At 35.6% G+C, this 72,089-nt stretch overlaps 1 protein-coding gene across 1 annotated transcript; it reads left to right on the top strand.

Moving 5' to 3' along the window:
• Window positions 1–38,438: 38,438 nt before the first annotated feature.
• Window positions 38,439–68,413, top strand: LOC149791751 (uncharacterized). The gene is made up of 8 exons (XM_089969471.1): window positions 38,439–38,535; window positions 39,432–39,533; window positions 42,216–43,427; window positions 44,774–44,893; window positions 46,710–46,829; window positions 55,330–55,449; window positions 66,165–66,284; window positions 68,388–68,413. Exons 1-8 carry the CDS (start codon window positions 38,493–38,495, stop codon window positions 68,411–68,413), a joined length of 1,863 nt encoding a protein of 620 aa, XP_089825597.1. The 5' UTR covers window positions 38,439–38,492.
• The last annotated feature ends 3,676 nt before the right edge of the window (window positions 68,414–72,089 follow it).

Here is a 72,089-nt window from a genome sequence, read left to right as displayed (position 1 = left end):
TTTATCTCGCAGTGTCTCGAGCCCGAAGAATATCCCAGCTGCGGAGAATTTTCATAACGTTACAGAAACCATCAATGATGTCCTCGATGATAGTGATATAGTAAGAATAAAATTAGCTGGTCATAAACAATGTGACAAAAACAAACAAACGAGACTTTGATCTAGATGTTGAATTTGTCATAGCGCTAAAACAGCAGCAGAATAATCATTGTGCAAGGTGCAATACTTGAGTAATAATCCAAGACAATTTACCGTGGATAGAAAAGAGAGTAGTCTTGGTCATACACGAGAAAAGGTGATGCTGACCTGTCTTGAGTGTAATCAAAGTAGGGGTGCTAGTTAAGTGATCGCGGTGGTAATTATGTACCAATAGGATTTACTTTGAGTTGTTCACGTGTAAATCCACGGTGAGGAGCAGTTGAATCTAGTCAACCGGTCAAGTATCATCCAGCGTTACAACATATGTCCGAATGATTACAATTGGGCCATCTGGAAGTGGTAAAACACAACTATTTCTTAATTTGATAATGAAGTGGATGAAATTGGATAAGTTGTATTTGATAGTTCCTTCAGTTGATGATCAACGATGTTACAATGTACTTAAAGACGAATGAAAGCGCGAGGATAATAAGCGGCGAGGATGTTATTGATTTTATTACTGATATCAATGATGCACCGTCCGTGGATGACCTTGATGGGTCCATTAACAATTTAGTCGTGTACGATGATGTGGTGCTGTACAAACAATCAAATCCAGCTCGGATATTCTCGTGGGGAAGACATAAAAACACAGATGCGATTTATGTCGCTTACTGGTACACACAATACCTAAAGTGAACAGGGATAACTGTAACATTCTTGCTTTGTTTAATGGTGTTGATACACATACGTTGCGAACTATTTATCAGACTTGGTGCATCGGAGATATGGATTATAATCGTTTAATAAAATTATTTAGTAGCGCACAGACAATCACGCATGGTTTCATAACAATAAACTTGTATGTTCCACGGTCACGATATCGAATCGGTCTTGATAAAAAATTTAATTGATAGCAGCAGAGAGGGCGATGTCCCCAACTCGGCATCCAGTCACGCGATCCCTTTCTGCGATTCCTTTTTACTATTTTCAGGAAGGCGTGTTTTTGCAATTCGAGGGTGAGTCAATTAGAGTCTGTTCGCCCTCTCTGTTGTTTCGTATTTAAATTTGTTCAGCCTTTCACAGGTATGTTGTATGTCGCACTGCATTAACTCTTGTTAAAATATACTCCAAATAATATCTCCCGTACGCCTTGTAATTTATATAAGGTTGGGTCAGATAATATTACATGCTTTTGAGAATTTCTTCTGTACCATTAAGTAAGTATCCTTTTAAACTATTTCTCTAAATTCACACTATTATCCTCATTTTCCGACATCACTTTCTCAATCCATGCAATATGTTTTTCTATACTTTATTATCTATCTCATATGTCTTAATTTATGTTTAAACATTTAAAGAAAATACAAATATAGGGTAGCATGTATTTGTTTATTGTTTCATTTCAACCTATTTAACAATATAAAAATCGTGGATGCCTAAATCAATCGCTATTGTATGGATCTTGCCAAAGATTTCAACCACAACATAATAACCGATAGCCATAACGCATCACAGTGTAATTACTGTTTACTGTGCATGATATATGAACACAAAATAGTCATTACTGCACTTGAATAATCCTCAATACCTACACTTACAAGAAAACAACTATCGTCAATTATAGATTTTCTCAGAATGTCCGATTAATATCGGAAAATTGATTACAGTATTCATCCGATAATACCATTAGTAGTACCGAAAGACGCTGACAAACACACATCGACAAAATATGACAAAACATACGTGAAATTGCCTTATTTATTAATAATGTAGTCTCTGTCATGCAGAATCGATATGTTACATTCATTTGCCTAATGGCACCATTCACATCGCCGCTTATATATTTTTCTATATGTTGTCATGTTTTCGAGTTTCAATTTTATCAGACGACGTTGAGCATTACTGAAATAGCAAACGTTAGTGTAAATCAATGTGCAGTAAGATGGTTAATAATTACGAGTAGTTTTGCCATTGAAACTGCTTAGTATATTTGAAACCATGGTCCTCATGACGGTAAAACCCTGGTAGCCAAAGAATGTGGCTGATATACATTAATTCTCTTGCTTCTATCGATTTATGGTTATAGACATTGCCAAATACTTTGATAATAAAGATACATTTATCGGTTGATCTCTTGGATATCATTTTACGATTTTTAACAAAAAATTCAACTTGTTTCAAGGTCGAACATTGCTAGGTCCCGAAAGATCAAACTCTCATAAGAGTCAGCAAATTATGTTCAAATACAATAACACTTGGAAGCTCAATCTTGTTTCTGTTTTACATTTGAGAGGTTTGCCTTCTGTATTAATGAGTCAGTTTAAAAAATATAAATGCTTCTAATGTTTCAATAAATTTAAATCATCTTACAAGCACGAAAACAATTCATGAATAAAAGTATCATCAGCAATAAATAACAAGCAAACATTTGTTTTCTGCTTAAAATGGAGTCATTACAAACTCAGCATTGCAAGAGCCGAATATCGTCCCGGTGCAAGATTTTGCTTATAAACCATGGGTTATTATACTTAATATCACGAGTAGATAAATGTGCATGTAATTCAGGGATGGATATTCATATAATGTTTAGCGATGCAACTATTTTCTTTTCAGGTACAATGGCCGTGAGTGTTATGGGACTGTCCTTCTTACTGCTCAGCCTGCCTATGATCATTGTGACGCTGGTAGTGCAGGTGGACACAAATCATAATATCAGCGAAAATCATAAGGCCAAAGCTTTCAATATCGCATTCGTATTTATCCAGTTCCACTGCTCGGTGAACGCCGTGGTGTATGTATGGCGGTTCAACGAATGTCAGTTGAAGTTTATTGAAATGTTTTTGTCTTGGAACGAGTACTTCCGACGAAAAGCGGACAAAATTAGACAAGCAATGTCCTTAGATTAACAAGAAACCTCTTCAGCTTTGACAGCGTACACTACATATCAGTGACAGCATACTCTACATATCAGTGACAGCATACACTACATATCAGTGACATCATACACTACATATTAGTGACATCATATACTACATATCAGTGACAGCATACACTACATATTAGTGACAGCATACACTACATATCAGTGACAGCATACTCTACATATTAGTGACAGCATACAATACATATCAGTGACAGAACTTCATTATCTGGCTTGTGTACGTGTGATATATTATATCTACCACCAGTAGTCAAAATTCCTTCTTAACTATTTTAGGTATTCGTATGTCACATATTATTGTTGCCTGTATATATAGCTAAAGTGATCAACACTGGTCAACACTTCTCAAATGTCATTACTTCATTTTCTTGATCGTAACCATCAAAACGTATAACATATAAGAAAAGGAAATACAAATTGAGAGTTAAAAGTTCTATTCGAGAGAGAGGATGTGTATCTGTGTAAGTGTAAACTTAATTCTTTACTGACTAATATTTAAGTTTCTGTTAGCAAACGTACTTAAGACTGTTAAAAGGGTATGTTAAATACTAATTAATACTATTTTTATACAACGTCACGTCTGATTTACTAGAAATAGTCCTAAACACATCAAAATCAAGACTAAGGAACAAGCAGAAAGATCATACATATATGCATAAGCTTCCGCTGAAAGCAAAGGTTACGATTATAATGAAATTATATCACAGTTAAAAAGGCAAAATTTAAAATAAAAAAATACTTTTGTGCCGATATGTATGCTGCTGCTTGGGGAATTTGCAGGACATTTCTCAAACAAGAATATTATTATCTTATAGACTTTGAGTGACATCCCCTCAAATTATTTTAAATAATTAAAAAGTTTTAAGTCTAACTCAATCTTTTAATTGTTCTGCTTGAATATATATATATATATATATATATATATATATATATATATATATATATATATATATATATATATATAGACACAGTGCTTTCAAGTGCACTGGATCCAGCAAAAGACTCAGCTGCATCATTTCTTGCTCCTTGACTATGTTCATTTTCCATCTTTTTAATAGTTTTGAATTGTGTTTATTGGCAATATCTTGTGGTAAAAGAGAATATTCAGTAAGTTTTCTTCTTTCATTCCGAATCTGAGGGATACATCTAGCTGGTTGTTTCATAACCTAGATTCTTTATTTTTTCTGATTATTATTTTCCATAAGTACGGTTCAGATTCTTCAAACTTTAAATAAATCTAGATTAATATCATGATCCAAATCAACCGATCTCCATTCATCCTGTCCACAAGCGTTAATTCTAAACTCATTTAAAGGTTACTATATAAGGCCTTTTTCTAAATATTACATTCCATAAGTTTGATTCAACTTCTTCAAAACTAAAATTCAAATGCAGGTTAATTTCACTAGCCCAATCCACCAATCTGCAAGCCCCATCCAACACGCATCCCATCCTTTCCAGTAGCTTTAAATCTAAACTCATTTAAAGGTTATTATTTAAGGCTTTGCTCTACGTATTACTTTCCGTAAGTATGATTCAGCTTCTATAAATCTCAGATATAAATGAAGGTTAATTTCATTAGCCCAATCCACCAATCTGCATGCCCCATCCAACACGCACCCCATCCTGTCCAGTAGCTTTAAATCTAAACTCATTTAAAGGTTATTATATAAGGCTTTGCTCTACGTATTACTTTCCGTAAATATGATTCAGGTTCGTCAAAACTAAAATATAAATGAAGGTTAATTTCAGTAGCCCAATCCACCAATATGCATGCCCCATCCAACACGCACCCATCCTTTCCAGTAGCTTTAAATCTAAACTCATTTAAAGTTTATTATAAAGACGTTTTTGTAAGTATTACTTTCCATAAGCATGCTTCAGATTCTGCAGAAATATCAATAAATCCCGATTAATGTATTACCGCCCATCCGCCAATACACAATCACGCCCAACACGTGGCCCTTCCTGTCCACAAATTTTAAATTTAAAGCTGATTATTTTAGCCCTGGAACACTTAGGAGATAACTTTAGTTTAGTTTGTCTAATCAAAACATGTATGTATCTTCTCGTCGCAGACTAACCAGACGAAGCATCAAACTTTCTCTCTCATACTTTGGCATGTTGTGTCGAGCAAAGTTGTAGAATTTTTTTAGCACTATGTCTTTCAGCGAAAAGGCAGTGTGAAACTTAGTTTTACTTTATTAAACGTTGATCCCCTTGTTGATTATTTTTCTTCATATTTACAATTAATTTTATTTTGATCGATTTCGCCGCTTTTGTCTTTTTCACCACTATGGTACCCGATCATTTGATTAATTTCACAATATGTACATCTTTTGTAGTGTGTATTGGTACATTAAAAAAGCGAGGGATATAGTTCTCTTTGGTCTGCATAAATGGCAAATTATTAATATTTATATTAAGACTATTTTCATTAACAATTATTTTGAAACGAAAATTCTTTTTGAGGGCAAAAGACCTGCGTTAGTTCTTATAAAGTGAAAAACTGTTCTAACGCTAATATGAGCTATTCTAAAATGTATAGCTTTAATTCAGGACGTATATTTTTCCATGACAAAGTCTTTATGCGTGTTAAATTAAAAGCCTGATCACTGTATACATTGTTGAAGAAAAACCAAGATGTTAATGTGAATAAAAACTACAGACAATGTACAAGATGTCATTCATTTTAATCCTATATGATCCAAACTCAAGTAAGCCTTCCTGTCATTGATCCCGGAGGTTGTTTGCAGTGGTGTGGGACCAAGGCAGTAGCTCGTCCTGTAAAGTTCATAAATGTTTCGTTAAGTGACACATCTACACAAGCTCTTCCATTAGTCTCGTTACAGTCTACCTGTTTTCATTCATTTTCTTCGAAAATTGTAAAGTTCTCATTCCAAATTGCCCTTGCCATGAATCAATCTATTCAGTAATCGATGAAAAATCGATCACATAATCAATCATTCAAATAATCAATCATTCAAAGAATCAATCATTCGAATAATCAATCAATCAAAACATCAATCAACAAACGAACGAATGAATGAACAGATCAATTATTTAATCAATTAATCAATCAGTCGTCAAAGATATTTTTAAATCACGGTAAATATTTAAAAGATTAAAACCACAGTTGTCCCCAAGTAGATATATATATGTTTGTACATCAATGATGTATTACCCAAATAAACAGGTGAGGGAGGACACGGCTGTCGGATATACACCCTAATTATTAAGACATATACGTATGTACCCCACTCGAGTCAGCATAATGAAGGCAATTTTATAGAACTGTCATTATACTTACTTGTTATCTGTCCAACACTCTAGACCATGACATTCGCACTCAAGCCGCTACTTGTCATTATGAAACACACCAACCTCCCAAACAAAACAAAAATAAAAACCCCAAACATAACCAAAACAAAACAACGGGGCGATTTAGGCAAAATTGTAGAAATGTCATTATACTTTTCTAAGTTAATCGTTGTATATCTATCCAATAATCTCTATCATGACCTTTCTACCCAAGCCACTATTGGTCAATAAAATACCACTATTGGTCAGTACAAAACAACTAAAAAGGAAACAACAACTTATATTTAGAATCATTCAGTCTCTACTTGAAAAGATGTAGTAGTCTTGGTTTCCTTCTCAAACTGCATTTACTATCCTCCGTCTTTGTCTACAGTTAGTCATAATGAACTGTGGGTTTATTCCTGCGTTGACTTTTAAAGTGGGCGCTTAAGTAGGGTGTCTTTTAGAAAGTAACACATTTACCGGGTGAGGCATAAATACTTAATGTGATTTAAATTGTTAGCAAAATCCAATATCTGGTAAACGTTACAATTTCAATCTACCATAGTTCATGAAAACAGTTATAATTTCGGGAACATAAAGCTTGAATGTATACTATATATTATAAATCAATATATTAATAAGCGTTTGTTGAACTAGCAATGGTACAATTAAGATGAATCTGAAATAATTTGTATTTTGAAAAAGAAAACTGAAATTCCTGTTTTAGATGGATTCCATGCCTGCTTGTTAAATAATACATATACGAAATAGGGTCTTTTCTTTATATATGGTTCAACTGAGCATATAAAAGTGAAAAATGGGGATGACATATATTTTCAGAGCACTATTTAAAAAGTGAAAACCTGAAAAGATACATTTTGTCGAGGGAAATACTTTACGACGGCAAATGTAAAACTGTGTTTAAAAAATGAAACTTTGCTTACTTTTCAGTGTACACAGAAGTCATAAATCTTTATTAAAAACAATATCTGAAGTGGAAACGTTTACCAGATGCTTGAAGATTGGAACATGGAATTATCTCATTTAGAATGGAACCAGAAAATATGTTGACCTTTTATCATAAGTAATGTATGGATATAACAGCACGGGTCACAAATCATAGAACATTACTCCAGTTGTGTGAATAGCTATATTCACTTTTTTGATAACTGATACATTTTGAATTCTTAAATTGATAATTAGTAATTGGCTAAACAGCTTTTCAAACTATAAAACAATATGTGCAAAGGGGGTACTTTACGATGACCTTTTGGTGATCCAATACTTTACACCCATCAAGAATTAAAGGGAGAGAAAGTTAATATTAATAGTAGCTTTCACGCAGAAGAGTTATCTCCATATAACATCAAAAATAACATATACATAGTTCAAGAGATTTTGAATGTCTTATGAATGAAAGGTAAAAAGCAGGCAGCTGCGAAACGAAAATAATGTGATCAATCGGTTACTGCTCGAAACCTGAAGAATAGTTTATTCCAATAAAGATGTGTCGAAAATATACACCATTGTCTTTTCAATACAACAGTTGTTGCACACAACACCGTTTCAAAAGATAGAAACACAATATATAGATGGGTGGTTCTTGAAAATGTCGCATAGATGAATTGATAGCTCCACATCAACTTGCAATAGGCAACCAGTATCACTAGTAACAAGTAATTCGAGCAGAGATTCTTCTATTATCTAAGGTTTCCCAAAAGTTTTTTACCGGCATATATTGACTCATGGCCAATTCATATGCATTGCAAATACCAGGTACATTATGATTACTGTTAGCTTTTATTATTTTGTAATCTTAATACAATCTATCTATCTATCTATCTATCTATCTATCTATCTATCTGTCTTTCTCTCTCTCTCTCTCTCTCTCTCTCTCTCTCTCTCTCTCTATCTATATATATATAGATAATCATTCTTCTAAATAGCCAAGGTCTCAACCAGCTGTCTTTAACTTGTCACATTATGAGCTAAATCCGGGAGCCATGTGGTCTTCCGGTGGAATATAGACTTTAGCGTTTCATGCACACATTCTTCAATTCTTATAAGATATCACCCTAAAAAATTAATATTTATTTCTCCTCCCGAACATTCGTGGAATTGACCATGTTCACGTTTAAATGAACCATGACATCCTATTTGTGTTGTCATTCATCATCTGAATTGTTCGAACGACTCATAAATAAGGAGAATGATTATGTTGGTAGTATAGCTGTTCCAATCAATGAGCTCGATATACTAATATAGGTAGACATCTTTGCAAAGGAACACTACAACATGATGATACCAAAATATTTCAGTGTTTCTTACCTTTTCCAGCTGTTTCTGTAGAATCTTCATTAACTGATAGCCTTTAAGAAATCTTACTGTTTCCATCCTCTATGAAAGCCATCAGCTCTCAACTCATCCCTGAATAAAACAAATCATTGTTATTAAAAATGTATTTTACCTATTCATCAATATAGAATTCTTTTTAAAGAATGTCACATAATGTAAAGAATGACTTAACAGAGCGAAATGATTCTGGTATTCCAAATTCAAATTCCTTTTGTTATGAACAGTACTTCTGAACCTGCGGGCTACTTAATCATAGTTTCCATATTTATATTTGAATATGATTTTGCACACATTCGTGAAATATATTTGTTGAGTTAAAATGTTTTGCAACATTTGTTTGAAAACCATTGTAATTTTAGCCTTCATTAATTGTATTCTATTATCTACATCCCAAATAATATCCCAGATTCCCATGAGGGAAGGAAGCATACATAAAGACACCGTCTCTATTAAGTATAATAAAGTCGATAAAAACACGAGACAGACCTTCAAGGTTATGCACGGAAGGAATCGGAAATAGAGTCGGCACTTTCCAATTACAATGGTCGCCTCTCTTGTTTTGGTGTAAAGTTTCAGAAATCAAAGATTGATGGACGGGAAATAGTAAAATGGCAGTTTCTTATACAGACCTTCCTAAATTACAACATTAATTCATGTTAAAGATCATGACGTTCATTGAGAACCATGACATCCTGCACGGGTTTTCAGTTATCCTCGGATATGTTTGAATTACTAAAACATCAATATAATATTGTGTTGGTCTTATAGATGTTCTATTCGACGCTCTCGATATACTAGCACGTGCAGACATATTTTCACAGCAATAGCGATCTAAATGCACTTACGTTTCTAGCCTTGTTATGCGTGCTAGCCTTGTTATGCGTGCTTATGCGTGCTAGCCTTGTTATGCGTGCTATACACGACAACATCATGTCACCAAAAGATTTAAGAATTTGTTTCAAGTATTCATCACCTGAATCTTTTCACACTTTTATATTAACTGACATCTATCAATATTCATTACCATCCTTTTTACATGTATTTCTTTACCACCCTTTTTACATGTATTTCCTTACCATCCTTTTTACATGTATTTCCTTACCATCCTTTTTACATGTATTTCCTTACCATCCTTATTTCCTTACCATCCTTTTTACATATAATTCCTTACCATCCTTTTTACAAGTATTTCCTTACCATCCAATATAAACACATCACCTTTGAACCCCTTGGTGAACGAAAAATATATGACCATTTTTAAACACGAATGTTTCCTTTTAATATGCGTGTTGATGATAAAGTGTGTATCATATCCTACAAATTATGAATTAACAGTGGGGTATAATTCGGGCATCCCAAATTCAAATTGCCTTTTTATGAGCAGTGGTTCTGTGCTTTCCTGTTCCTTGATCATAGTTTCTAACTTTATATTTAGATATAATTTTGAATAAATACATGAACTGTATTTGTTAAGATGAAATGCTTTTCATCGTTCCCTGAAAAAATGTCTTATCTGTATGTATAGATTTGTTGTGTTAAGCTAACGGGTCCTCGATAAGTCGGTATTATGTTTCAGTCATTCATGTCAGCACAATACAATGCTGGGTGGATGGGTGTTTGTACATATCTCTCGAAAGCATTGTGAATATAATTAAAGGAATACCCGAATATATTATTGATATTTCTTTTATTAGGACAATGCAAATATAATCTCAGATTTACTTTTTTGAAAACATTTGTCCGTTACCATGCTAAAAATGTCAACACCCTTACTCTCTTCCATACTTATAAACCACAAAATAAACACGATATAATCGATTCAAAATATATGCTTGTTCGATGCTTTGTCCTTTTTTATTGTGCATGAATAGTAAACCTTTCTCATTAACTTTACTCTTAAGCTTACGCAGAGTGTCCTGGGACACATTATTCTTTTTAAGTTGAGGGTGCCAGTTACACCATTCTCCTATTATGACAAACTTTTCTTGTATGAAGTAAGAATCTAGTATGAAGTAAGAATCCAGTATGAATTACTCCTTGGTTTCAAGAACTGAAACATCAGATATCCGTATATGAAATCACAAATCTAATAACAGAGGACGCAAATTCACACTGGCATAATAGTTGAATCAAACTAACTGCATGTCCCTGTATTATTGCTAGGATATATATGTTCCAATTTGAAGAGATATGTTGAATCCAGATAGGGTTGTATATGTTAATGTATATCTAGCACCTATGTTAATGTATATCTAGCACCTAATTCATTACGATACATAAGCTTTTGACCCCTGGGGTAGCTGGATATGAATCAATTGATCTAATTGTCCTTAATTAAGTACCTGCTTATTGAAGTCAATATACTATATATGTTCGCTCATATTATAGCTTCTTCATTGTTTGCACCTTAAGTGTAAAAATGTATGGTGATTAAAGTAACATATAATGAAAATGTCGATGTCCCATCAAAATCCACCCCCCAACTCTTTCTAAAAGTATTATGTTCTGGTTCAAAAACCACTACGAAATTTTGGCCTTTATGGGAAATGTATGTTTTTATCTTAACCTTATATAGATTGTTATTTCAAAATAAGACATATGCTTGCTTTGTGTTATTGTTTTCTTTTTCGTTTTGTTAAAGATGTATGGACGTTTCTTTTGACATGATAGCTTGGTACATATGATAACCTAACCATGGTAGCTTTGTACGTATGATAACTTTACCATGTTAGCTTTGTACGTATGATGACTTTAGCATGGTAGCTTTGTACGTATGAGGACTTTAGCATGGTAGCTTTGTACATATGATAACTTTAACATGGTAGCTTTCTACGTATGATAACTTTAACATGGTATCTTTCTACTTATAATAACTTTACCATGTTAGCTTTGTACGTATGATAACTTTACCATGTTAGCTTTGTACGGACGATAACTTTAACATGGTAGCTTTCTACGTATAATGATTTTGACATGGTAGCTTTCTACGTATGATGATTTTAACATGGTAGCTTTCTACGTATGATGCTTTTAACATGGTAGCTTTCTACGTATAATAACTTACCATGGTAGCTTTGTACGTATGATAGTTTTACCATGTTAGCTTTGTACGTATGATGACTTTAGCATGGTAGCTTTGTACGTATGATAGCTTTAACATGGTAGCTTTTTACGTATAATAACTTTACCATGGTAGCTTTGTACCTATGATAGCTTTACCATGTTAGCTTTGTACGTATTATGACTTAGCATGGTAGCTTTGTACATATGATAACTTTAACATGATAGCTTGGTACATATGATAACCTAAACATGTTAGCTTTCTACGTATAATAACTTTACCTTGGTAGCTTTCTACGTATAATAACTTTACCATGTTAGATTTGTATGTATAATAACTTTACCATGGTAGCTTTGTACGTATGATGACTTTTAACTTGCTAGCTTTGTACGTATGATAACCTTAAGAATGAGGTCCACATTGCCGCAGTAAGGTTTAGGTCTTTCCTCCAAGTGAATATACACATCTACAAACTCAAGCACAAATTATATAAACAAACTTCATTGAGGCGGTTTAAGTGATGTGGATGCGAAATATGTACTTAACACAATAAACTTGAAAAAACAACTGTTGATCTCAGTATTGCCATGACCATAAAGGAGGCACAAATAATTGAAAGTATATTAAAGTATATTAAAAATATTTTATCTGAATATACTTTCGTTAAATGATGAAATACTATAATTTACAACAACCATTTCCTAAGAATAATTGTATAAAAATCTATACTGGAAATATATTCAGGTAACACATGTATTCATGTATTGCAATACTGGATTGTTTCTCAAAACAAAATGCATGCTTCAAACAATATGTGATAGGAAAACACAACCAGGGCAGCTACGCCTGCAACCTCGATGATTCGATTATGTCCTGCAAAATTATAAATTATTGGCTGTGGTGTTTGTTTTACCTCATGCACTATTACATCACCATCGATCTTTATGAAGATATCTATAAAAAAAAAAAAAAATTATTTCTTACTACTGCAAACTTGATAGTTCTTAATTTGTTTTAGCTAAGGCAATATTAAATAAACGGACACAGTTGTGTCAGTGCAGCTTAATCTTACATTATATGATAGACATAAGGATAATTTGTAAATTAAATGGTCAATTCTTTATTTTCTTTATATTAATTGTATTTTAATAATTAATACATTGCAAATGAATGAAATCCATATTGCATCGCTTTTACTTATTGGTCTGATTTATTTGCCATTTGATATATTTATATTGTCTTTAGAAAGGCTAGAAGATGCTGTTATGGATGTATGTATGTATGAATGAATATATTTATGTCTGTCTGTCTGTTTGTCTGTCTGTCTGTATGTATGTATGTATGTTTTATCCATCACACCGCTATCCATGTAGGCAGGTGAAATGAATGTTATAGAGACAAAGGGAGTTTTATGGTGAAAAACAAAGACCACACACACACACACACACACACACAAGCACACACAGGCACACACACACACACACACAGACAGAGACACACACACTATTTTTTATTCCTAAATTTGCAAGGTACTCCAAATCTATTTTTTCAATGATCTATTACGCCATTATTCCTGTTCGCACACTTTAACATAAATTATAATTCGTGCAAAACAGATATAAAACACAATATGCCCTAAATATTGTTTGAAGAAGCTACATTAAGCGACAAGTCCAAAGTGTATGTATGTATGTATGTATGTATGTATGTATGTGTGTATATATGTATGTATGTATGTATGTATGTATGTATGTATGTATGTATGCATCAATGTATGTATGAATGTAAGTAGACCTAGGGATAGAAAGGGAGAGTGATGTTTAGTCGCCTCTATGTATACATTACAGTTGGGTAGTGAAATAGAAATGTAACTTGTTTTAGATTTAGGTTTGAAAAATCTATCTTTCTGAAATATGTATCTTAATTTCTATTAAACGTTGAAGAACATTAAATGAGGATATATTTTCTTTTACATATATCACTATTATTTGCAATTATCTACCTTGTACCTTATCTAAAAACCAAACCATCTCCCCATTCCATCATCACATACTGACTCTCCAAAAAAGAAACTGATATGGTCATCCATATTTCTCACTGACTATATTCATGTCAGTGTTTTCTTTTTAGTATGCTATCAGTTAAGTTCCTTGATGACATGTACATTTATTTATATATGTCATTTTCCTTTTCAGCATACACATACTTGTACATATTCTTATTTATTTTAAGTACTTGCTCGAAGAAGGTTTAAGTTTTGGGGTTGAGTGCTTTGTGAAATAGATTGTATTACAGCTAATAAGATGCACACTACACGGCACAACATATTTACTGAAAGCCATTGTATTTTAAAAGAACTGAAATTGTTCAGGAAATCGCAAAACATATATAGTGTTGATTATTAACAGTAAATTGTATTGTTCACAGAAGCCACTTATATGATAATCAAATGGAGAAAGAAGAAAACAACAGCGCTAAAATAATGTAATTAAACTGGTATAAAGCATAAAGATTATGAGAGTCACATGATTATACTCTCCCCTAACTGACCATATAATAGTTGAAGACAGGTAGAAATGAACTTATCAAGTTTTACATTGAATCTTTTTAGTTAGCATGTTTTAAATTCTGGTAAACCAGGAAACATTACATGGACGCTTTGTTGTCGGTTAATAATCTAGTATTATTCCAGGAGTCTGACATTGTATCAATAAACAAGGATTACAATTTGTGACAGCACCAACAATAATTACCTATACTAAAAGTTGTGACAACACGTATTAACCTTATCCATACTATTTGCATAGGACATGTAAAGTTATTTCCAGCTCTTTCAAATCTTAGCCTTGTTTTATTGTTAAAACGTCACTCTTTTTGGTATAAACTTTCAAAACGTTTCAAGTAGCTATTTATTACCTTTCTACTTATCATATATCTGTATGCATCGCTGTGACAAATTAGCATTTTTGAAATGCGGTGAAAAATGTAAAATCTGCATTGTTTAGTAAAAACGTGAGCCAGGTAGGTTTTTGCATTAAAGTTACGATATTATTTACGCATATCTTTTATTATTAAACTTTATATACTCGCAACTGCGCAAGGGCGATCTCACTCACCGGAATCGCAGTTGGAAAATTAATACCAAATTCAGGTTTAGTTGAGTTTATTGTTATCGCTGTGGTCTTTTTCGGGGTTGTATTTGTGGCTATTTGCTGAATTAGTTCGGTCATTATTTTCATTTTCTTTCAAATGGTGAGTTTCTACGTCGATTACTTCGTTGTATATCTTAACCATGTTGGTAAATTCTAAATCTGATATTGTTGTGTCGTCGAGGCTGGATGATATCAGCGACGATAATTTAGAATATGCTGCTGTTACCGTATGTAACCGCGTAGAATAATCGTGCAATTTTGTATTCGTTTACGTGGATATCTTTTTCGGGATAATATTATAAACACCTGCAATTGCTGCTGCTGATGAAACACATATTGTTGTTGTAGTTATAACTTCCGCTGCTGTTATCGGAGTCAACGCTCATAGCACTATACCAGTGGACGAAACTAACGTGGACACTGAATAAACTACAATATCAATGGCAACTGAACGCCGCTTGTATTTTTTTATACTTTCACGGTATATTTGTCAATGATGGTTTTTAACGTTGATTACCATTCACACACCTGATCATATCTATATTTTTGGACTCTTGATTCTGTCCCTAACTCTGTGTTTGACTTCGTCAGCGCCATTATTATTTTACGCAGTAACCAATTGAGGAGTATCAGCAACAAATTCCAGACACCACCAGTAAGATGTTGCGGTTAATTTCTTATCAGCTGCTTCCAGTATAAATGTCTCTTCGGTTCTGCTATTTAACACAACAGACACAACCCCAGAAAACTTATCGGTTGAATGCCGCCAGGGATATGTAGTGTATATACTAAATATTTCAGCACTGAACACGGACAGTCTATACACACCAGTAACTGTTGCAGTGTGTTTGATATTATTATTTTTGCTGTGACCATGTTGCGAACCCGGATGACACTGTGTATATTGCGTTGGTAATTTGCCCGGGAGTTACTCCCGGAGTAATTTTAATCTGACTAATTTTTTTAACGATATCAGGAATTCCACTTACGATGTCTTCGAGTGTTTTCTTAATTGTCTCAATGTTCGTTTTGATACCAGAGAGTTTCATGTCAGCGGTCAACAGAGTGCCAAAGAAATCATCTGCGATTTCATTAAGTTTTCTAAAGTTTCTGCGGAAATTTTTAAACCCACTTACGTGAACGTCATACTCGGGGCCTAACGTGGATAATTTATTATCTACGGTGCTGTAGCTGACATCTACATATTTTTTTTGCCGCGTCTTCGTCGGATGATGGGTCTCCGAGCACTACTATTTTATTTCCGCTCATGCTGAGTTCACCTGTCATTGCGTCACTAGTATTCTTTAAACGATTAGCAGTCCTTCTTGCAATTTCATCTCTCATCATTTGATGTTGCTAGTTTTTATAACACCGTATCTGTCCTGAAAAACAAAAGCCTCATCTCGGTCAACTCTAGTTAGGTTCATGAAATCATTAAGATCATCTTTTGTCACGTATTTTAATAAGCCTATGCGAGATTTTGTTTAATCACAGTAATACCACCGCTGGATCTTCCGTACATATATACCATTATTCATTTCTTTTTTTTTCAAATCGTAAATTTCCAACGCTGACTTGTATAATCGTGCATAGCTTTGTGAGGTTGTAATGATGATTTTGACATAGCATCAAGTACAGCAATTGCTTCACGACCGCATATTGGCGGATCTGTTAATTTTTGTGTTGGTAGTGTTGAGTACCAAACGTTTGTGTGAACGGGCGTGACATATTTGATAAATTCCTGCGTTGCAGCTAACCCGTACGAGTCAAAATAAACCGTTCCACGAGGGTCAGTCGCGTATGCTACCCAATGAGTACCAGGTTGAGTGCTGTTATCGAGATCAATAATACCGGTTTTAGCGTACTTAGGTTGTTGTGTTAATTGATCTCGCATAAAAAAACACCTCTGAATTTTTTTATTTTTAGTAGTTTAGCAGCATCAAGTAAATCAAAATTTGACATCGGTGTTATTAAACTATCCCTGAAAGTCTTATGCGCCCTTACATGAAACTACTCCCTGGTAATCTTAGGCCTCTCCCGTATGTGAAACGACTCCCTGGTAATCTTAGGCCATGTCCCGTTGCTTTTTTTAGTGCCATTGCAGCAGCAGTTCCAACAGCACCTAACGCAGCACCTTTTGCAACACCTGGGTCTGCAGCGGCTATCAACGCTGATATTGCTGCAAGAAGTGGGAATATTCCTCCCGTTTTAAAAATGTTGTTGATAGCACTAGCAGAAAGTTTAAATCGTATTCCAGTCTTGGATTGTTTAGCGTCATTGAGATGTTTAAGTTGACGCGCCGTTTATTTTCACCGCCTGTGATTTGATCGTGCTTAAGCGTTATTATGGTCCCACATTTTTTTGCTGATGCGGATTGTAATTTCTTGATCTGACCAGGAGTCAGACTGACACTAGCATGATGATATGACATTTTTTTAAATAAAATACGCGTGTTTTTAAATAACGTGGATTAAAGATTTTCCACTAGCGCATCAACGACTCTCATTCGTCCACTGTCACCTTCAAGTAACATTGCTTTGTCACTAAGTATGACCGCGATTGCTCCATAGTGAGCACCAGCACCTGGCGGGTCATTAATTCGAGCTCTGAAGTGTATGTCAGCGACATAATGTTTTGATAAATCAAGATGCTCCAGCGAAAAGTAATATATTGGATATAATCTTGTAAAATCTAATTGTGATGTTTGTAAACCAGTATCTATATTTTGATCACGTCCCATAAATGGCATCAAACGGTCATGTGCGCGTGCAACAAGATTGTGTGTGTAATTTAGTAATATATCTTCTGAGTAGCATCTTTGGCTACTGTTAACCATGAGAGCGATGATTTACCGCCTTGATCCATAAATGACAATAATTCCTGTTCTTTTGCGATTGATGGAACCATTACAGCCATCCACAATGAGAGTTTTGTTATGTTTACTTTACCATCAGCAGCACCAGCACCTCGCCAGATTGCATCATTATCATCACCTTTTCTTACAAGAACTGTCTGTTTAGCTCCAAAGATGACCTTCCTAACATCTCTGCAAAATCCAAAAATGTGAGACGGTGGAATTCCACATGCAAAATTTATCTCCTGACAAAGTTGCTACACGTGTTGCAAATCCTAAGTTGTAATTTGCATTAACACTTTTTATAACATCAAAAGCAGCAGCTGGTCTAAGTACATATTCAGGACAATATGGTTGTGGATCAGATGCAGTATTTTGTGGGGACTGTATTTGATATATTGAATATGATCAGCGTGGTCAGTTTTTGGTAGTATCTTTAGGAAACATCATTGATGGACTAGCTGATCTTGTGTAATCATCATAATATCTCGCTAGACCAATTATTGTTGCAGCTACATCGACATCATTCTGAATTGATTCAATATTTCTTCCATCAGTCATGTATGTATGGTGAGTGGATCTGAGTATAGTATAAGTTTGGTTACCATCTACATAGTAAACGGGTTAACAATTGTATACTTCGTATTTGTTTTGAATCGTTATGCTTCAGGGTGGATCATGTAGGTCTTTAACACCATCATTAGTACCCTAATGGGACTTTAGGACAATCACTAATTCTTTAATGGGTCTTTAGAACCATCCTTAGTGCCCTAATCGGTCTTCAGCAAGATCCCTTACGTCCTAATTGGTTTTCAGCACCATCCCTAACGTCCTTATGCCGATGGCGCCCATGGCTGTGTCCCCTCCCCACTTTAATTTCATGTAGATCATGTATGTGAACTTGATATTGTGCATCAGCGTATAATGCATTTACTCAGGCTATACAATAACCACATGTCCAAAATTATAATGAGCAAAGTAACGATGTCAACATATGGTAACAAGATGATTTAGTTACCAATGTAAACACATTACCTTAATTTAAATATATAAAATAAATTCTGATATCATCAAAAGTTTGTTTCCTTTGCGTTTTCAAAATATCCAGTGTTAGACTTCGCTTCCTTCGGAATCAAGTGATTCCATTTTAAAAAGTTTTGAAAATTAGAGAATGTGGATATTTTTTAAAACAAAACAAACGATACTAACTTTAAATTTGTTCATAGTTATCTTTAATACTTTTCACGTCTTTATCGTGTTAATAAGGTAATTTGTTTTCATTGGTAAACTAGATCCTTTGTCAACATATATAACATCATTACTTGGGATGTTGTATCAAAGTTTTAGTGCTCCACATACACGTTTCGGAACTCCTCTTAAAGGCTTCAACATTTGCCAAAATCATGTTGGACAAACCGAAGCCTTCCATAATAACAAGTAAAGGATGTACAGTTAATGAGCGATGTATGGTATCCACATTGAAAGTGCCTTTTATCTGAAAAATTGTCAGATGTCAATAGAACTTGCAAAATGAATGGCAAGATTGATGTTTAGTCTGGATTATTGTATAAAGTGTAAGCGTTTAAACATTTTGACACACCACATATTATGTCATTGAAAGCACAATTGATAATGTAACGGGAGAAGCTGTATGGACATGAGCATAGCATTGTATTTTAGGCTCGACAGTAACCAAATCAAAATATTGCAGTAGCAGTCAAAATTTTAACGTTGTTTCTTAAGAATCAAAGGTTCTAGAAGCCAATTTGTAAATAATATAGGTTGGGGCAACTTTTTCAGCATTATGAGCAAAAACAACCTGATTTGTAAATATGTAACATATGTTGTACATTTAATTTTCATCAAATGTGGCCTTTTTCCTATCGATGCCGTACGTGATTTGAACATATTTTATATTTTAAGAAAGGAAGTAACATAAAAATCCCACTGACAGGGATATGGGGCATTATTTAATTTAATGTGTACGTGTACTTCCTGTATTATGACAGTTATGATCATGTTCATTTACAAGGTTATCGACCTAGTAAAGGTTTACATGCACATATATTCTTCGAGACTGCACACAGCATTAGTGTTTACTTCCTGACTTAGTGGTCGTGCATGTCACCTTGCAAGTCAATTTTGAAATGTGATTGGCCTGTGTACATATCGATACTATAAAGTTCCATAAATCTATCAACCATGGAACATTTACTTAAGGAAATGTATTTTTGATCGTTCAAAGGTATTCTGTTTAGTTGATCATTTGGATTCACAATTCTGTTGAGGTACATGTTGAGTGTCATAACCTTTCAAATTCTGAATGAGTATTGGGTTTTATGAAACTTAAAATGCAATATCTAGTCACATGACCTGTGTACATTTCATGTTAAGAGATCATCTTACATCGTACTCTTTCTTACACGACGATATATCGCTTTTTACTATCCATCCAAGTAGTTATAAGGTCAGTACCTATATATATATATATATATATATATATATATATATATATATATATATATATATATATACTAATTGGCCTATAACATTTGTATATTGAACTGATGTACATACTAATCCATGATAGGGTGTGCTTAGTTGTTTCAAACGTCCAGCTTGCTGGGTTAAGCAGCTGGTACACGACTGTGTCTATGAGACGATGATATCTTGATTTCACATCATCATCGTCCGTTTCATTATTGAACCACGGCTCCTATGGGATAAGCATAGTAAACAGCGTAAAAATACTATTTTCCGTAACAATTTATGCTATGTAAATAGGAAAGCTCTCCAACGAACGTTGTGAGCTTACAAATTAATTAAGTTTTGATCTCTTCGTTAGCTGACTTCAGTTTGTTTTTCCCCACATTTCGTCCAAAGTTTCAGGAATGGTAAGTTAAGGTCCAAATATTCTAAACTTTAACATTCATTGCAGATGATATGCACATTTAATTTGCATTGTGTGTTTGACCTTTGATAGACACTGAGTGTATTAGTTTGGTCTCCCTGATTTATGTCATTTATATTGATATTTACTTGAATTTGAGGCCCTGACTCTGACTTTAGAAGGTTCTAGAAGCGAACTCGTTTATATTGTCGTGTGATTCCAGAACAATATTAACGAATATTGTTTTCTTCAGAATACAAATCATGTGCGAATTAACTTATTACTGTTGTAAACAATATCATTCACTCCTATTTTAATATCAAGCTAGAATCATTTTATTTTGTGTTCAGTCATCATATGAGAATAATCATTTATTAAAATAATTCTTTGGAGATACAGAATGGTTGCTGACAGTTAGGAATGAAACAATGCTCTGGAATTCTAGTGAATTCATTTAAAGGCATTATGGATTATAACATCGGGAAACAAGACCACTTGTAGAAAAGCAACACATTCAATACGAAAAATGCATTTGGAATATTCTATACTTATGCATACGAGTAGAACATTTTAGATAAGTTGGGATTTAATTAACAATATCCTTAAAGTTTCACTTTGTAACATGGAGAATTTAATTATATTTGCTGATTTTACTATTTCCTTACTAAATGATTTGAAAATTGCTACTTCATTTTCTTAGTTTCAGGGTATAGTGTCATGAAAGAGATAAGACAACCAGTATTGTTCTTTTTGAGAAAATTTCAAGATAGATGTATTTAGGACGTAGTCTTCCACGATATTTTAATTTTCCGTTTATGTTCTACTTCTTATATTTCTTCAATAACAACCAGTTTTTTTAGCTTATATATGTCGTCTGTATGCATTAAAATGTCAATGGTAAAACTATTTCAAACCACGTTCATATCGTCTTAAGATATTTCTGTTACAACAACACTTTCAGAAATAAATTATCCTTTATTGTCATGAACTGATAATTATCTCGCACTTTGTTCAGCAAAACTAATACTATGTTTTGAATGCAATAAATCGGAACCTTAAAGACGGTGCAAAGTCTTCACTTATGAAAATGTTGTGCAAACAAAAACCGCCCCGTGCATCAGATGACCCAAGACGACGTCATGGTTTGCTTAGCAAAACAACTGTGTTTGTCCAACTACATAACGATGACACTTCAATCTCAGCAGACGTGTTCAACATAACAGCATATATTACCACAGCAAATCTGGAGTTTGAATTGAAACTTTTTCTCTCTGATTATTTTTGAACCAATACAATTTCAGTAGGAATTAAGTTGTTTCCTTTGTCGCAAGTAGCACAAGCATTATTAAATTCATGGTCACATGACCTGAAATAAGTTTGAAACCCATGTCCCACTAAACACTGTACACAGTCAACTGCATTGCCGTTGGTCGTTCTTTATACGTAGTATGTTTTGACGCCGCATGGCATATACAATTTTATTATATTAAACTTAAGTTTACGCACACAAAAATCACGAAACGTGTTGTCAGCAGAACTACACATTAAATTTGACAACGCTGAGTCTCGGAACAAACTGAGAGTACAGTGTAACGTTATATTTTTCGAAAATATATTGAGCTTGGTAGCGTCTTAGTCCAAAAAGTGATCTGAAATATAAAAGTACGTGACAGTTATTTAATCCGATTATATATCTATTATTTATTTTCAGATGCTGAATTTTGTTGAGATAATTTTAAACACATTTTCGGACTGTTAAACGATACAATCAAATTAAAATCACAACTTAATTCGATTACGAGCACTTTTGAAATTCAGAATAGATACATTAGGGCCAAACAATTACCAACCCAGCACAACCCATTCTTGAATACTAATGGGATTGAAGAATATAAAATGTTTATAAATGTTTTATATCCCATTTCAACTACAAATTTTAATACACCAAGGTTTGGACTTAAAAAAACCATTATTGTGATAATACCTCAATAAAATATAACATCATCAAACTTAAAATTAAATTATGATCTTGGTGGCCAAGACGTGTTTGTCTTGCCGAATAACATTGTTAGGAAGACTGGCAATATCGTTTGATACAACATCAATTTACAGCCATGCAGGGACATGTTTCAAGTTAGGTTAAATCCTTAAAGCTGAATTCCAAAGAAAGTGAAACGTATATGTGACGGTATTAAAGATAATTGTTCAACTTAGAAAAACAAGAAGAGAAAAGTGAGCAAATATTACGAAGAGAAGAAATATGTTAACGATGTTTGTCTAACAATTGTGATTGGGATTCTGTCTAAAGCATGTTGTCTAGAACGATGCGATACTTATATATTTAGATGACATATTGTAATTATCACTACAACAACACAAAATACCGTGTGTTTGTTTTATGTGTGTACGCATGATTTTCCAAAATTGTGTACAAATAATATATCCTCTTTGATGTCATATCTACAGATTTAATTAAAAAATTAATTATCAGCAAATTCTTCGCTAACAACATGAATTCTGTTATTCTTGACAAAATTATTGTTTATATTAATAGTCCTAAAAATTTACATTGCAGTCCCCTAACGTGTTTCAAATATTTCGATATTGCCACGATTAGTCTTGATTTTGTGATATTCAGATGTTTTTAATCACATTTTACTATATTTTGGGTGTTACAAAATTTCAGTCTCAGTAGTGTGCTTGTTGTAATATCATTGCAAGCATAAGGTTGAGCTGCTGGTGTCTTCTTTTCCCATCTATATTAACAGCCTTTGCATAGCCGCTTTTAGCAAATAAAGATGTACTTTCTGCATTTGTTTATGAAGAATTTAGATTTCGACATTCAGGAAATAAGACTGTTATCATCTATATACTGTTTGGTTACTTTCACCAACAGTCTGTCCTAATGCTTACAATTGTATTATTGTTTATTTGTATCATTTCCGATTATCCGTATTGCAGCCCCCGGTGAGCATTTGCATCCTGCTTCTGTAAACTTTATAATTTCATTTTGTTCTATATTTAGAAGCATTCAACGCTTCACCATCTGTTGGCTAACTTGAAATTGTGCAATTAATTACATTATAATTATAAAATATATATGGACAAATGATTACACAAAATAAAAATCAACAAAAATATACATTATTGATGTCATCAAGAAGTTGAATAATGATCCAGCTAAAGATCAAATTATAAAACAAAATCAGATAATAGATGGCAATGATAATATTTTTCTCCCCATACAAATTTCGGCAGCATTCATCGCCCTCTGTAGCCTTGATAACAAAAAGGAATGAATCTAAATGCCAATGTGTTGTGCTAACCTACAAAAGAAAACTATTATATAAATTTTGAAAATATTCAAGCAAAACGAACGTACAATTTCTCAGGTATTTAAGGGTGCTAATTCAGAGCAAGTAAACAAACAACATCAATTATGAAACATATATATTGTACTGTGTTACGGCCAGATAATCACGAATAGATTATTGTACCGCTGAATAATGTGACCTGGACGATGAAATGGAAGGGTTTCAAACATCGTTGTAAATAAACGTTAATGAAAATGATGAAAGCATGTTTGAAAATGCAAATGTATGTCACATCAGAAGCAAATAACTAAATGGTGATGAGGTATGGGACGCCAGTTGGGTACAGGATCGCTGTCATTTCTTCTACAAAAAACGTCCGTTTAGGATAACAAAATACCAGTGTATTTTCACAATCTAAGGGGATACTAGAGATATCTCATATGGTATGTTGCTTCAGTAATACTAATATCAGTTGCATGCCAAACAACAGCAAACATCGAACAATTCACAGTGTTCGGCGTATGCTAGCTGAAGGTTACAAATCCCCTTCAAGTCCTATTAATCAGCTTGGAAAAGATAGCTAGAAATGTGCACAAAACTTGATGTGATTTGAAGAAAAACAAATGTTTACTTAACCAAACAGGCTTAATCCATTAAATAAAAAGGGGTGAACCCAGAATAAGATATTATTACCTTTTAATATTTTGACGTGAAGAGTATTAAAGCAAATTATGTATAACTTAAAATGACTGTGCGGATGTACAAAAGGTTTGGAACTCATACAAAATACTGACGTCGAATAATACCTACTAAAGTATATGAATACATCCTTACTGATCGAGGGAGGAATACAATAGAGAAACACTATGGTAACAAAATGACGTAGTAAAGTTATGATGCAACCATTTACAATATTTGGTTGAAATGTATTGATCAGATTTAAATATTGGATAATGCTGACGATGCTTCGGAGATATTTTTTTCTAAATCGAATTCGAGCATCGCAGTGCATTATCTGGCTGCCACATTAATTGTGGGCCCCAAGAAGCAATAGATCGAGAACAAAATGGCTGAGATAATAATAGCTGACATGAATTACTAAATCTGAGAGTAAGGCAAGATACATTATTTTGAGATCTCATTATTGGTTCTTATCATCAAGTTATATTGCGTCATCTCCGAATAAGGGTTTTATTAAGAATGACTCTCAAGGTAGATGGTATAAGTATTATCTGCCCTGGCATGAATGGCGAATAAAGATTTCAGCAAAAACAACGAATGAATTAACGTAGAGATTGCAATGTAGATAAATTGTTAAAGGTTATTGAATGAATTTTCTTTCGAGGTTTACCGCCGTTTTATGCCATTGATAAGCTCTGGATGGCGGACATAATATTTGGTACAAGAACAACCTGTGGAGCTCATGGGAAGAACCCTCGAAACATGGAAGCTACGACAGATTCTCGCACATGCCCACGCTGGTCGTATTGAAATTGCTATTTATGTTCTTCTTATAATCAACCAGAATTTGAGAAATAGCACACTATTAAATATTAACAATATTCTTACTCATGTATGAAAAATACAAGTCGTCAATAATTGGCCAGGCATATGACTTAAAATGTATTTAAAAGCTTAAAACAGTAAAATACTAAAAAGTTAGAATTTGCATTTAATATCATGTTATGAGACAACAAAGTCAGACGAAGGAGCCTCTGCTATAACACGCCTTCGAATAGAAGTTTGTGATTCCAGTAACGATATATATATATATATATATATATATATATATATATATATATATATATATATATATATATATATATATATATATATATATATATATATATATATATATATATCTTGACCATGCGCTGGTCAGGTGCCCCTACAAATTCTGCAACAGAAGGGGGGAGGAGGTAAAGATCTATAATACCTAGTACAGATCTCAAACGCGACTATATTGCAAGTATACTTGGGGCGTACGATAGGAACGTTAATTCCATCACGTATTTAAAATTTTTTGGTAAACACAGTCTCTGACAGAAATTCAAACATCATGTGGACGTTTCATATCATACACCGATGCATATAAATATCTCACTGCACGACTGCTGTCCTTCATCACTTCACCTGTGCACGTTGTGAACTGCTTACTTTCGTACATATATATATATATATATATATATATATATATATATATATATATATATATATATATATATATATATATATATATATAGATTGATTGATTGATTTTATTTTTAACTTCTCATCAGCACTGTAAGGCTATTTAGCGCCAAAACAAAATGTTATATGTATAATCTTTTAAAAATTATGATAAGTCTCATATCGACCAGCGATATTAAAACACAAATAGTTGAAATTAAAACGGTAAGATTGTAACGGTGAAAAATAAAACTTCCAGATCAACGGGGGATGTACATGTTGTATGTTAATGACAAATGATGAAAAGGTATTAAAAAGGGACGGTATATATATTGCATAGAACTGCACAAGGTGATAGCATAAAAGTCAGAGTCTAGAGTAAATATTTACGGCTTTCAGGAACTCTATAATACGAGTGATGTTTATAGTATCAAAAAGTTCTTTCATGTCATGCACAATGTAATAACGATCGCGCGTAGGTTGCAGGTCAAAGCACTCTATCATAAAGTGCTTGACAGTGAATGGTTCGTTACAAGAAACGCACTCTGGTGGGTCTTCACCTTTTAGTATGTGGGAGTGGGTGATATAAGTATGACCAATTCGGATTCTTGCAATGACTATCTCCTCCCTACGAATGGTTCTGTAGGAAGGAGTCCATTATCCTAGAGTTGGCTTGATTGCATGAAGTTTGCTATTTACAGCCTGCCACTTCTGACGTAATAACTTTCTGATACAAGGTTTAAAATCAGTATACGGTATTTTAAAATCAGGTGGTTCTAATGTAAAGGCCATTTTAGCAGCGCGATCAGCTTTTTCGTTACCTTTAATACCAATATGGCTAGATAACCAGCAATATATTATCTCGTGGGAGACACTCATCTCGGTATTTTTGTCGAGTATGTTTTTCAATAATGGATTTTCCAGTTTTCTATTGTGTAATGATTGAAGTACTGATAGTTAGTCAGAGAAGATAATACTTTTTAAAATACGTTTGCTTGTTATATGGTGCAGAGCAAGGTCTATTGCTCTGATTTCGGCTGAAAAAAATTGATGTTCCATTTGGTAAGCGAACTTGCGTTGTGTGATTTCCACAAACGAAGGCTGCAGCAGCCTTTTCCTCATCCTTTGATCCGTTGGTATAAATTCTTGTTTTGTTTTAAAATTCGGTGAGGAGTTCTTGATAACAATTGTGGAAGACGGAAGGGTTTGTCTCAGATTTGTTTCCATCGTGTAGCTTTAAACGTACTTTTGGTTGTTTAATTAGGCAGGGTGGTGTTTCGGAGGTGTACGTTTTCTGAACTTTAGAAAGATCTATATTTGTAGTGTCAAGGCTGGATGATATTCTAATGCCAAAGGAACGTATGGCGTTTGGTTTATTTTTGTATAAAGTTTTGTATTTGGGTTGAAAAACAGCCGAAAAAGCAGGATTCTGAGGGTTTGATTTTAACTTGACAGCATACTGTGCGGAAAGCATTTCTCTACGATACGATAACAGTGGTTCATTCGCTTCAGCTAGAAGGCTTTCACACGGTGATGTTTTAAATGCTCCCGGAGCCAGTCTTATTCCCTGATGATGAATTGGATCAAGCATTTTAAGATATGACTTTCGGGCTGAGCCATACACAACGCAACCATGGTCTCGTTCTGTATAAATTCAGGAAGACTTCTCTATGAGCACCCCAGTAAGTGTGCGCTACTACTTTAAGTAGGTCAAGTGCTTTTAAGGATTTGGCTTTCAAGTTTTTTAGGTATGGAATAAAAGTCAGTTTTCTGTCAAAGATAATATCCAAAAATTTTGTTTCCTCAACAACTGGAATAGGTGTTCCGTCCAGCGTGAGTTTAGGTTCTTCGTGGTGTCGTCGTAATTGACAGAAATGCATGCATACCGTTTTTGATTTCGAGAACTTGAAGCCGTTCGTACTAGCCCAAATTTGAATCTTGTTGGTATTTTGCTGTAGTTGTCTTTCAATTGTATTCATGTGCTTTGACCGATAACATATTAGAAAATCATCAACATATAGTGACCAATCCACACCAGGAGTCAAACACTTGGTGATGTTATTAATTTTGATATTGAAAAGTTTCACAGATAAAATACTGCCCTGGGGCACACCCATCTCTTGCTCGTGCAGATCTGAGAGGGTAGAGCCCACTCGTACCTTGAATTCTCTGTCGGAGAGGAAGTTGGATATGAAAGAGGGCAGACGGCCTTTTAGACCTCGATCGTGCAGGTCTTTTAGTATCCCGTACTTCCATGTTGTGTCATAGGCCTTTTCTAAATCAAAGAAAACCGCTACTAAATGTTCTTTCTTGATAAATGCATCGCGAATGAATGTTTCTAGACTAACCAGATGATCGTTGGTGCTCCGTCTATAAACGAAAGCCACTTTGTAAAGGAGATATTAAATTGTTGGTTTCCAGGTACCATACAAGCCGAGAATTGATCATTCGTTCCATTGTTTTGCACACACAGCTTGTGAGTGCAATTGGTCGATAGCTGTTGGGGTCTTCGCTATCTTTACCGGGTTTGGGGACTGGAATTACTGTTGCTTCTTTCCATATTTTTGGTACATTACCAGTAATCCATAAATCATTGAAGAGTTTCAAAAGAGATGTTAAAGATGATTCTGGAAGGTGTTTTAAAAACTGGTAATGTATTTCGTCAGGCCCAGCGGATGTATCATGGGCCTTATCTAAAGTCTCCCTAAGCTCAGATAGTGAGAACAATTGATTATAACTTTCCGCGTTGTTGGATGTGAATTTTAAACGTGACTTTTCTTTTTGAGTTTTAAGTTTTCGGAAGCCTTCTGAATAATTATATGATGAGGAATTTTTTGAGAAACTGTCAGCAAGAATATTTGCAATGTCACGTTTTGAACTAAAGTTGTTATTGTTCAGTGTCAGATGTCGGAGAGGGTTTTGTTTTCTCTTTCCGTTTATTTTGCGTATAGTGTCCCAAACTTTCTTAACAGAGGAACGAGAGTTTAAAGAAGAAACATATTTCATCCATGATGCTCGTTTACTCTCTTTGACTGTGCGGCGAGCTTTGGCCCGGAGGATACGATATTTACTTAAATTCTCTGGCGTTGGATGATTGTTAAATGTTTTCAAGGCTTCTCGACGTTGCCGTATGACTTCCTTACATTCCTTAGTGAGCCAAGGTTTTAGGGTTCTTTTACAGTTTGTTGAGGACTTGGGGATAGATTCTTCTGCAATGTCTGTTAAAATAGATGTAAAACGCTGAATGGGATCGTTAACATTTAAAACTGTATCCTCATTCAGCCCAGTTTCACAGAGTGTTTCGAACTTGGCCCAGTCGGCCTTCTTTAAATTCCATTGTGGAATTACTTCATCAATTGTAGAGTTATGATTTACAAGGGAGATTGGGAAGTGATCGCTGCTCTGAAGGTCATCAGCGACCTTCCATTCATAGTCCAAAAGCAGCGAAGGAGAACAAATTGTCAAATCGATGCTTGTGTATGTACCCGTACCTGGGTGTAAATATGTAGGTGTTTTGGTATTATATAGACACAGATCGTGTCTAGAAATAAGGTCTTCAACTTTGTGACCTCTGTCACTTATATGATTCGATCCCCATAAAATGCTATGGGCATTAAAATCCCCGAGTAAAACAAATGGCGGGGGAAGCTGTTGAACAAGGTCGTCTAATTCGTTTGGTACTAGGTTAGTGTTTGGTGGTAAGTAAATAGAGCAAAATGTAATCACTTAATGTAGAGTGACGCTTACAGCAATGGCTTGTAAATCTGTGTTTAAAGGTATGATGCTATGAGGGGCTCTGTTGTTTACAATAACAGAGACTCCTCCTGAGGCCCTGTCAACATTTTGAGAGTAGTTGTTAAACAGGGAGTAGTTTTTAAGTGTGATCTTATCCGTAATTTTCAAAAATGTTTCCTGAAGACATAGTACAGCAGGATCATGTTTGTTTAAAAGCAGAAGAATATCATGGTAGTTGGCTTTAAGTCCTCTACAGTTCCATTGTAAGATGGTGTTCTTCATTAAAACTTTATATTAAAGATTCTAGAGCTAGGTTAGACCTTTCGCGGAGGCAATCTGTTTGGTTATTTATCTGGAGGAAGTACGGGGGTGTATTTTTGTTGTTAGGTCTGGAGCCACCTTGAGGACATGGAGCAGATTCTTCTGCATCCATGTCCTCCAAGTCTCCAAACCTATTGTGCAGCTTTATGGGGTCATCAGACCCCTTTTGCTGCCTATTTGTTTGCAACTTTATCTTCCTGTTTGGTGATCTTGGTGGTGCAGTATTGTTGAATGTTGTTTGTGTCGATGTTGAGTTTTTCTGGGGTTTGTAGTGCGGGATGTTCGAGTCAGAATGGGATTCAGGTGGGTTTGTTTGAGTTTGTGCGTCTTTCGTTGCTTTTTGGCTGCTCTTCACTACAGTTGAGAAGGATGGCCCGGGGAGTGATCTAGCTTGAACAAGCTTCCTGGCCTCTGGATAAGGAATGTTGGATGTGCATTTAATCCTTTGGATTTCCTTCTCCTGTTTCCATGTACCGCAATCTTTTGAATTAGCATGGTGTTTCTTTCAGCAGTTTACGCAATGTGGACTGGCTTTACACTCGGATTCCCGGTGAGAGGGGTCTCCACATCGGCCACATATTTGGCTTCTGGAACATCGGTCTTCATGATGACCGTATTTTTCACATTTGTAGCATCGGAGGGGATTGGGTATGTATAACTCAACCTTAACTTGTAGGAAGCCAACTTTGACCACTTTAGGTACTGTTGGCTTATTGAAGGTGAGTATAATAGTGTTGGTGTCCTGCAGATTGTTGTTTCGTTTGATACGAATTCTGCGGACTGCAGTGACACCTTCATTTTTTATGCCCTCGACGATTTCTTTGTCGCTGACACCAGCTAGGTCACGGCAACGAATGACGCCTTTTGATGTATTAAGTGTAGAGTGGGCGAAACAGGTTACTGGAATATCGTGAAAGGTTTTAATTTTTAAGATATTTTCAGTATGTGCTTTTCGCTCACACTCTACAAGTAGGCCGCCTGATTTTAGTTTTTTTTACACTTTTCGGCTTGCCGACTAATCCAAGTATAGTGTTTTCGACTATAAATGGCGATAGTGCAGCAAGTTGTTTAGCCTCGTCTTTCGATTGGATGACCATGAAGCGAGGAAAGGATTCCACACTACATGGCTCATCATCCGACTCTGATCCAGTTTTGGTACGTTTATGGTTTTTTTTTAATTATCCATGATGGCTTGAATAAAAATTCAGCACCCGTGCTCCCCACCCACCAAGGAGCCCAACAAAGGGACACTTTTCAAGTGCCAGGGATACACAGATGCCATACTCAGTTGATAAAATTACCATTGATTGACCCTGAAGTCGCCAATTTCTAAGGTCGGTAAAATTACCCCCCCCCCCCCGATTGACCCGTTAAGCCACCGCCTTCTAGGAAGTCTTCTAAGACTTGGAAAAGGGAAAGATAAAGGAATAGAATACAGGGGCAACGGTGGTATCAATAGAGATATAAGGAGACAGATAAAGAAGGTGAAAGAGTAAATAAAGACTTCCTAGGGCTCGGCGTGACCAGCCGATTTGTCGGAACCGGGCCCATCCCGACCACCCGTCTAAGAGGAGTAGAGTCCAAAGTAGTGTATTGCATGGAAAGCCTCTGCTCAACTAACAGGATCATTTCCTCCTCCGACACGGGACACAACCCACGGCAAACAGGTTGCCTCTACTTAGTCGCCTTTTACGACACGTAGCGAGGCACGTCGGGCCAATTCTACAACCCCAGACCCGTAGGGGGCAACCCGATTTCAACTTTTTAACACTTTTAGGTGTGCCAATTGATCCTGTGATAGTCTTTTCGATGACAAATGGAGATAGTGCGGCAAGCGGTTTTGTGGCATCTTTGGACTGTATGACCATGAAACGTGGAAATCACTCCACACTGCATGGTTCGTCGTCAGACTCTGATAAGGGTTTCGATCTCTTATTTTGATTTTTTTTGGAGTTTTCCATTTTGGCTTAATTAAAATTCAGCACCCGTGCTCCCCACCCACCAAGGAGCTCAACAAGGGGACACTTTTCAAGTGCCAGGGATACACAGATGCCATACTCAGTTGATAAAATTACCTTTGATTGACCCTGAAGTCGCCAATTTCTAAGGTCGGTAAAATTACCCCCCGATTGACCCGTTAAGCCACCGCCTTCTAGGAAGTCTTCTAAGACTTGGAAAAGGGAAATATAAAGGAATAGAATATAGGGGCAACGGTGGTATCAAGATAGATACAAGGAGACAGACAAAAAGAAGGTGAGAGAGTAAATAAAGACTTCCTAGGGCTCGGCGTGACCAGCCGATTGGTCGGAACCGGGTCCATCCCGACCACCCGTCTAAGAGAAGTAGAGGCCAAAGTAGTGTATTGCATGGAAAGCCTCTGCTCAACTACCATGATCCTTTCCAACCCCGACACGGGACGCAACCCACGGCAAACAGGTTGCCTCTACTTAGTCGCCTTTTACGACACGTAGCGAGGCACGTCGGGCCAATTCTACAAGCCCGGACCCGCAGGGGGAGTTTGCGTCGATGTTGAGTTTTTCTGCGGTTTGTAGTGCGGGATGTTCGAGTCGAAATGGGATTCAGGTGGGTTTATTTGAGTTTGTGCGTCTTTCGTTGCTTTTTGCCTGCTCTTCACTACACTTGATAAGGATGGGCCGGGGAGTGGTCTAGCTTCAACAAGCTTCCTGGCCTCTGGATAGGGGATGTTGGATGTGTATTTAACCCTCTGGATTTCCTTCTCCTGTTTCCATGTGTCGCATTCCTTTGAACTAGCATGGTGTTCCTTGCCGCAGTTGACTCAATGCGGAGCGGCTTTGCACTCTTATTCCCGATGGGAGGGGTCGCCGCATCGGCCGCATATTTGACTTCTAGAGCATCTGTCTTCATGATGACCGTATTTTTGACATTTGTAACATCGGAGGGGATTTGGTATGTATACCTCAAGCTTAACTTGTAGGAATCCAACCTTGACCACTTTAGGTACTGTTGGCTTATTAAAGATGAGTATAATAGTGTTGGTGTCCTGCAGATTGTTATTTCGTTTGATACGAATTCTGCGGACTGCAGTGACACCTTCATTTTTCATGCCCTCGACGATTTCTTTGTTATTGACTCCAGCTAGGTCACGGCAACGAATGACGCCTTTTGATGTATTAAGTGTAGAGTGGGTGAAACAGGTTACTGAAATATCGTGAAAGGTCTTAATTTTTAGGATATTTTCAGTATGTGCTTTTCGCTCACACTCTACAAGTAGGTCTCCTGATTTTAGTTTTTTTTACACTTTTCGGCTTGCCGACTAATCCAAGTATAGTGTTTTCGACTATAAATGGCGATAGTACAGCAAGTGGTTTAGACTCGTCTTTCGATTGGATGACCATAAAGCGAGGAAAGGATTCCACACTACATGGCTCATCATCCGACTCTGATCCAGTTTTGGTACGTTTATGGTTTTTCTTGGAAATATCCATGATGGCTTGAATAAAAATTCAGCACCCGTGCTCCCCACCCACCAAGGAGCCCAACCAGGGGACACTTTTCAAGTGCCAGGGATACACAGATGCCATACTCAGTTGATAAAATTACCTTTGATTGACCCTGAAGTCGCCAATTTCTAAGGTCGGTAAAATTACCCCCCGATTGACCCGTTAAGCCACCGCCTTCTAGGAAGTATATATATATATATATATATATATATATATATATATATATATATATATATATATATATATATATATATATATATATATATCAGTGTATAAATGGTTTGATTTAAGATTAGTCAGTGGATAAATAGGCTGATTTAAGCTCGAATATCTATCTACTTATTACAAACCTTTTACCTTTTATCTGATAACACATTATCTTTGAAATTGTCAGTATGTAACGATATAAGCTATACCAGTTTAGTGGAGGTGCACATATAAACCCGAAAAATCAACTCTTTGTCAGCTTAGCGCATATTGCAAGGAAGAGACATTTATCAGGTTTACAACCACCGATAAAAGAGAGTTATTGTGGTTTATCGCAGTATTTTGTTTGTCAGATGCAAGGCTTTTTGTTGTGTAGCGCATGCGTAATAACGACAATAACGTATTATCGTCATTATTAAAGCGGTTATTGCCCTGTTACTAGACATAAAGTTTCCTTAACTGAAAGAAATCCATTAAAGTTTAAGTGTAAGAAATGTAATGAAAAGGGATTTATGTATCACAATAGCAACATATAAGTGGAAACCATTTATAAAGTTAAATAACCTTTGCATAAAAACAACTTTCACGTTTAATAAACATTGTCAGTTATTTACATTAAATAATCTATATAAGTTATTATTGTACATTGGTAGCCGTTTGACTTATAAGTGATACGTGAGTTATTAGTGGCAAGGACAAGTGAATATGATTTAAAAAATTACAAGGGTGGCATTTCGACTAATATATATTTTCTATCAATTCTTTATTAAGTATACATCAACGATATGGTACAAATAAGACATACGACAATAACGTTATTTAGTAGGAAAAGTGATTATTTTAAGAAAATACTACTAATGTTACTTCTACTCTAATATTCTACTACTAGAATATGCATACAGACAAAACTATTTATTGAAAACGGAATACATAAAAATAACATGCAAATGCGGTTTCATAAGCTAAAATATTATAATTGTATGCTCAATGCAATCATATAAAATTAAACAAAAACAAAAAAACATACAAATAAAACAAACAACAAACAAACCCAGCCATTATATATATACTGACCTTAAACATGTACCCTCCTTCCCCGAAACGCAACAAGTACGAGATAACGACTCATGTTCCAGATTGTTATTCACTTAAGATAACATGGAGAGGGATTTACATCCCCTATACACGTTTTGGAGTATGAATCGAAAGACGTTAAGAGTCACCTTTCAATATACGTGTCCAGTATTCCGGCTACGACTTGAACTTGAAAATTTGTGTACGATTATGATTCTTACATTTCCTCACTTTCAGAACAAGTTGAATAGAAATCGGAGTATTATTTCTAGTTGGTGAAAAGGAAACAAATAATTGACATTTATGAGTGCCTGGTTAGGAATCATCCGTACTGTATGTAGTCAAGCAGGTACCTGGCACGAGCCGGTGTGGTAAATCACAAACGTGATTTCATGCATACGTGAAACGCTAATTTTATTAATCTATATATATACCACAGTTTTACACGTAGAATATTATAATACTGTCCAGGATAGACAATAATGCAGACTTAAAGAAGTTAAATCAGATAAGAAACTAATAACACACAGAAATGTGCTTTGCAACTAAATTAATTACAACACGCCTATGGATGTGTTTTGCTTATCTAACCTAACATTTAAGCTACAATTGAAAATGAACATAGTATTTATTGTCACAAGATGAAGCCGGGTTGGGACTGGATTGGTGAAGACACCGAAAGCAACTGCGTTAATAAGATGTTTATGTATAAACGCAAACTAAATATGAACAAAAATCTGACACCATTATAAACAAAAAGATAAGGAAAATTATAAAGTTCCTAACATGGAACTATCAACAAGTAACTCAAGAAGAAAACTCAAAGACGAATTTAGCGATTGGAATTTTGAACAAACATGAATAACGTCCTATCACCAATCAACAAATAAAATTATATGATCAACACCTCAATATAAACAAGGTCTTATTAAACACCAAGGGATATAGGGATACGTACGAGTTTATTAAACATCACGGGTGACCAAAGCACATGATTTATGCACTTATCAATATAATACTCATGTATTCATCAATCTATCAACTCATCAATTTATCTGTTCATCAAGCGATATTGGAATATATATGAATTTATGAATCTGTCGTTCATATAACTATACTGAAATGAGAATGCATGAAATTATGAATATATCGTTCGTATAACTGTATTGAAATGTGAATGCATGTAATTTTGCTCCGGTAGCAATAGTGAAAATAACAACGACATGGAACACGTTATATCCATATATGAACTATGGTGGTGCTCATTTGACGTCCAAGATGTATCTCCGGTTCCACCCGCTTTAGTCAATGGTCAAATAGTCTACACGCATGGTCCACCCCTCCCTGTATGTTGAAGGATCCCTCGAGAGCCCTCACATTCAACATAGACCCGATGGTCGCGAAGCCTTGTTCCCTCGCATTTAGAACACCAGTACACTCTTCCCAACCAACGTCACCAGACACAGCGTACACGTCACAAGAAACCACACAGAGTTATGTGACTTCACATCACCAATCCATATATACAGCTGAAGATTTGCTCCTGTAAAGAGGTAAACCTTCTGACGAGACTCGTCGTAGTGTAATTTGTTTATAGAGAATTTGCTATTTATTTATACTAGCTGTGACAGATATGCGCAGCTTGGTACTTAGGTTTTCACAGCAGGCAATTAGCACTTGCAGCATGAGTTGAATTGCGCTCAGTATTTTGAAATAACTAGAGCCGAAGAAAAAAAAAACACCCTCGGGTGACGCTGTACGCGGTAACGAAACCCGAGTACATTTTTGATCACATGTACATTTTGATAAAAATCATACCCAATTTCGTGACATTTATCATGGCTAGATACTATTGCTTTTCGAGTGATGAATAACGAATTCGCATTGAGTGTTGCTTATTTTGGAATCTATTTTGGTCATAGTGATAGTCAAGTGTCTTCACTACATTGTCACCAAATCTGCCTAGGTTCATTCTGTTCATATTCAGCTGTCAGTACACGTGTTTTATTCAGAACATTTTTTCCACTTAAATCACTTGGCTTATCATAAATGAGCGAATCATTACAAGATTCATTTAATTTAGAATATTGGCTGTCTTAGGCAAGGAAGTCGTTCCAAATAATTTCTGAGCCAACATATTTATTTAGGTGTTGTCGAAGGTACGTCACAAGGCATGTGACATTCTTTATTATTTATACAATATAAATATTTGATTCGATCATCATTTGTCTTTATAAATACGTATGCATTCCAGCTTTTATCTCTCTATCATATCGTTATTTTTAGTTGTTACATTGTACAAATAACACAACCTTTTAACTGAATTAATTTATGAATAATGGGAATACATCCTATATTTCCGCAAATGTTTCTTATATTCCAATTTGGTCGACACAACTTAAGAGATATCAAGACAAAACACTCAGCTTTTGGTGCAACAGTGGCAGCTGAGGCGTGATTACTGTTTTCAATTTCTGTTATATTTGAAACATAGTCATAGATATGCATTCTTGTCTTTCTACTTTCATATATCTATCTATATATCGTTATATCTCTCTATCTATCTATCTAGCTATCTTTCTATTTATCTATCTATCTACCTACCTACCTACCTATCTATCTAACTACCTACCTATCTGTATGTATGTTTGTATCTCTCTCTCTCTCTCTCTCTCTCTCTCTCTCTCTCTCTCTCTATATATATATATATATATATATATATATATATATATATATATATATATATATATATATATCGTTCTATCTATTTACCCACCTACCTATCTGTCTGTCTGTCTGTATGGATGGATGGATGGATGCATGCATGAATGCATGCATATATGTATGTATGGATGTATGTATGTATGTATGTATGTAGATATTTATAAAAGCTGATATGACATGTAAAGTTTAATATAATCGTCAACATGTATTTCGCACTATCAAAATCAATTGATATCAATGTGTTTACAAATAAATGCTATAATAGCGTTTTAAAAGAAACAAATACTGATTCAGAAAGATGATAGCTTCAGATAGTCCATTGAATATCCCTAGTATCAAGAATCCTTTCTGAAAATTGCATGTATGCAAAACTGAAAACATTTCACCTAATTTCTAACTCAAATCGAGAGAAAAAATGTTGTTATTTGTATTTTTAAACATATTATATTTAAGATTCATTAATTGTGTGCATAAGCACAACACGATTTCCTCTTTTTTGTAAAGATAATTAGCCGTAATCTAATTGTTTTGTCTGTTTGAAACTCCATGAAAAATGTATTTGTGTTATTAATGCCATTCATGTCCTATATTACATATCGTCTACAATGACATACAATACATTACAATATCAAATGGTATGCAAGATATACAATGTACAACTTCCTCGATGGATTATCTCAGTTTTCAAACAGGTCAAGGTCTAAGGCGATATCATTTAGGACGGGATCTAACGAAAGGCTTTGTTATATTGAGAGCACACGAATGGAAAATGTTTGCATTTGGTGTTTTTGTCACCATCATTGGATGTATATGTAAGTATTCAGTTCATCTGTGGTTTGTTTTCATTATGCTAATGTCCAACCATCTGATTTATGATGTTGTTATTAGAGAATTATTTGCACTCTTCTTTCACAAGTTATGAAGATTAGCCTTTAATATGCACTAGGGAGAATCCGCGTAGGTTTATGATAGGTACTGATTTGACAAAATATTTAAATATTTATGACGCTTTTGTTGGGATGGTTTTAATTTGGTTCTGTGAGGTTTATTGCCATTTGTCAGCACATGACAGGCTCAAAATGACAGCCAGTGTATTTGGTGGAAGAGAAACCCGGAAGATACCCCGAGAAGAACCACTGATTTACCTAAAACTATTGGCAAGCTATCTCCCATACCCAGACTAGTCAGGCCGAGACAGAAACTGACGTCGACAGATTTGAGCTATGTGAGTGGCCAAGCTGGTCTGCCCACCCCCCCCGGTTTGGTGGGAAGGTTTGTTGTAGAGTGTTGCGGTTTCTACGTCCAGTGGGTGTGCGTTTTTATTTCGAGTAGACGAGCGATAAAAAGAGTATGGAATGATGATATGACACGTTAAATAGCATGATATTTCGACAAAAACAAAACAGAGTTCAGAAATTAAGTTCATACCAAAACTAGAAAAACCCTAATTCTAACATTAGTGAAGTGATTCATGATTAAAGGTCTAATAAGAATCAGAACACAATTATTAATTATCTGCAGAAATATTCAAAATCTACAGATGCTACAACAATTTTGAATTTATGTTTTAAGGTGTGCCTTTGAAATATTTGTAATTAAAATATACTTTTTGGTGTAACTCATAAAGATAAATGACTTAAAAATTTGAAATATTTGTTTGTTTTAAATGTCAGGACAATATTATCACATGCTTTATCTGTTATGTCAGATTCTACAGATCGATCCCATGTGGTGTCTACTTACTCAGTCCCCGACAATGTTGATAGAGGACCTTTGGTTTTAGAAGATGCTGCAATTCCTGCTAGATGTGGTATTTGATATTTGTAGCCATACTTTTTGTTTTATTTTAATTGATCAAAGGCAGATTCACGATTCATGAATAATTATAATGTTAACCATCAAGCTAAGCAAAAGAGAACGTACCAGTAAGTATTAAGGTAGGCAAACAAGATTACGCATTGAGGACTAAAGGTAATATTTATATGGAAAACAGGAACCAGTCCAGGCTTTTGAAAGAATTAATCAGCATTTGACGATCATAATTCAGTCATATTTTGTTAATGCAGGAAACTATTGGAATGAAAGCGCTCATTTGCTGTTGTTTGCTGTTAGAAATCAGATCAGGGATCATTCTTGTTTAGTCCTTTTGAACTAGTTTTGGAAATACTGTCCATGTACGATTTAAATTATTAATAGAGAAACTGCTTTCAACCGAAGATTGCAAAACTGATCTTCTTGACTATCTCAGATTTCAAACATAAGTTGTCAAAGGGTTATGAATTGTAATAGGCTCTTGGAGGTATATATGAAAAAAAGAATTGAATAATTATTATTAGTCATATTTCCTATTATTGGTTTGTTTAATATCAGTCTGCAGATGTATTTAATGTTGTGTTTAGATTCAATTTGAAAAATCATTTGTTTGGAATTACAAGGTTCTATTGATTTTGGGATAAACTATTATTTTCGGATTACTGCTTTTGGTACTTTAGCACAATTAAGGATATTTTTACATCCATGCATTCGGGACCTGGAATTTAATCCTTTTTACTTGCAATAGAACTTTGAGGGTTATCTTGGATTTCTTTCACAATAAAGTAAGTTCCTTTTAAATTTTCATTTTCTATCCCACATAATTACATTGTGTAAGTTTTAAAAACAAATATTAGTTTTGCTTCTTTCTGTTAATTTTGTTTAAGACCAAATAAGCCGTCACACATATCATCCTGTTGTGGCCAACACATTGTATTCAGTAGATGATTTGGAGATTCAGATTTTACATTTGCATTGGTATTAAATAAAATGTCTTTTGGAGGAATTGTAAGTAATTTAAGAAATTTTAATCTCCTGCTTTTACATAATGCATAAACAAATACATTTCCACGTTGGCCATTGACTCATTTAATGCAGAACGTTACATATAGGCAATATAGCAGTTATTTAGACATATTTATTTTCATATTTTTCTTATTTTCCAAAATCAAGGTCAGGTGTGTGAATGTTGCTTATTTTGTACAAATAGATTTCAAATAATGTTAATAATATTCAAAAGTATACTACTTGACTAGCAGAACTATTCGAACTGCTAACGTATGCAATTTAAAAAGATACTAAAGATTTGCCAAAACTCATTGGTATGTATAGGATTAATTATATGGAATAATGAGCATTATAATATATAAATCAAATAATCAGACTATATGCGAAAACAGTGAGCTCATTTTGATTCATAATGAAGAGCAAATACGGACAACAAATATCTTCTCAAACTTAATCCTATTTGTAGCTGACTAAATTGCGACGATATTCCAGTCATGTCATTTAAGTACTTAAACAAACTTGATGTAGGAAACCCAATGGTGAAATGAACACGTGATTAGCTATGATGAGATTGTGGTTTTGAATTTTTAAAGTAATTATGTTTCCATAGGCATATTGTGCGAAGGTGAGCTAACAGCTTGTGTCATGGAACCCCATCAATAGTAGTTTTATTTCTGGCTGCTCAGACTTAACCCGCTTTTATGATGCGCCTTTTCTTTCATGCTCCCTAAAAGAATGGACGTTTAAGATTGTAACTTTTTGTTGTAGAGAACTGCTCTAAGTATTGGGATGCATGGCTTTATTATTTTTCAAACACCATTGACGCTTACGAATAAATATGGCTAAACTCGTATTATACTTTCTGGGTATGGAGTTAATTTAACTCCTATTAAAGTCTAGCTAATAACGTCAACTATATAATTCATTCTTCAGTTTTACGTTAAGAACCTAGCGACGAACTTTATTTTCATATTTCCTTTCCAATCGTATATTTTAATAGACACTCACATTACGGAAACATCCGAGTATAAAAAACACAAAAATTAACATATTTTTCAGAAAGATGTTCATAATATAGTGTTATACATTTGAATTAAATATGACATGATATAAAATGATGCAATATTTCGGAGAAATGTGTTTTCATTTAAATGCACTAAAACATGGGTTCCGTCGCAGTCAAAAATATGAGCTTGGGCAAGATTGCACTCCTGTATGAAATCTTACGACTTTTCGTACTACAATGTGCGGATTGTAATGTGTTTTAATTGTGAGATGTTGTAACGAAAACAATAGTAAAACATACACTTTCTTTGGTAATCCTTACCAGAGGTACTTGCAGGTCTTGTAAATATCCATACGTCTCATCCAATACGTACCTAACACCAGATCTAGCAATGAATCGCTAAATGGTAACGCGAAAGAATGGTCAGCTATATTTATCACAATATAAACAAGAAGATATACATAAACGTTGCATGTTTTGGGGACTTGTGTAATTAGCATAAACTATAGGTGATGACAATCTATTCTTAATACGTTTCGTAAGATGGGTTCTTGCAAAATAGAGACACTAATTTACCGGTGATCTATTTAAGTGTGATACATAAATGAAGAGAATAATGGCAAAAAAGGGAATGTTTCATCAATATAACAAAGACTCATTTTTCAGAACATGCAAGTTGGGGGAAAGAATTCGTTCTTGCAGTTACGGAGCAGACAGTGGCATCGACGGTTATATATGTCTCTTGTGATACCGAAACCACTATCAACATATTCGCACCGTTCGTGAGTATGAACAAGACACTTCAGATAAGGTCCGGAACAGAGCTGATACGTCTCGACAACAGACTCATGAACTCGCGCAATGAACTGCTGAATAAAGGTGTTTATGTAACTGCAAATAAACCTGTTTCTATTTACGTTATCGAAAATTTGAATCCTAGATTGGATGCTACTGAAGGGTACCTGGCTTTGCCCATATCTTCTTTATCAACCGAATATGTAGTTGTTACAGATAATAGTGCAAACAGAACCATGAGTCAATTTGTAATTGCTGCAATAGAAAACAACACGACAGTCAATGTAACATTTAAAACATCTGATAAGATAAATATATATGGTATAAGATATCCAACAGGAAGCGTATTTTCCCTGGAAATGTCAACTTTGGAAACTTTCCAGGTACAGCACGGACAAGATCTCACAGGAACATTCATTCAGAGCAGCAAACCAATTGCGGTCTTTTCTGGGTGTAAGTGTGGATTTGGTAGACCAATAGGAGGATCATGTCAACATGAAGTAGAACAAATCGTTCCGATTTGTGCATTAGATCAGGAATATATCACAGTTCCGTTGTTGCCTGGTTACAGGTATAGGGTAATATCCACGTTTAGCAATACTGTCGTGTCAATTCAGGGACAAAACTATACTATTGAAAGGGGAAATTTTTTAGAAAGATGGGAAACTACGCCAGTTTATATACATTCTTCTAAACCAGTATTTGTCATGGAATATGGCCAAAGCAATTATACCAACGGAAGTGACCCGTCTATGATTAGTCTTCGACCGATTTCAACGTTTTCCAATAATGTTACTTTTGGACTGCCGGAAAATTTAACTGGTGGAGATATTCGCGACTATCTATTTGTCGTTGTTGAAACCAATAAGGCTGACGAGTTGATGCTTGATCAACAAAGGCTAAATCTAGAAGGAATGTATACAGTGTCGACACACAGGAAAACAAATTATACTATTCTGACTATAAATATCACAACTGGCAATCACACGCTATATCACCCCAATACATCTGTCCAATATGGAACCGTATTATATGGAACAGGTCCATGGACAAGCATTGGTTTTCCTTTAGGATACCATAAAGGTCAGTATTTTTGTAATAGACGATGAAACATGCAATGACATTTAAACACGAACTCGAAACTGGTATATAATGTTACCTTTAGGATGATGGCTCGTTTTCACTTTATTTTGATTGTCACGAATGGAAACTTATTAAAAGCTGGCATTTATGACATTAATTTCTTTAGTACTAATTTCTTTCATGAATTCTGGATTTTTAATGAAAGTTTAATCACTTTATTAGTAACACAATATTCAGAGATGAATGGGACAGGGTGGAGTTAAACTACTTTTCCCAAGAACAGACCAAGACATTACCCAGATCTGAGTTGTTCACATATTATATTTTAACCAAATTAACTATTATGTAGTAAGAACATTGTTATGTCGTATGCGGCACCCTCGCATGTGGCCAGAACATCACGTGGCATGCATTTACTTGAAAAGGCAAACAAAGCTAAATTCATTCGAACCTGATAGTAGAAACCAATTTCATTTGAAAACATTACCAAACATGAGGTGGGACTAACGCATATTAGTGGTCGAATCTGGCAGTGAATACTTGAATTAACACTCTATGCACGAGCCGTAGACGATACAAGTATTTTATTAAATGAATGTTTAGATAAAACCGCATTTATGAAACTCAAAGAATATGTCAATAAGTAAACTTTGACACGAGTAAAACTTAAAAAAAGAAAAGATGTATAAATTTCAAAGGTTTGTGTCCTTAATAATACAAGTAAGTATAATCAAAAGTTAAATGACCGGAAGTTTCGTCTGGCGGTGTCAGCAGCTGATTTTACTGAAGAGGCTACTGTGTGCTGTGATAAGCATTCCTCAATGACACGTGCGTTGAAATCGTCGAAGATTTGTTGCTTTTATGTAGATACCACTGGTCATATTAGCATGTGTGGGATTTAGTATTAATGCAATATATGTTAATCAAAATTATACTTATATTTATTACAATTATTATTATTATTATTATTATTATTATTATTATTATTATTATTATTATTATGTTAAGATTTTGACAGGCAACAAAGTGCTATACATAATATTAAAGAAACTTTTTAAACAGGCATTCAATTGCTACTATAGTTGCCAATTATGTAGATTGTGTACATATCTCATTCATGCGCGTGCGTATCGAGCAATTTATAAACAAGTGTAGCTCAGCAGTTTCCCTCAGGCTGCAGTTCTACGCAAATGAGATAATCACGTTCTTGAGGCAGCTAATGAATGAATGTGCAGTGCTAATAAAATGATTAACAAAGTTAGATTCCCGATTATACTATATTGCATTTAGGTCTACAAATATGGTATGATGATCACATAGTTTGTTTAATGAATCGCTTTCTACAGAGATTGAAGAATGCAACAACACAAATAGATGTCACAGCAATGCTGAGTGTCAGAGCAATGCAGGCGGCTATAAGTGCACCTGTAAAAATGGATTTACTGGAGATGGAACTACCTGTACAGGTGATTATTTTTGTGAAGAACTTTCAATGATATTGTTGAGCAATAATTAACAAGAGGATAATATAGTGAATGATAGCATGGTGCAGTGTCTCTGCAATGAACACGTAAAAACATTGCCATCGACCGAACACCTAAATGAAATGGCAGCATATTAAATACAGTTCAGGTACGAATTGTATTTGCTTAGTTTTCACCTAATGTCACATTCATTTTCCGACGAACATCTCTTCGTAATTGTGAGTTTCAATATTTTTGCTGGCGTTGGTGAGCTGGGAATGTGGGAATCTACAAAATACTATAATGCAAATATTATTCTTAGTCATTTCCGAAATTGTGAACATACTATTGTGGCTTCAATATGTGACCCATATTCAATATGTTCACTTGACTTGAGCACTAATATAGATGATCGTACCCATTACCATTAGTCGTACAGGCTTTCGTAAGTGTAGAGAAGATTTAGTGCAGTTTATATATTAAATGATATGCATTGGCAGTGAACTAGTCATATTTATTAGTAGTTTTTTGCACCTTAAAACATTGGAATGCACCGATTGTTTTAACTTACCGTCCAAATTTGATAGATTATACTTTTCCTCCATGAAATGAATATTTACATTAGGCCGTTCTATTTATCAGGATATTAATAATTTATATCTTGCCTCAGATAAAAGTATATCCAACAATTCTTCATATTTACATGTCGCATATATCTGTCAAAACCTCTTTTTTGGCCATAACTACACTCAGAGACCGTCTGAAGTTCTTGCACTCATCCTTATGTTCAATAATGTTTTGCATCTGAATTCTCTCAAACCTATATGGCATCTTCACTAATAACAATCTTCATTAAAATACACAAATTAATAACATTTCTTTTACAGATTAAACGGGCTGTATTCTTTCAAATGATGCACGTAAAAGTGTTCTGAAACTGTACTGAATAACTATATACAAGAATGACCCAAAACATCATAGAAACATTTCTACCCACTATTTTAATCTCTCAATAAATAGAATTATAATATTGTTATTGATTTACATCAATCGGCATTCAGGCGAACTCAATTCCCGTCAAACTGCCTTGACTAAACTAATATTCAAATGGCAATCTACTATCACCGCAGACGAAATCATTGGGTTGTTATTTTATAAATTTTAGAAAGAACTTTTATATGTTTTGGACCACAAAATGTTTCTGAATAAAGTCTATTAATTTTAAACACTTTCTGTAAGTTTAATCTACAACAAAACAGTGAAAGTATTAGTAATGGAAACTATGATCAGCATTAAACCCGGAAAATTATTGCATTCGCTCGAGGCTAAATTATTCATATCTTCTCTTATTTTATTATTATACGTCCCCCTTTGATCTACATGCCATTTTCCCAGTAGTTTAACTAGGATTACTATTTTTTACCGACGTATATGCATATGTTGCTTGTATTACAATTTATGAAGACCATACGTGAAATTAGCGTTGCTGCTCAACACAATTAAATTAAAAGCTATTATTGAAGCTAATGTTATTATTATCGTTATTATTATTATTATTATTATTATTATTATTATTATTATTATTTTTATTAATGCGAACACAAACAGCAGCGAAACGTTTTAAGATTATGAACCGTTCTTAACGGAAAGGTATGCATAGTTTTAATACTGTTCCAAGAAAGTAAGTTTCATTGGTCACATCGTTGACTATTATGAATAGTGTGCACAGTTCATCATTGATGTCTCTATCATACGTATGCCCAAATGAGGCTGTATGGTTTGATGATCACATACTGATTTATTGTCTGGTTTTCTTTAGACATCAACGAATGCGTTTACCCAGATAGATGTCAAGAGAGTGCCGAGTGTCATAACACAGCAGGCAGCTACAATTGCAGCTGTAAGAATGGATTTTCTGATAATGGAACTGCCTGTGAAGGTAAATATTTGGGTGAGAACTTGAACTGCCGTTTTCAGGAGATATTTAACCGGAACTTAATTTAGTGAATGATCGTATGGTGCAAAGCTTCTGCCTTGAACATGCAAAAATTGCTATCGGCTGAACACAAACCTAGCGTAATAAACTGACAAGTTTGAATAAAATATTAATTAAATGGCAGCATATTAAATTAATTAAGCTGAGATTTATATTTTACTTAGTTTTCACCTTGTGTCGTATGCATTTTCCGACGAACATCCCAATGTAATTGTTTGGTATGAATCAATGTTTCGTTGCGGCGGAAGGGGGTTTGGGGTGACGACGAGAGGGGGAATTCAAACAGTCGTTTTATGCAAATATTACTTTTAGTCACTGTACAAATTTAGATGGAATATATTATATGGAGCATACTAAAACAGCTCTTTCAAGATGTATGACTCAAGATCGGGAAATGCTCACTTGAACACTAAACTAGATAACCGTAACACAGATGTGAGTGTTAGACAATTAGATGGCGTGTAAATCAGACATAACTCAAATTATACATTTAATGATAGTCATGTAATATTCATTGACAGATAGTACCTTAAAATATGTGTTCCCGCATTGCACCCTATTCCAATGTGCCTACTTTATTACCTCCCCGTCAAATCTCAATAAATGATATTCATCATCTGTACAAAGTTCTCTAAATCTTCCTTTCCAATTCACCACTCCGGTGGTCTAGTGGTTAGAGCATCCGCCTCGGAAGCGGGAGATCGTGGGTTCGATCACCGGCCGAGTCATATCAAAGACATACACAACTGGAACTAACAGCTGCCTCGCTAGGCGCTCAGCATTAAGAGTTTAGTGTTAGGAGTGGTCGGCCTGGTGTCAGGATAATGTGACTGGGTGGAATATCATGCTACATGTCTGCGGCACGATGCCTCAGTGCTAGACATCACTATAAAACTGCCACACTGCAGACATCGTAGCGATATGACTGATTGATTGATTGTTTATTTTTTAACGGCGCATCAGCACTTTTAGGCTATTTAGCGCCAAACAAAGTGTTATTTGTATAATCTTTTAAAACTTATAAAAGGTCCTATATCGACCAGCGATATAAAAGAACAAATGGTTGAAATTAAAAACGGTAAGATGGTAACGGTGCAAAATAAAGAATCCCGATCAACGGGAGATGTAAAAAAGATGAATAGGTATTAAAATGGGACGGTATATATATTGCATAAAACTGCACAAGGTGATAGCATAAAAGTCAGAGTTTAGAGTAAATATTTACGGCTTTCAAGAGCTCGATAATACGAGTGATGTTTATATTATCAAAAAGTTCTTTCATGTCATGCACAACGTAATAACGATCGCGCGTAGGTTGTAGGTCAAAGCACTCTATCATAAAGTGCTTGACAGTGAATGGTTCATTGCAAGAAACGCACTCTGGTGGGTCTTCACCTTTTAGTATGTGGGTGTGGGTGATGTAAGTATGACCAATTCGGATTCTTGCAATGACTACCTCCTCCCTACGAATGGTTCTGTAGGAAGGAGTCCATTCTCCTAGAGTTGGCTTGATTGCATGAAGTTTGTTATTTACAGCATCATTCCATGATGCCTGCCACTTCTGACGTAAGAACTTTCTGATACAAGGTTTAAAATCAGTATATGGTATTTTAAAATCAGATGGTTCTTGAGAAAGGGCCATTTTAGCAGCGCGATCTGCTTTTTCGTTGCCTTTAATACCAGTGTGCCTAGGTAACCAACAGTATATTATATTGTGGGAGACACTCAGCTCGGTATTTTTTACGAGTATGTTTTTCAATAATGGGATCTCCAGTTTTCTATTGTGTAGCGACTGGAGTACTGATAGCGAGTCGGAGAAGATGATACTGTTTAAAATACGGTTCTTTTCTATATGTTGCAGAGCAAGGTCTATTGCTCTGATTTCGGATGTAAAAATCGATGCTCCATTTGGTAAGCGAACTTGCGTTGTGTGATTTCCACAAACAAAGGCTGCAGCAGCCTTTTCCTCATCCTTTGATCCATCAGTGTAAATTCTGGTGTAGTTTTTAAATTCGGTGAGGAGTTCATGGTAAGAGTTGTGGAAGATAGAAGGTTTTGTTTCGGATTTTTTTCCATCGTGTAGCGTAAAACGTACTTTTGGTTGTTTAATTAGCCAGGGTGGTGTTTCGGAGATGGATGTTTTCTGAATTTTAGAAAGATCTATATTTGTAATGTCAAGGCTGGATGATATTCTAATGCCAAAGGCAAGTATTGCGTTTGGTTTATTTTCGTATAAAGTTTTGTATTTGGGTTGAAAAACAGCCGAAAAAGCAGGATTCAGAGGGTTTGATTTTAATTTGAGAGCATACTGTGCGGAAAGCATTTCTCTACAATGCGATAACGGTGGTTCATTCGCCTCAGCTAGAAGGCATTCACACGGGGATGTTTTAAATGCTCCCAGAGCCAGTATTATTCCCTGATGATGAATTGGATCAAGCATTTTAAGATACGATATTCTGGCAGAACCATACACAACGCAACCATAGTCTAGTTTGGAGCGAATAAACGTTCTGTATAAATTTAGGATGACTTTTCTATCAGCACCCCAGTCAGTGTGCGCTACTACTTTAAGTAGGTTAAGTGCTTTTAAGCATTTAGCTTTTAAGTTCTTTAGGTGTGGAATAAAGGTCAGTTTTCTGTCAAAGATTATACCTAAAAATTTGGTTTCCTCAACAACTGGAATAGGTGTTCCATCCAGTGTGAGGTTCGGTTCATCGTGATGTTTTCGTAACTGACAGAAATGCATGCATACCGTTTTTGATTTCGAGAATTTGAAACCGTTTGCATTGGCCCAATTTTGAATTTTGTTTATATTTTGCTGCAGTTGTCTTTCAATTGTATGCATGTGCTTTGACCGATAACATATTAGAAAATCATCAACGTATAACGAGCAATCCACACCAGGAGTCAAACACTTGGTGATGTTATTAATTTTGATATTGAGAAGTGTCACAGATAAAATACTGCCCTGGGGAACACCCATCTCTTGTTCGTGCAGATCTGAGAGGGTAGAACCCACTCGTACTTTGAATTCTCTGTCGGAGGGAAAGCTGGATATGAAAGAGGGCAGACGGCCTTTTAGACCTAGATCGTTCAGGTCATTTAGTATCCCGTACTTCCATGTCGTGTCATAGACCTTTTCTAAATCAAAGAAAACCGCTACTAAATGTTCTTTCTTAATAAATGCATCGCGAATGAATGTTTCTAGTCTAACCAGATGATCATTGGTGCTCCGGCCATATCGAAAGCCACTTTGGAAAGGAGATATTAAATTGTTAGTTTCCAAATACCAGACAAGCCGAGAATTGATCATTCGTTCCATTGTTTTGCACACACAGCTTGTGAGTGCAATTGGTCGATAGCTGTTGGGGTCTTCGCTATCTTTACCGGGTTTGGGGACTGGTATTACAGTTGCTTCTTTCCAGATTTTTGGTACATTACCAGTAATCCATAAATCATTGAAGAGTTTCAAAAGAGATGTTAATGATGATTCTGGAAGGTGTTTCAGAAACTGGTAATGTATCTCGTCAGGCCCAGCGGATGTATCATGGGCCTTATCTAAAGCCTCCCTAGTGAGAACAATTGATTATAACTTTCCGAGTTGTTGGATGTGAATTTTAAACATGACTTTTCTTTTTGAGTTTTAAGTTTTCGGAAGGCTTCTGAATAATTAGATGATGAGGAATTTTTCGAGAAACTGTCAGCAAGAATATTTGCAATGTCACGTTTTGAACTAAAGTTGTTATTGTTCAGTGTCAGATGTCGGAGAGGGTTTTGCTTTCTCTTTCCGTTTATTTTGCGTATAGTGTCCCAAACTTTCTTAACAGAGGAACGAGAGTTTAAAGAAGAAACATACTTCTTCCATGATGCTCTTTTACTTTCTTTGATGATGCGACGAGCTTTGGCCCGGGCAATGCGATATATATTTAAGTTTTCGGGCGTCGGTTGATTATTAAATTTCCTTAATGCTTCTCGGCGTAGTTTAATGGCTTCCTTACATTCCTTAGTGACCCAAGGTTTTTGGGTTCTTTTACAATATGGCGAGGACTTGGGAACGGATTCTTCTGCAATCTCTATTAAAATAGATGTAAAATGCTGAATGGTGTCGTCAACATTGAAAACTGTATCCTCATTCAGCCTAGTTTTACACAGTGTTTCAAACTTGGCCCAGTCGGCCTTCTTTAAATTCCATTGTGGAATTACTTCATCGACTGTAGAGTTAAGATTTACAAGAAAGATTGGGAAGTGATCGCTGCTGTGAAGGTCATCAGCGACCTTCCATTCAAAGTCCAAAAGCAGAGAAGGAGAACAAATTGTCAAATCGATGCTTGTGTATGTACCCGTGCCTGGGTGTAAATATGTAGGTGTTTTGGTATTATATAGACACAGATCGTGTCTAGAAATAAAGTCTTCAACTTTGTGACCTCTGTCACTTATATGATTTGATCCCCATAAAATGTTATGGGCATTAAAATCCCCGAGTAAAACAAAGGGTGCGGGAAGCTGTTGAACAAGATTGTCGAGTTCGTTTGGTACTAGGTTAGTGTTTGGTGGTAAATAAATAGAGCAAAATGTAATCACTCGATGTAGAGTGACGCTTACAGCAATGGCTTGTAAATTGGTGTTTAAATGAATGAAGCTATGAGGAGCTCTGTTGTTTACAATAACAGAAACTCCTCCTGATGCCCTATCAACATTTGGAGAGCAGGTGTTAAACAGGGAGTAGTTTTTAAATGTGATATTGTCCGTATCTTTCAAGAATGTTTCTTGAAGGCATAGTACCGCAGGATCATGTTCGTTTAAAAGCAGGAGAATATCATTGTAATTTGCTTTAAGTCCTCGACAATTCCATTGTATGATAGTGTTTTTCATTATAAATTGAAATTAAAGATTGTGGAGCTAGGTTAGACCTTTCGCAGAGGGAATTTGTTTTGTTATTTCTCTGGAGGAAGTACGGGGGTGAATTTTTTGTTTGTAGGTCTGGAGTTCCCTTGGGCGCATGGAGCAGATTCTTCTGCATCCATGCTCTCGATGTCTCCAAACCTGTTATAAAGTTTGATGGGGTCATCTGACCCCTTTTGTTGCCTGTTTCCGTGAGATTTTTTACTCTTTGGTGATTTAGGTTGTTGGGTATTATTAAATGTAGTCTGAGTAGATGCCGTGTTTTTCTGTGCTTGGTAATGGGGAGTGTTTGAATTTGGTGTTGAATCGGGTGCTTCTGTTTGTGTTTGAGCGTCCTTCGTTGTTTTAGGATTGCTCTTCACTACAGTGGAGAAGGATGGGCCAGGATGGGCTGTTTTTGCCTGTACAATTTTCTGGCTTCTGGATAGGGAATATTATTTGTGTATTTTACCCTCTGAATTTCCTTCTCCTGTTTCCAGGTATCGCAATCCTTGGAATTTGCGTGGTGCTCTTTTCCGCACTTGACACAATGCGGAGTTGCTCTACAATCAGATTCCTGATGAGCATTGTCTCCGCATCGGCCACATATTTGGCTCTTGGAGCAGCGGTCTTCGTGATGGCCGTATTTTTGACACTTATAACATCGAAGGGGGTTGGGAATGTAAATCTCTACCTTTACATGCAAAAAGCCAACTTTTACCACTTTGGGTACAGTTGGCCTGTTGAAGGTGAGTACAATGGTGTTGGTGTCCTGCAGATTGTTATTACGTTTAATACGTATTCGTCGGACTGCAGTGACACCTTCACCTTTCATTCCTTCGATGATGTCAGCATCGGTGACTCCAGCCAAGTCACGGCAGCGAATCACGCCTTTGGACGTATTCAGTGTGGTGTGAGCGAATGAGGTTACTGGGATATCAAAGAACGTTTTCATTTTCCTGATATTGTCTGATTGACCTCGTCGCTCACACTCAATAAGAAGACAACCCGATTTCAACTTTTTAACACTTTTGGGTGTGCCAATCGATCCTGTGATAGTCTTTTCGATGACAAATGGAGATAGTGCGGCAAGCGGTTTCGTGGCATCTTTTGACTGTATGACCATGAAGCGTGGAAATGACTCCACACTACATGGTTCATCGTCAGACTCTGATAAGGGTTTCGATCTTTTATTTTGATTTTTTTTGGAATTATCCATGATGGCTAGATTAAAAATTCAGCACCCGTGCTCCCCACCCACCAAGGGGACACTTTTCAAGTGCCAGGGATACACAAATGCCATACTCAGTTGATAAAATTACCTTTGATTGACCTTGAAGTCGCCAGTTTCTAAGGTCGGTAAAATTACCCCCCGATTGACCCGTTAAGCCACCGCCTTCTAGGAAGCCTTCTAAGACTTGGAAAAGGGAAATATAAAGGAATAGAATATAGGGGCAACGATGGTATCAAGAGAGATACAAGGAGAAAGAGAAAGAAGGTGAGAAAGTTAATAAAGACCTCCTAGGGCTCGGCGTGACCAGCCGATTTGTCGGAACCGGGCCCATCCCGACCACCCGTCTAAGAGAAGTAGAGGCCAAAGTAGAGTATTGCAGGGAAAGCCTCTGCTCAACTACCAGGATCCTTTCCTCCCCTTACACGGGACGCAACCCACGGCAAACAGGTTGCCTCTACTTAGTCGCCTTTTACGACACGTAGCGAGGCACGTCGGGCCAATTCTACAACGCAGGACCCGCAGGGGGAAGCGATATGACTGAAAAATTGTTAAAGCTACGTTAAAAATCCTAATCACACACACACACACACACACACACACACACACACACACACACACACATTCCTTTCCAATTATTCGCGTGTACTGAATTCAACTTTTGCCTCAGATAAAAGTAGAATCTATGAAGCTTGCTTTCAATAATTAAAGTTCAAGTTAGTGTTATCCATATTGTAAATCTAACTTTGAAATTGTAATGTAACATTGTTTGCTGGACTTGACCTTGTCCAAAATTGAGTTCATTTCTCCTTGACCTGATTGACTTGTTTCATTTTGTGTTTCATTTATGTAAACAACTAATAATAACCTCATTATTCTCTATGTGTATGAGCTTATTAACCGAATTATTATTTAGGTAAACATGTTAATATGGGTCAGGGTTTTGGAGATTCCAAATTGAATTTTATAGGCTATTGTGTTTTAAGTAAACAAGGTTCATTAGACCATTCTAGCTGATCATTTTCCATTTGGTAATGGTTGTGTTTAGAAAATGCTAATTTGTGACCTGAGGTCGAGCAGAGAACTATATTATCTTGTTAATGTGAGGACTGTATCATTCTCAAAAGATATGGTCTTTGAGAAACATATTTTTACAAAGATATATTGAGGATTCTTTAATTGCTTTTGAAGAATACAATAAGACGCAGAACATCAGTTTGGTGATGGAATTGCTTTTTTATATTTCAACCGAGTTAAGAAGTAACGTCTATGACATATAAAAAAGGTGGTACACATATTTATATCTATAATGACTTCCCTCACTAAATAAATACACACTTGTATTGTCAGTTAACCTTACACCTACCTCGCCTTCTACTTGGATGTACATTTTCGACACTGAAAATGAGCGTACCATTGCATGCGTAATTTGGAATGCATCATATTTATCCGCTTTAAGATGTTTGGAATAAAATATTATTTAATTGGAACGACTTGGTTATCTCCCATTGCATACCCCAACTTGTGATGAACCAACAATGGGAAATGAGGCGACATCTACTTTAACTGATCGCATTTGCAAAACACACCCGTAGTCCATACCCGAAACCGTTATACCCGAGAACGTTCTATGAGGACACTATCCTGTCTGCGTTTCGCGGAAATAAAATTGTCAGACCACGCTGAAATATTCATACAAATTGTATTCACAGATCATTCAATTAATTTGATAATAATGTGTTTCTTTATTAAATATACTCAGCATTCAAGATTCCATCATTCATATCACTCGATCGGGACCATGCGATTAATGCTTGGTCTGAGATGTCTTTTATCCTCACGTAATAAACATGCTCCACTTAAATCCAATCGGGTTTAGCTACACTAGGCCGAAATAGTCCACTTTCGATATAATAATAGCTATTAAATGGTCTGCCTTCTTTCATTAAATCAAGGATTAGCAGTATTAAACAACTTGGCACAAAAGTATGATCTTTTTCATCAAGCAATGAAACAAACGTTTAAATGGAATCATTTTAAAGACATTAGGATTTTGAATACTGTTGCAAGAAAGTACATTTTATTGGTTCTATCGTTAATTAATATGTATATTGTGCACAGTTCCCTCAGTGAAGCCTTAATCAAGCCTGTGCGTATTGGGCTCACTGAAAAGTTTGCAATTTGATGGAAACTGAATAACCACATCTTCTGATCCAACGAATGAATGTGCGCATGTTTAATATACATAGATTTATCGATTTCAGTATATTGCATTCGGTCTAACGGCAAGGTTTGTAAACATAAACTTACTTAATGACTCATTTTCTTTAGACATCGATGAATGCAATGTCCCAGATATTTGCCACGTCGATGCCGAGTGTCGTAACACAGCTGGCAGCTATAACTGTACCTGTAAAAATGGACTTGTTGGAAATGGAACTACCTGTACAGGTAAATATTTGGACCAGTATTTTAACTGCCACAGTTGAGTGATATTTGCCCAGACTATAATTGACTGAATGTTCTTAAATTGCTGTAGTTTTGTGTCGAACATGTTAAACACTGCTATCGCCAAATACACTGAGTAATGTAATCAGTAAGCAGATGTGAATTAAATGGCAGCATACTAAAATTAGTAAAGCTGAGAATTACATTGGAATTAGTTTACACCTCCGGTCAAGTTCATTTTCTGACGATCGTAATTATATAGTTTAAATTAATGTTTCCTTGGTGAGTGGGTGTGAGTGTACAAGGGGAACTCCACAAATACTGTTATACAATTATTTGAGTCATTCCAAACTTGTAGAAGACGTATAATGGATGGAACATACATACAACATCACCTTCAAGATTTGTTTTATCTAGCTCGGAAATGTTGATCTGAATAGAGAAATACTACAAGTTTTTGTAACAGAGATGTTAGTAACAGACATTCAAATAAAGTACAACTCATACAGAGTTCAAATTATACAATTAATGATAGCAATGATATATTGACTGACAGGTGGTACGCCTGAGTTAATCAAGCTAAATCACATATCATGAACGGAAACGAGTCATAAAGCTTTCATTCTGAGTTTATATATGGTTGCCATGGTCTTGACTCACTCATGCACATTAATGCAGGTTAACAATGTATGTGCATGCATTGTATCCTATTCGAATGCACCGACTGTTTTACATCCACACGAAATCTAAAAAAATGATATTCTCCCTCTGTAAAACCATTCTTTACATTCTGCCTTTCAACTTCTGCCCCTGTAAGAAATATATTAAAAGGTTGCCGCGGATACATGTACACTCTATTAATCTCTCTCTTGATAGCTAAAGATCAAGATAATGTTTTCCATATGACAAGTCTAAATAGTATGGTAGTCATCTTTGTCTTAAATACTGTAATTCCGATATATTAGTTGGTGATACAGGTAGCTCTACATCGGATATGAAGTATCATCTTAAGCTCGATAATAAATCATTTCAGGGGCGGTGCACGCAAAATATGATGCAAATATATCTATCAAAAACTTGTCTGAAGTCGGAAGTTCCCGCTTTCATACTTATACTTAATGACTTTGAACTTACCTCTGAATTCTTGCCAAAATATTATATATCTTCATTGATAACACTTCATTGGGAAACAAAAGTTAATCAACTCATTTTTTTTAATGAGTAAACAGACTATATTTATGCAAATTATATAAAATTATACACATGCAAATATTCTTAACCTATATTATAATAACTATATTTACCAAATCTGAGATTATGATAGCAACAGTATAGTACCGGTTAACTGAACATATTACTAAATTTCAAATACAAGATGCTCGAATAATGAGTAAAACTGACATTTGCACACAATCGTCTGAAGTTTTTTTTATGTTAAATTGGTTGTGATTTTTGTGAATGTGCTAAGTTGTACAAAGGCTGCGTGAAGTATAAAACAATCAATGGCCTTGGTTCTGATTATTTAAAAGTATCCTACCATATCTCTCTATCGGTAATGCTAAACATGATTAAATAATCCTTATTATTGTTATTATGATTATTATTATTGAAACTTTTGACACGCAACTATGCCATTGATGGGCAATGTTTAATGATCATGTTGTATAGTGTATTATGTTTGTAACACGTAATTATTCCATACTAGTTTGACATTCTGCTTTTCAGAGGGATAGTATCCGTTTGATCGTTGAAACAAATTACTCTTTACAATATTTTATTGTTGATAATGATAGTACGTTTGCGTTTGTTTCTAATGTAACTGTTGTAAAGTTGTGTTTATTCGTGTTGTCTTTGTCTACAGTGGTAACTTCATTCATTGATATATTATATCACCCATTCATTCATTTAATCATCCAGTACGCGTACTATAAACATTTTTATATAGTTCATGCAATCCAAAAACCTGCCAAACAGGCATTATTCGCTCCCAAATAGCACGTGCAAACTTTACCTGCATCACAATTTGTCGTTTCCTGTCAAGAAGAAAAGACTGTTCGTTAGTTCCCGCTCATTAGTTATGAATATGATATATTTTTGTATTCTTACAGGTGTTAATCGTGTTACCATTAATTAATTAAACGACGATAACATATTCCGGATACGTATATGCGTGTATTCTCGTATTTTATTAAGCTTTGTAACTCGGACAATATGAATATGGATAATTAAAGCAGAACCTTTATGTTACATAAGCCGAATAACATGTACATTTACTTCAGTTATTTTTACACTTAATATTTCATTGACCGTTCATATATGCCTTAAATTGTATTAAAACATAGTCTTGTAAGGCGGTTGGCCTTTATCTGTCAAGAAAAAAGTTTGTTCATCTTTATCTTCTCAATGTGCTATTAAAATGACAAAGTTTTATATTTCTAGATTATGGTCAGATAAAGGTGTGACTTGATTTCCATCTCCTTTGAACCTTTTGTACACATTGAGGATTTAAAAACACTGCCATATATTTAAAACCTTGTAAGATAATGTACAGTTAGGCTTAAGCGAAATCTAAATTGCATGGCGGCATGTTGAAATTATTTAAAGTAAGAATCAGATGCTATATTAATCTTCCTTCTGTCTCCAACATGCAACTGTGTGGTATATTGTAGGGAGATGGGGGTGAAGCGGAACCCACAGAGGATTGTTTTAAAATTATTATTCTTAGTCAAAGCCAAGCTGTAGAACTGATTGATTGATTGATTGATTGATTTTATTTTTAACGGCGCATCAGCACTGTAAGGCTATTTAGCGCCAAACAAAATGTTATATGTATAATCTTTTAAAAATTTTGATAAGTCTCATATCGACCAGCGATATTAAAACACAAATAGTTGAAATTAAAACGGTAAGATGGTAACGGTGAAAAATAAAGCTTCCCGATCAACGGGGGATGTAAATGCTGTATGTTAATGAAAAATGATGAAACGGTATTAAAAAGGGACGGTATATATATTGCATAAAACTGCACAAGGTGACATCATAAAAGTTAAAGTTTAGAGTAAATATTTACTACTTTCAGGAACTCTATAATACGAGTGATATTTATAGTATCAAAAAGTTCTTTCATGTCATGCACTATGTAATAACGATCGCGCGTAGGTTGCAGATCAAAACACTCTATCATAAAGTGCTTGACTGATTGATTGATTGATTGTTTTTTAACGGCGCATCAGCACTTTTAGGCTATTTAGCGCCAAACAAAGTGTTATTTGTATAATCTTTTAAAACTTATAAAAGGTCCTATATCGACCAGCGATATAAAAGAACAAATGGTTGAAATTAAAAACGGTAAGATGATAACGGTGCAAAATAAAGAATCCCGATCAACGGGAGATGTAAAAAAGATGAATAGGTATTAAAATGGGACGGTATATATATTGCATAAAACTGCACAAGGTGATAGCATAAAAGTCAGAGTTTAGAGTAAATATTTACGGCTTTCAAGAACTCTATAATACGAGTGATGTTTATATTATCAAAAAGTTCTTTCATGTCATGCACAATGTAATAACGATCGCGCGTAGGTTGTAGGTCAAAGCACTCTATCATAAAGTGCTTGACAGTGAATGGTTCATTGCAAGAAACGCACTCTGGTGGGTCTTCACCTTTTAGTATGTGGGTGTGGGTGATATAAGTATGACCAATTCGGATTCTTGCAATGACTACCTCCTCCCTACGAATGCTTCTGTAGGAAGGAGTCCATTCTCCTAGAGTTGGCTTGATTGCATGAAGTTTGTTATTTACAGCATCATTCCATGATGCCTGCCACTTCTGACGTAAGAACTTTCTGATACAAGGTTTAAAATCAGTATATGGTATTTTAAAATCAGATGGTTCTTGAGAAAGGGCCATTTTAGCAGCGCGATCTGCTTTTTCGTTACCTTTAATACCAATGTGGCTAGGTAACCAACAGTATATTATATTGTGGGAGACACTCAGCTCGGTATATTTGACGAGTATGTTTTTCAATAATGGGTTCTCCAGTTTTCGATTGTGTAGTGACTGGAGTACTGATAGCGAGTCGGAGAAGATGATACAGTTTAAAATACAGTTCTTTTCTATATGTTGCAGAACAAGGTTTATTGCTCTGATTTCGGCTGTAAAAATTGATGCTCCATTTGGTAAGCGAACTTGCGTTGTGTGATTTCCACAAACAAAGGCTGCAGCAGCCTTTTCCTCATCCTTTGATCCATCAGTGTAAATTCTGGTGTAGTTTTTAAATTCGGTGAGGAGTTCATGGTAAGAGTTGTGGAAGATAGAAGGGTTTGTTTCGGATTTTTTTCCATCGTGTAGCGTAAAACGTACTTTTGGTTGTTTAATTAGCCAGGGTGGTGTTTCGGAGATGGATGTTTTCTGAATTTTAGAAAGATCTATATTTGTATTGTGAAGGCTGGATGATATTCTAATGCCAAAGGAAAGTATGACGTTTGGTTTATTTTCGTATAATGTTTTGTATTTGGGTTGAAAAACAGCCGAAAAAGCAGGATTCAGAGGGTTTGATTTTAATTTCAGAGCATACTGTGCGGAAAGCATTTCTCTACGATGCGATAACGGTGGTTCATTCGCCTCAGCTAGAATGCTTTCACACGGGGATGTTTTAAATGCTCCCAGAGCCAGTCTCATTCCCTGATGATGAATTGGATCAAGCATTTTAAGATACGATTTTCTGGCAGAACCATACACAACGCAACCATAGTCTAGTTTGGAGCGAATAAACGTTCTGTATAAATTTAGGATGACTTTTCTATCAGCACCCCAGTCAGTGTGCGCTACTACTTTAAGTAGGTTAAGTGCTTTTAAGCATTTAGCTTTTAAGTTCTTTAGGTGTGGAATAAAGGTCAGTTTTCTGTCAAAGATTATACCTAAAAATTTGGTTTCCTCAACAACTGGAATAAGTGTTCCATCCAGTGTGAGGTTCGGTTCATCGTGATGTTTTCGTAACTGACAGAAATGCATGCATACCGTTTTTGATTTCGAGAATTTGAAACCGTTTGCATTGGCCCAATTTTGAATTTTGTTTATATTTTGCTGCAGTTGTCTTTCAATTGTATGCATGTGCTTTGACCGATAACATATTAGAAAATCATCAACGTATAACGAGCAATCCACACCAGGAGTCAAACACTTGGTGATGCTATTAATTTTAATGTTAAAGAGCGTCACAGATAAAATACTGCCATGGGGCACACCCATCTCTTGCTCGTGCAGATCTGAGAGGGTAGAGCCGACTCTTACTTTGAATTCTCTGTCGGAGAGAAAGTTGGATATGAAAGAGGGCAGACGGCCTTTTAGACCTAGATCGTTCAGGTCATTTAGTATCCCGTACTTCCATGTCGTGTCATAGGCCTTTTCTAAATCAAAGAAAACCGCTACTAAATGTTCTTTCTTAATAAATGCATCGCGAATAAATGTTTCCAGTCTAACCAGATGATCACTGGTGCTCCGGCCATATCGAAAGCCACTTTGGGAAGGAGATATTAAATTGTTAGTTTCCAAATACCAGACAAGCCGAGAATTGATCATTCGTTCCATTGTTTTGCACACACAGCTTGTGAGTGCAATTGGTCGATAGCTGTTGGGGTCTTCGCTATCTTTACCGGGTTTGGGGACTGGTATTACAGTTGCTTCTTTCCAGATTTTTGGTACATTACCAGTAATCCATAAATCATTGAAGAGTTTCAAAAGAGATGTTAATGATGATTCTGGAAGGTGTTTCAGAAACTGGTAATGTCTCTCGTCAGGCCCAGCGGATGTATCATGGGCCTTATCTAAAGCCTCCCTAAGCTCCGATAGTGAGAACAATTGATTATAACTTTCCGAGTTGTTGGATGTGAATTTTAAACATGACTTTTCTTTTTGAGTTTTAAGTTTTCGGAAGGCTTCTGAATAATTAGATGATGAGGAATTTTTCGAGAAACTGTCAGCAAGAATATTTGCAATGTCACGTTTTGAACTAAAGTTGTTATTGTTCAGTGTCAGATGTCGGAGAGGGTTTTGCTTTCTCTTTCCGTTTATTTTGCGTATAGTGTCCCAAACTTTCTTAACAGAGGAACGAGAGTTTAAAGAAGAAACATACTTCTTCCATGATGCTCTTTTACTTTCTTTGATTATGCGGCGAGCTTTGGCCCGGGCAATGCGATATATATTTAAGTTTTCGGGCGTCGGTTGATTATTAAATTTCCTTAATGCTTCTCGGCGTAGTTTAATGGCTTCCTTACATTCCTTAGTGACCCAAGGTTTTTGGGTTCTTTTACAATATGGCGAGGACTTGGGAACGGATTCTTCTGCAATCTCTATTAAAATAGATGTAAAATGCTGAATGGTGTCGTCAACATTGAAAACTGTATCCTCATTCAGCCTAGTTTTACACAGTGTTTCAAACTTGGCCCAGTCGGCCTTCTTTAAATTCCATTGTGGAATTACTTCATCGACTGTAGAGTTAAGATTTACAAGAAAGATTGGGAAGTGATCGCTGCTGTGAAGGTCATCAGCGACCTTCCATTCATAGTCCAAAAGCAGAGAAGGAGAACAAATTGTCAAATCGATGCTTGTGTATGTACCCGTGCCTGGGTGTAAATATGTAGGGGTTTTGGTATTATATAGACACAGATCGTGTCTAGAAATAAAGTCTTCAACTTTGTGACCTCTGTCACTTATATGATTTGATCCCCATAAAATGTTATGGGCATTAAAATCCCCGAGTAAAACAAAGGGTGCGGGAAGCTGTTGAACAAGATTGTCGAGTTCGTTTGGTACTAGGTTAGTGTTTGGTGGTAAATAAATAGAGCAAAATGTAATCACTCGATGTAGAGTGACGCTTACAGCAATGGCTTGTAAATTGGTGTTTAAATGAATGAAGCTATGAGGAGCTCTGTTGTTTACAATAACAGAAACTCCTCCTGATGCCCTATCAACATTTGGAGAGCAGGTGTTAAACAGGGAGTAGTTTTTAAATGTGATATTGTCCGTATCTTTCAAGAATGTTTCTTGAAGGCATAGTACCGCAGGATCATGTTCGTTTAAAAGCAGGAGAATATCATTGTAATTTGCTTTAAGTCCTCGACAATTCCATTGTATGATAGTGTTTTTCATTATAAATTGAAATTAAAGATTGTGGAGCTAGGTTAGACCTTTCGCAGAGGGAATTTGTTTTGTTATTTCTCTGGAGGAAGTACGGGGGTGAATTTTTTGTTTGTAGGTCTGGAGTTCCCTTGGGCGCATGGAGCAGATTCTTCTGCATCCATGCTCTCGATGTCTCCAAACCTGTTATAAAGTTTGATGGGGTCATCTGACCCCTTTTGTTGCCTGTTTCCGTGAGATTTTTTACTCTTTGGTGATTTAGGTTGTTGGGTATTATTAAATGTAGTCTGAGTAGATGCCGTGTTTTTCTGTGCTTGGTAATGGGGGGTGTTTGAATTTGGTGTTGAATCGGGTGCTTCTGTTTGTGTTTGAGCGTCCTTCGTTGTTTTAGGATTGCTCTTCACTACAGTGGAGAAGGATGGGCCAGGATGGGCTGTTTTTGCCTGTACAATTTTTCTGGCTTCTGGATAGGGAATATTATTTGTGTATTTTACCCTCTGAATTTCCTTCTCCTGTTTCCAGGTATCGCAATCCTTGGAATTTGCGTGGTGCTCTTTTCCGCACTTGACACAATGCGGAGTTGCTCTACAATCAGATTCCTGATGAGCATTGTCTCCGCATCGGCCACATATTTGGCTCTTGGAGCAGCGGTCTTCGTGATGGCCGTATTTTTGACACTTATAACATCGAAGGGGGTTGGGAATGTAAATCTCTACCTTTACATGCAAAAAGCCAACTTTTACCACTTTGGGTACAGTTGGCCTGTTGAAGGTGAGTACAATGGTGTTGGTGTCCTGCAGATTGTTATTACGTTTAATACGTATTCGTCGGACTGCAGTGACACCTTCACCTTTCATTCCTTCGATGATGTCAGCATCGGTGACTCCAGCCAAGTCACGGCAGCGAATCACGCCTTTGGACGTATTCAGTGTGGTGTGAGCGAATGAGGTTACTGGGATATCAAAGAACGTTTTCATTTTCCTGATATTGTCTGATTGACCTCGTCGCTCACACTCAATAAGAAGACAACCCGATTTCAACTTTTTAACACTTTTGGGTGTGCCAATCGATCCTGTGATAGTCTTTTCGATGACAAATGGAGATAGTGCGGCAAGCGGTTTCGTGGCATCTTTTGACTGTATTACCATGAAGCGTGGAAATGACTCCACACTACATGGTTCATCGTCAGACTCTGATAAGGGTTTCGATCTTTTATTTTGAATTTTTTTTGGAATTATCCATGATGGCTAGATTAAAAATTCAGCACCCGTGCTCCCCACCCACCAAGGAGCCCAACAAGGGGACACTTTTCAAGTGCCAGGGATACACAAATGCCATGCTCAGTTGATAAAATTACCTTTGATTGATCAGTGAAGTCGCCAGTTTCTAAGGTCGGTAAAATTACCCCCCGATTGACCCGTTAAGCCACCGCCTTCTAGGAAGCCTTCTAAGACTTGGAAAAGGGAAATATAAAGGAATAGAATATAGGGGCAACGGTGGTATCAAGAGAGATACAAGGAGAAAGAGAAAGAAGGTGAGAAAGTTAATAAAGACCTCCTAGGGCTCGGCGTGACCAGCCGATTTGTCGGAACCGGGCCCATCCCGACCACCCGTCTAAGAGAAGTAGAGGCCAAAGTAGTGTATTGCAGGGAAAGCCTCTGCTCAACTACCAGGATCCTTTCCTCCCCCGACACGGGACGCAACCCACGGCAAACAGGTTGCCTCTACTTAGTCGCCTTTTACGACACGTAGCGAGGCACGTCGGGCCAATTCTACAACCCCGGACCCGCAGGGGGAAGCGATATGACTGAAAAATTGTTAAAGCTACGTTAAAAATCCTAATCACACACACACACACACACACACACACATTCCTTTCCAATTATTCGCGTGTACTGAATTCAACTTTTGCCTCAGATAAAGGTAGACTCTATGAAGCTTGCTTTCAATAATTAAAGTTCAAGACAGTGTTATCCATATTGTAAATCTAACTTTGAAATTGTAATGTAACATTGTTTGCTGGACTTGACCTTGTCCAAAATTGAGTTCATTTCTCCTTGACCTGATTGACTTGTTTCATTTTGTGTTTCATTTATGTAAACAACTAATAATAACCTCATTATTCTCTATGTGTATGAGCTTATTAACCGAATTATTATTTAGGTAAACATGTTAATATGAGTCAGCGTTTTGGTGATTCCAAATTGAATTTTATAGGCTATTGTGTTTTAAGTAAACAAGGTTCATTAGACCATTCTAGCTGATCATTTTCCATCAGGTAATGGTTGTGTTTAGAAAATGCTAATTTGTGACCTGAGGTCGAGCAGAGAACTATATTATCTTGTTAATGTGAGGACTGTATCATTCTCAAAAGATATGGTCTTTGAGAAACATATTTTTACAAAGATATATTGAGGATTCTTTAATTGCTTTTGAAGGATACAATAAGACGCAGAACATCAGTTTGGTGATGGAATTGCTTTTTTATATTTCAACCGAGTTAAGAAGTAACGTCTATGACATATAAAAAAGGTGGTACACATATTTATATCTATAATGACTTCCCTCACTAAATAAATACACACTTGTATTGTCAGTTAACCTTACACCTACCTCGCCTTCTACTTGGATGTACATTTTCGACACTGAAAATGAGCGTACCATTGCATGCGTAATTTGGAATGCATCATATTCATCCGCTTTAAGATGTTTGGAATAAAATATTATTTAATTGGAACGACTTGGTTATCTCCCATTGCATACCCCAACTTGTGATGAACCAACAATGGGAAATGAGGCGACATCTACTTTAACTGATCGCATTTGCAAAACACACCCGTAGTCCATACCCGAAACCGTTATACCCGAGAACGTTCTATGAGGACACTATCCTGTCTGCGTTTCGCGGAAATAAAATTGTCAGACCACGCTGAAATATTCATACAAATTGTATTCACAGATCATTCAATTAATTTGATAATAATGTGTTTCTTTATTAAATATACTCAGCATTCAAGATTCCATCATTCATATCACTCGATCGGGACCATGCGATTAATGCTTGGTCTGAGATGTCTTTTATCCTCACGTAATAAACATGCTCCACTTAAATCCAAACGGGTTTAGCTACACTAGGCCGAAATAGTCCACTTTCGATATAATAATAGCTATTAAATGGTCTGCCTTCTTTCATTAAATCAAGGATTAGTAGTATTAAACAACTTGGCGCAAAAGTATGATCTTTTTCATCAAGCAATGAAACAAACGTTTAAATGGAATCATTTTAAAGGCATTAGGATTTTGAATACTGTTGCAAGAAAGTACATTTTATTGGTTCTATCGTTAATTAATATGTATATTGTGCACAGTTCCCTCAATGAAGTCTTAATCAAGCCTGTGCGTATTGGGCTCACTGAAAAGTTTGCAATTTGATGGAAACTGAATAACCACATCTTCTGATCCAACGAATGAATGTGCGCATGTTTAATATACATAGATTTATCGATTTCAGTATATTGCATTCGGTCTAACGGCAAGGTTTGTAAACATAAACTTACTTAATGACTCATTTTCTTTAGACATCGATGAATGCAGTGTCCCAGATATTTGCCACGTCAATGCCGAGTGTCGTAACACAGCTGGCAGCTATAACTGTACCTGTAAAAATGGACTTGTTGGAAATGGAACTACCTGTACAGGTAAATATTTGGACCAGTATTTTAACTGCCACAGTTGAGTGATATTTGCCCAGACTATAATTGACTGAATGTTCTTAAATTGCTGTAGTTTTGTGTCGAACATGTTAAACACTGCTATCGCCAAATACACTGAGTAATGTAATCAGTAAGCAGATGTGAATTAAATGGCAGCATACTAAAATTAGTAAAGCTGAGAATTACATTGGAATTAGTTTACACCTCCGGTCAAGTTCATTTTCTGACGATCGTAATTATATAGTTTAAATTAATGTTTCCTTGGTGAGTGGGTGTGAGTGTACAAGGGGAACTCCACAAATACTGTTATACAATTATTTGAGTCTTTCCAAACTTGTAGAAGACGTATAATGGATGGAACATACATACAACATCACCTTCAAGATTTGTTTTATCTAGCTCGGAAATGTTGATCTGAATAGAGAAATACTACAAGTTTTTGTAACAGAGATGTTAGTAACAGACATTCAAATAAAGTACAACTCATACAGAGTTCAAATTATACAATTAATGATAGCAATGATATATTGACTGACAGGTGGTACGCCTGAGTTAATCAAGCTAAATCACATATCATGAACGGAAACGAGTCATAAAGCTTTCATTCTGAGTTTATATATGGTTGCCATGGTCTTGACTCACTCATGCACATTAATGCAGGTTAACAATGTATGTGCATGCATTGTATCCTATTCGAATGCACCGACTGTTTTACATCCACACGAAATCTAAAAAAATGATATTCTCCCTCTGTAAAACCATTCTTTACATTCTGCCTTTCAACTTCTGCCCCTGTAAGAAATATATTAAAAGGTTGCCGCGGATACATGTACACTCTATTAATCTCTCTCTTGATAGCTAAAGATCAAGATAATGTTTTCCATATGATAAGTCTAAATAGTATGATAGTCATCTTTGTCTTAAATACTGTAATTCCGATATATTAGTTGGTGATACAGGTAGCTCTACATCGGATATGAAGTATCATCTTAAGCTCGATAATAAATCATTTCAGGGGCGGTGCACGCAAAATATGATGCAAATATATCTATCAAAAACTTGTCTGAAGTCGGAAGTTCCCGCTTTCATACTTATACTCAATGACTTTGAACTTGCCTCTGAATTCTTGCTAAAATATTATATATCTTCATTGATAACACTTCATTGGGAAACAAAAGTTAATCAACTCATTTTTTTATGAGTAAACAGACTATATTTATGCAAATTATATAAAATTATACACATGCAAATATTCTTAACCTATATTATAATAACTATATTTACCAAATCTGAGATTATGATAGCAACAGTATAGTACCGGTTAACTGAACATATTACTAAATTTCAAATACAAGATGCTCGAATAATGAGTAAAACTGACATTTGCACACAATCGTCTGAAGTTTTTTTTGTGTTAAATTGGTTGTGATTTTTGTGAATGTGCTAAGTTGTACAAAGGCTGCGTGAAGTATAAAACAATCAATGGCCTTGGTTCTGATTATTTAAAAGTATCCTACCATATCTCTCTATCGGTAATGCTAAACATGATTAAATAATCCTTATTATTGTTATTATGATTATTATTATTGAAACTTTTGACACGCAACTATGCCATTGATGGGCAATGTTTAATGATCATGTTGTATAGTGTATTATGTTTGTAACACGTAATTATTCCATACTGGTTTGACATTCTGCTTTTCAGAGGGATAGTATCCGTTTGATCGTTGAAATAAATTACTCTTTACAATATTTTATTGTTGATAATGATAGTACGTTTGCGTTTGTTTCTAATGTAACTGTTGTAAAGTTGTGTTTATTCGTGTTGTCTTTGTCTACAGTGGTAACTTCATTCATTGATATATTATATCACCCATTCATTCATTTAATCATCCAGTACGCGTACTATAAACATTTTTATATAGTTCATGCAATCCAAAAACCTGCCAAACAGGCATTATTCGCTCCCAAATAGCACGTGCAAACTTTACCTGCATCACAATTTGTCGTTTCCTGTCAAGAAGAAAAGACTGTTCGTTAGTTCCCGCTCATTAGTTATGAATATGATATATTTTTGTATTCTTACAGGTGTTAATCGTGTTACCATTAATTAATTAAACGACGATAACATATTCCGGATACGTATATGCGTGTATTCTCGTATTTTATTAAGCTTTGTAACTCGGACAATATGAATATGGATAATTAAAGCAGAACCTTTATGTTACATAAGCCGAATAACATGTACATTTACTTCAGTTATTTTTACACTTAATATTTCATTGACCGTTCATATATGCCTTAAATTGTATTAAAACATAGTCTTGTAAGGCGGTTGGCCTTTATCTGTCAAGAAAAAAGTTTGTTCATCTTTATCTTCTCAATGTGCTATTAAAATGACAAAGTTTTATATTTCTAGATTATGGTCAGATAAAGGTGTGACTTGATTTCCATCTCCTTTGAACCTTTTGTACACATTGAGGATTTAAAAACACTGCTATATATTTAAAACCTTGTAAGATAATGTACAGTTAGGCTTAAGCGAAATCTAAATTGCATGGCGGCATGTTGAAATTATTTAAAGTAAGAATCAGATGCTATATTAATCTTCCTTCTGTCTCCAACATGCAACTGTGTGGTATATTGTAGGGAGATGGGGGTGAAGCGGAACCCACAGAGGATTGTTTTAAAATTATTATTCTTAGTCAAAGCCAAGCTGTAGAACTGATTGATTGATTGATTGATTTTATTTTTAACGGCGCATCAGCACTGTAAGGCTATTTAGCGCCAAACAAAATGTTATATGTATAATCTTTTAAAAATTTTGATAAGTCTCATATCGACCAGCGATATTAAAACACAAATAGTTGAAATTAAAACGGTAAGATGGTAACGGTGAAAAATAAAGCTTCCCGATCAACGGGGGATGTAAATGCTGTATGTTAATGAAAAATGATGAAACGGTATTAAAAAGGGACGGTATATATATTGCATAAAACTGCACAAGGTGACATCATAAAAGTTAAAGTTTAGAGTAAATATTTACTACTTTCAGGAACTCTATAATACGAGTGATATTTATAGTATCAAAAAGTTCTTTCATGTCATGCACTATGTAATAACGATCGCGCGTAGGTTGCAGATCAAAACACTCTATCATAAAGTGCTTGACTGATTGATTGATTGATTGTTTTTTAACGGCGCATCAGCACTTTTAGGCTATTTAGCGCCAAACAAAGTGTTATTTGTATAATCTTTTAAAACTTATAAAAGGTCCTATATCGACCAGCGATATAAAAGAACAAATGGTTGAAATTAAAAACGGTAAGATGATAACGGTGCAAAATAAAGAATCCCGATCAACGGGAGATGTAAAAAAGATGAATAGGTATTAAAATGGGACGGTATATATATTGCATAAAACTGCACAAGGTGATAGCATAAAAGTCAGAGTTTAGAGTAAATATTTACGGCTTTCAAGAACTCTATAATACGAGTGATGTTTATATTATCAAAAAGTTCTTTCATGTCATGCACAATGTAATAACGATCGCGCGTAGGTTGTAGGTCAAAGCACTCTATCATAAAGTGCTTGACAGTGAATGGTTCATTGCAAGAAACGCACTCTGGTGGGTCTTCACCTTTTAGTATGTGGGTGTGGGTGATATAAGTATGACCAATTCGGATTCTTGCAATGACTACCTCCTCCCTACGAATGCTTCTGTAGGAAGGAGTCCATTCTCCTAGAGTTGGCTTGATTGCATGAAGTTTGTTATTTACAGCATCATTCCATGATGCCTGCCACTTCTGACGTAAGAACTTTCTGATACAAGGTTTAAAATCAGTATATGGTATTTTAAAATCAGATGGTTCTTGAGAAAGGGCCATTTTAGCAGCGCGATCTGCTTTTTCGTTACCTTTAATACCAATGTGGCTAGGTAACCAACAGTATATTATATTGTGGGAGACACTCAGCTCGGTATATTTGACGAGTATGTTTTTCAATAATGGGTTCTCCAGTTTTCGATTGTGTAGTGACTGGAGTACTGATAGCGAGTCGGAGAAGATGATACAGTTTAAAATACAGTTCTTTTCTATATGTTGCAGAACAAGGTTTATTGCTCTGATTTCGGCTGTAAAAATTGATGCTCCATTTGGTAAGCGAACTTGCGTTGTGTGATTTCCACAAACAAAGGCTGCAGCAGCCTTTTCCTCATCCTTTGATCCATCAGTGTAAATTCTGGTGTAGTTTTTAAATTCGGTGAGGAGTTCATGGTAAGAGTTGTGGAAGATAGAAGGGTTTGTTTCGGATTTTTTTCCATCGTGTAGCGTAAAACGTACTTTTGGTTGTTTAATTAGCCAGGGTGGTGTTTCGGAGATGGATGTTTTCTGAATTTTAGAAAGATCTATATTTGTATTGTGAAGGCTGGATGATATTCTAATGCCAAAGGAAAGTATGACGTTTGGTTTATTTTCGTATAATGTTTTGTATTTGGGTTGAAAAACAGCCGAAAAAGCAGGATTCAGAGGGTTTGATTTTAATTTCAGAGCATACTGTGCGGAAAGCATTTCTCTACGATGCGATAACGGTGGTTCATTCGCCTCAGCTAGAATGCTTTCACACGGGGATGTTTTAAATGCTCCCAGAGCCAGTCTCATTCCCTGATGATGAATTGGATCAAGCATTTTAAGATACGATTTTCTGGCAGAACCATACACAACGCAACCATAGTCTAGTTTGGAGCGAATAAACGTTCTGTATAAATTTAGGATGACTTTTCTATCAGCACCCCAGTCAGTGTGCGCTACTACTTTAAGTAGGTTAAGTGCTTTTAAGCATTTAGCTTTTAAGTTCTTTAGGTGTGGAATAAAGGTCAGTTTTCTGTCAAAGATTATACCTAAAAATTTGGTTTCCTCAACAACTGGAATAAGTGTTCCATCCAGTGTGAGGTTCGGTTCATCGTGATGTTTTCGTAACTGACAGAAATGCATGCATACCGTTTTTGATTTCGAGAATTTGAAACCGTTTGCATTGGCCCAATTTTGAATTTTGTTTATATTTTGCTGCAGTTGTCTTTCAATTGTATGCATGTGCTTTGACCGATAACATATTAGAAAATCATCAACGTATAACGAGCAATCCACACCAGGAGTCAAACACTTGGTGATGCTATTAATTTTAATGTTAAAGAGCGTCACAGATAAAATACTGCCATGGGGCACACCCATCTCTTGCTCGTGCAGATCTGAGAGGGTAGAGCCGACTCTTACTTTGAATTCTCTGTCGGAGAGAAAGTTGGATATGAAAGAGGGCAGACGGCCTTTTAGACCTAGATCGTTCAGGTCATTTAGTATCCCGTACTTCCATGTCGTGTCATAGGCCTTTTCTAAATCAAAGAAAACCGCTACTAAATGTTCTTTCTTAATAAATGCATCGCGAATAAATGTTTCCAGTCTAACCAGATGATCACTGGTGCTCCGGCCATATCGAAAGCCACTTTGGGAAGGAGATATTAAATTGTTAGTTTCCAAATACCAGACAAGCCGAGAATTGATCATTCGTTCCATTGTTTTGCACACACAGCTTGTGAGTGCAATTGGTCGATAGCTGTTGGGGTCTTCGCTATCTTTACCGGGTTTGGGGACTGGTATTACAGTTGCCTCTTTCCAGATTTTTGGTACATTACCAGTAATCCATAAATCATTGAAGAGTTTCAAAAGAGATGTTAATGATGATTCTGGAAGGTGTTTCAGAAACTGGTAATGTCTCTCGTCAGGCCCAGCGGATGT

The sequence above is a fragment of the Sinohyriopsis cumingii genome, chromosome 9 (assembly GCF_028554795.1).
Source record: "Sinohyriopsis cumingii isolate HCF-2022 chromosome 9, ASM2855479v2, whole genome shotgun sequence".
Lineage (NCBI taxonomy): Eukaryota > Metazoa > Mollusca > Bivalvia > Unionida > Unionidae > Sinohyriopsis > Sinohyriopsis cumingii.
Note: the sequence above shows the minus strand (reverse complement) of the source record. Positions and strands in the feature narration are given on the sequence as shown.

Excerpts from the sequence above, each read along its gene's own strand:
- LOC149791751 (XM_089969471.1), top strand. The coding sequence starts at position 38,493 with ATGTTTGCATTTGGTGTTTTTGTCACCATCATTGGATGTATAT. Across the intron at positions 39,534-42,215 it reads TGCAATTCCTGCTAGATGTG|AACATGCAAGTTGGGGGAAA; the intron begins GTATTTGATATT and ends CTCATTTTTCAG. Across the intron at positions 55,450-66,164 it reads AAATGGAACTACCTGTACAG|ACATCGATGAATGCAGTGTC; the intron begins GTAAATATTTGG and ends CATTTTCTTTAG.